Consider the following 72089-nt stretch of genomic DNA (forward strand, 5'->3'; position numbering starts at 1 on the left):
CAAAGGGCGAAGGTCAAATGTCAACAGTCTCAGACAGTTGCTTCCTGGTCCAGAGTGTGAGATCATGAACAACTGCTGTACACCTGGCCTAGTTACTGGTTGCTGCGTGTGCAATGACGTGCACATCGCTGGCTGGGTTTGAGGAAGCACTGGAGTGGATGGGAGTGCAAAGACCTGTGCTGGGGATGTAGTCAGGTGATGCTAGACAGTGGAAGTGGGCGCAAGGGTGTGAGACAGGAGGGACATCACACAGGGGGTGCGACAAGCAGATCCCTGTGGCAAGTGACCAGAGCCTATATCCTCAGGCTCTAGGGATGAGGTAGAATGTGCCGCACCTCTTGAGGATCATGCAGTGACCAACTCTTAGTCCTTCTGGGCTGAGGGCAGATGCTGAGACACTCCTCTAGCTGTTTGAGTTACCCCGTGGCTCTCAGACCCGAGCAGAGGGTTCTGTTGGCATATGCTGGATGGACAGAGCAGTTCCCGGTAGGAACCAGGCTACAGAAGGAGATGGGTCTGTATCCTTCAAGGTCTTTCCAGGATGAAGGAGAAGCAGAAGCTAGAGGCCCTGGTTGCCTCTGCTGGTTGCCAGCCACCATGCCTCAGTGCGCATCTTCTTGGACTCTGACCTCCTATTCTCACACGTAGGCATTTTAGCTGTGGTCAGTGTTGATCTAAGCTATTTCCCCCTGAACTCATTGGAGCAAAACAGAGCCTGTAAGCAAACACTGCCCAGGGCCCCTGGGGGTGGGATGGCCCTCAGAGAGGAGAAGAGAGCTCAGATTGCTGAATGCAAGCTCTCAGGCTGGTGAAGGGTTTCTTAAGCTGGGAGGGTAGTGAGCGTCAGGATGCGGAGTTTGGCCTGGAGTCCCCTGTTCCTGCCCATGTCTCCTCCCTGTTCTGTTGGCTGGGTCACTGTGGTCAGCCCTGTGCTCTCTGACCCAGATCACATGAGCCATGACACACTGCCACACAACAGCTCCAGCACAGCTCACACTGACCTTAGGACAGTGGTTCTCAACCTTCCTAATCCTGTGACCCCCTTAATCCATTTCATCATTGCTGTGGTGACCGCCCCCCCCAAACATAAAACTATGTTGTCGCTACTCCATAACCCTAATTTTGTTATTGTTACAGATCATAATGTAAATATCTGCTAGGCAGCACTTCTGATTTGCTACCCCTGTAGAAAGCTCTCTCTCAACCTCAAAGGGGATGTGGCCCACAGGTTGAGAACCCCTGCTCTAGAGGCTAGACCACTGTGTCACACTTCTCCACAGGATAGAACCAACCAAACTTTTTTGATTTCCCCTCCTTTAGTTCTAAAACAAACAAATCAAACTTAATAACAACTTCCAATTTTGAAGCTATTACTTGCGTTTGGTACAATATTTCAGACTCCGATTCAATTTTGCATTTTCCAAACCCAAATAAAACACCTCACAGTTTGCTTTCCATCTTATCATTCTGAATTTAAGACAGGAACGGAGAGCCTAAGGGGCCGTACGGAAGGATGCTCCGGACTACGGTTCGTCCCTCTACGTCCAGGAAGTGCAGGGCGACCTCTGCTTGGAATCCACTGTTAACAGTGAGTGCGGCACACAGGGGTCTGGAGGAAACTGAGGTAAGCACACAGCTTGAGAAGGCTGCTGGAGATCCGGAAGGACGTGCAAGAGCGGGTCATGTTTAAGGGGTACAAAAGTGAAGCTTTGAGTTCGGTATAATTCAGTACAGCTTTGCAAGCATTCACCATACTTGTCAGAAGATATACCCCATTTAATGTAATCTCACCAACTCCACTGCCCCCTTATCCCTGGTCCCCTTCATCTTCTTTCTTAGCCCTCCAACTGGAAGTCACTATTCTACTCTCAAATTATCTTTGGGATTTGATTGTTCACAACTATCAAGATGTGGAACTAACTTAAATGCCCATCAGCAGATGAACAGATCAGGAAAATGCATATATACAATGTCCATAGAAATGTTGAAAACTTGTCATTTGTCCGAGCCCAGAGGAAAGCGTGTTCAGTGAACTATGACAGGCATAGAAAGACAAGTTCCACCTTTTCACTCCTATGGAAAACTCTCTTTTGAAGCAGCTGAAGTCTGCATGACTCTACATGGAGAATTAGCTGACCATGTAATTGAATTATCCTCCATTAAAATGCAGTGTAAGGAAAACATAAAGGGAGTATTTATGAAATTAAAGCTTATCAGTAGTTACGGTAATTGTTTTAAGATTTTGATCAACAAAAGATTTTTTTCCCAGAGGAGCGCGCGCACACGCGTGCACACACACACACACACACACACACACACACACGTAAACAGTTTATTGTTTTGTGTGAATTTTACATTTTGCACCCCATCCCACTCATTTTCCCATCCCTCCATATCCACCGTCCGCCCTTGCAACCTCCCCCACATAAGAAAACAAAATGAAGCATAGAAACCATCTTGTTGTGGAAGCTGTAGTGTGTCCCAGTGTGCCCCACAGTACACCCTTTTGCCCAAAGAGCTTTACTTGAAAATGCTCATTGTAATGAGTCATTGGTCTGGCTAGGGGCCTCTGGTTCTGCTGTACCATCAGTACTGGATTCTCACCGAGACTCCTTTCAGATATCCAATCGTGTCATGGAGGTCCTGCAGCTTTGGATCTGCAGGACCACCCTCTTCATGCACACCAGCAGGTCACAGATGAGGAAGATGTTGGGTGGGCCCATTCAAAACCCTGGATCTGGACCTGGGTCATTTCTGAGCCGGTCAGCCTATCAGAGGGGACAGGGCCAGCTCTTCTGCCTACAGCAGCCATCAAGGGGCAAGACCGACGGGCCTGCACCCGTGCCAGCAGGGCAAGCGTTCCAGCGTTGCTCCAGCTAAGGGCAGAGCTAGCTCACAGAAATACTGCAGTCAGGGAGAGGCAGGACCATCCAAGAGGAAAATATTATGTTTTGTCCTTTCAGAGCTTCTGAGTTATAAATGATAAGACTAATAGAAATAGACACGTCACAATAGCAGACCTACAAATGCCCAAAATATGCTTAAAAATGTTTACTGTCTTTAGTCATTAGGGAAATGCAAATGTCCCAGATATAATGGCTATCAAACAAGCAAACAAAAAAAAAAAAAAAAAAAAAAGGAAAAAAGAAAAAAAAAAGAAAAGAAAAATAAAGAAAAAGAAAAAAAAGAGCCCAAAGAAACCAATGTTGGGAGAATATACAGAGGCGAAGATCCCTTACCAACTGCTGTAAATCAGTTGAAATTACCAAATGCGGAAATCAGTATGGAGAGTTCTAAAAAATAAAAATAAAAATAGGGTCTGGGAGATGGCTCAGTGGGTAAGGTGCTGGCTGTGCAGTCATGAGGATCCCAGAACCCACATAAAATCTGGGGACAGTAGGGCATGCTGTGTCCTTAGCGTGTTTAGAACAGGGTGGGATAGATTGAGATTCCCAGAGCACCCTGGACAGCCAGGCAACTACTGAATTGGTAAGTTTCCAGGTGCAGCGAGTAACCTGGTCTCAGAACCTAAGATGCAGAAGAATGGAAGAAAACACTTGACACCCCCACGTTCATGCACACATGCATGTGTGTGTGTGTGTGTGTGTGCAACCTTACATGCATACACACACCGACATGTATATATACAGCACACACACACATGCATAAAGAATAAGAACCCTAAAAATAGAAACCACTGTGTCATCCAATGATCCCACCTCTAGTTATTATCCAAAGAACATGAGATGCCCAAGAGACACCTGCATGGCCATGTTGATTGCAGCATCAGTCACGACAGTCAAGGTGCAGTGTCAGCCTAGGTGTCCATCGATGTGTGAACAGAAAGAGAAAATGTCAAACACATTGTTCAGCTCTAAAGGTGAGAGAGTCCACTGTTGGCAGGGAGATGAGCAGAACTGGAGGACACTGCCGCAGCTATAATACACCAGGCACAGACAGGTCTGCCTCAGAGGTGGAAGCTAAAGTATGATAATGAAAAATAAAAAATGGAGGGGAGTATCAGGACAGAGAAAAAGGAGGGAGGTGATTGGAAAATGGGTGGAGAGAAGAAGGTTTGTGGGACATATGGGGAGGGGGGAACTGGGAAAGGGGAAATCATTTGGAATGTAAACAAAGAATATAGAAACTAAAAATATATAATTAAAAAAATAAATAAAACCAACTACCTGTGTAAAGTAATCTGGACTGATGTCCATTAACTACTCTCAGCTATTTCTAATGAAAATCTTGAAAAATGCCCTAAAAAATAAATAAAAAACTAAAAAATGATTTGAAGCAGTTACTAGAGATTGGGAAGAATGCACCTGGGGCGAAAAAAGTGGGGCCTGGGATTCAATCAGCTCACACTGTATGCCTCTGTGGAAATGCCACATTGAACACTTCCAATACAAATGATTAATACATATTAGTAATTTTTTAAGTATCTGGGCTATGGTGGTAATAAAAAGCTGGGGGGGGCATTTCTTTTTATGACAAAGTTTCACAGCATAGGCTCGGCTGAATTCACAGTCTTCCACTTAAGGTAGAGGATTCAGGTGTGAGCCACACCTCTGGTAAGCAGAAGACGTTTAATCAGTGGCCGACGTGGTTTGAACATGTGCTACAGTGTCTCAGTGGTCCCTTTCTTGGCATATTGGTGACTCACCATTGTGAGGCTGTTGTGAGGGTTAAGTGTACAGGAGGAGCAAAGCACTAGGAAGTGAGCTAACTTTGTCACTCGTTTTTCTAGAAAGCACAGATGGAGCCTCAAGCTCAGCCAGTAAAGGTGTTACTGTGCAGGCCTGGTGACTCAGGTTCGAGTCCTGGCTCCCACATGAAGGTGGAAGGAGAGAACTAACTGTATATGTTGAGTCTTCTGACCTCAACATAAGTGCCTGCACATGCTCACTAAACAATAACAGTAATAATAATAGTAATAATAATTATGGTAGTAGTAGTAGAAGTAGTAGTAATTTAAAAAGATAAACTTAGAGAAGACATAGATCTCACTCTAAAAGAACCTCTAGGCATTTTGACAAGGACGTTTATCAGTGTAAACATCTTCAAACTGAGAAGGATGAGGTAGACAAGATGGCCCTCTAAGAACCCTCAGGAATCTGACCCACCAAACTGCACCAGTTCTCCCAAGTCTGCAATAAGATCTTAGCTCGACAATGAGACAAGAGGGAAAATGGACAAGGACAGAGTCCGAAGATTCAGAAACTTGGTGTGTGACAGGCCGCTGGCCACAGCGTGGACCCAGCAAGCTGACTGTGTGTCCAGCAGGAAAAACATGAAGTCAGACCCCCATCTCATTGAGTGTTGCTCTAGATGAATCAGATGAAAGCGAGCATGGGAAAATGTAAATATGTTTCAAAGAAATTGTGTCTCTGGCTTCAGGTGCGGAAGAGTCGTGGCTCTACGAGAAAAACTGTAAGATTCTTTCTGTAATTTTTTTTAATCAAGGAAATGCAAATTTAGATGATACCATTTATGTTCCCTTGAGTGGAAATAATGAAAGTGTTTTTTTGTTTTAGATGATTTGTTTATTTTTATTTAATGTGCATTAGTCTTTTTCCCAAATGTATGTCTGTGTGAGAGTGTCAGAACCCTGGATCTGGAGTTACAGACAGTTAATGAATTGCCATGTGTGTGCTGAAAATTGAACCGATGTCCTCTGGAAGAGCAGTCGGTACTCTTAGCCACTAAATCATCTCTAACCCCCCTTTTCCTTCATTTAATTTATCTTTTAAAAATATATTTCAGTTTAAATTTCAAATTTTATTGATGATGGTGGTGGTGATGGTGATGGTGATGGTGGTGATGATGATGATGGTGATGGTGGTGGTGGTGGTGGTGATGGTGGTAGTGGTGGTGATGGTGGTGATGGTGGTGGTGGTGATGGTATCGATGGTGGTGGTGGTGATGGTGATGGTGGTGATGGTGGTAGTGGTGGTAATGGTGGTGGTGATGGTGGTGGTGGTGGTGGTGATGGTGATGGTGGTGGTGGTGGTGGTGATGGTGGTGGTGATGGTGGTGATGGTGGTGGTGGTGGTGGTGATGGTGGTGGTGATGGTGGTGATGGTGGTGGTGATGGTGATGGTGGTGGTAGTGATGGTGATGGTGATGATGGTGGTGGTGATGGTGATGATGGTGGTGGTGATGGTGATGGTGATGGTGATGATGGTGGTGGTGATGGTGGTGGTGATGGTGATGGTGGTGGTAGTGATGGTGATGGTGATGATGGTGGTGGTGATGGTGATGATGGTGGTGGTGATGGTGGTGGTGGTGGTGGTGGTGGTGATGGTGATGGTGGTGATGATGGTGGTAGTGGTGGTGGTGGTGATGGTGGTGGTGGTGATGGTGGTGGTGGTGATGATGGTGGTGGTGGTGGTGGTGATAGTGATGGTGTGTGTAATGTATGGGAAAGCATGTGTAAAAGTGAGAGGTCAAGTTTCAGGTTCTCTTTTCCCACTGAATTCTCAGGATCAAACTTAGGTTAACAGGTTTGTAGAGAAAATGCTTTTAACCGTGGAGGTGGAGGCACCTTGTTGGCCTCATGTATTTTGAGACAGTCACTATATTGTCCCTGCTGGCCCGGACTTGGGATCCACCTGAGTCAGCCTCAAGATCGTTGGGACTGTGGATGTGTACCTGGCTTTGCCTGTCCCCTCTCTCTCTCTCTCTCTCTCTCTCTCTCTCTCTCTCTCTCTCTCTCTCTCTCTCTCTCTCTCTCTCTCCTTCCTTCTCTCTTTCCTCTCTCCCTCCTTCTCTTTCCCTCTCTCTTTATCTCCTTCCCTCTCTCTTCCCCCTCCCTCCCCCCCTCTCCCTCCCTCTCTCTCCCCCTCTCCCCCCCCCCTCACACACACACACCACACCGCACATTAGGATTTTTTGAATCTACATGCACACATACATAATATTCATTTATAATTTTCTTCCTTCTGTCTATGGATTTTGTTATCAAACCCATGACAACCTCATAAGACAAACCAAATAACACATCTTCCTCTAGTTTCTGAATGAGATCCTAGAAGATGGGCCTGATTTCTCACTTAATTATTTTGAGAAATTTGTACAAGTGCAACATTGATACATAAAAGGGCAATTGAAAAAATTTACATTCAGGCACACAGTTCCATGTAGCTTCAAGTTGCAACAGCTTAAAATTATATTTGTAATTACAAAACGCAGAACATCATATAGACTACAGTTTTACAAAAATTAGTACACTGAATTAGAAAGTTACATTACAAAACCCTCCCCTACTTTGGAAGCCAGACTCCCTCCAGTTGTAAATCATGAATCATTTAATGGGCTGTGCAGACTTTCTTGGCTTCTCTGAACTCCAGGTTTTCTTAACTGTCAGGTGAGTTTGCTTGAAGGCTCTCTGCCTCCTGGAGTTATATGCCCGGGGGTTAGCCCAAGTTGGGCATGCAGTGAGTGTTCAGTGCACGGTGATGATGTTTACCACCACATAATCAATTTTTAATTTTAATGGTCATTTTTTTTCATTCTAGTCATACTTGAGCATCCATTGGAATCCAGGGACTTTGGGGCACACCAGCAAAATCAAATGTGGCCTTCAATGTACCTGGTGCGTGGAATCAGCACTGAAGCCTGAGGATCCACAAAATGAGATGAAATAAAGGGAAACTGAGCCCTGTCTTCATGGTGCCCCATTTGTTCTGCACGGACAAGAGTAAATAAAATCAGCTACACCTGCTGGGGGGACAGCTGGAGCCCAAGTGTGGGTTCTGGGGCTGCCACGTGTCAACCACCTGAAATGAATCAAGGTGACTTGCTTCTTTGAAATTGGGTCCCAGGTCTAAGGTCTAATTCTGGCCCGCGCAGGTTATCACCAGTGTTTATCCGTCAGAGATGACAGGCATTCTGGGAAATCTTTGCATCAAGGCCTCACTTTCTACCACATATGACTATGCCAAGTTTTGATATCCATTTCTTGGATAGGTTAATGGAGCCTGAGGGATGATAACTCCTGAATTTGTTGCAGAACTGCAGTGAGACCTGTTAGGAACGTGGTGAGGTACATCAGGTGGAAGAGAAGGTGGAGTCATTTATGTATACAGTTGTTGGGCTTGTGCGCCAGACCGTCTAATCACAGAGACGCGATTATATGGATGCATAGCTGGATCTACACCTCTAGAGAGATGGGCACACACACCTGCACACATCTGTATAGTGCATTCACATTATGAATTCAACATTGCAATCATGCACCCGCAATGCGTGATTTGACATATCCACACATCTGTGTCAATAAGTTGTTAATTCTTCTCACAAAACCATTTGAAGTGTAAAACGGGGACCTCGTTGTAATGCCAGGACACTGGAGATTGCCCTCTTTGGGTATGCCTGGACAAGACCTGGCACTCTGCCCTGCTTGGCAGTCAATGCTTTCTCCTGCAGTTCTGTCATTGTAGGGGTGTCAGATGCCAAGGGGCAGAATGGATTTGGAGGAAGCTGGCGTCACTAGAGTATGAATGGCCCTTACTACTTGTGTGCCAAAGGGCTGAACCTCCCTGGGTGGGAGGACAAGGAGAGCTGGCAGGAGGGGCGGGCGGGGAGCGCCATCATCTTGTGAGGGCTTTGGCCAAATGCAGGGCTGGGGCTGTTGTTCAGAAAGAGGGAGCTGGTGTGAGAGGCCCAGGGGCTTTCTTTAGCAGTGGAGTGGAGCTTGATCAACCCGGCATGAGGCTTTCTTGTTGAAGGCTTATCTGGAGCCCAGCGTCTCTGTTGAAGAGCCTTGCAGGTTGTTGGATTTCTAAAGATGCACTTGTTTGGTAAAAGAATGGAAAGTGGGGACAGAGTTACAAATTAACTGGGAGACTTCTCTGGTTAGTTAAAAAAAAAAGACATTCTCAGAAATACAAACACTGCATGCTTTCTTCTTTTGTGGTCACTAGACTTCATAGGTACATAAATTCACATAGGTATCGATGACCAGAAACTAATAATGAAGCTGTGTGGAGAATTAGTGGGAAGGGAGGGGGAGAAGGTGGAGGATACTGGGTAGGGTATGGAGGGGAATATGCTCAAAGTTCATTACATACTTTGGTGGAGATTATGGCAGTGAGCACCAAAGGAGAAATCCAGGAGCTACAGAACAAAGAGGGAACCTGACTGGGTGGTAAACATCGTCACAGTCCATAGGAAGCTGAGGCAGGAGAATCAGGAGTCATCCAAAGCCAACCTAGATCACAGAGTGAGACTCTATCTCAAAATAATAACATGGAAGCCTTTTTCTTTTCTTCTTTTTAAAAAAAATCAGAAATAACTTTGTAGATAGTGAAGACCTTTTGCCTTTAAAGAAATCTAGAATTTTGGTTTCTGGGAAAAGTGGTGAGAAGGTTATTTCTCCTACACCCTTGCCTTCTGGATCAGTCAGTCTGCTTTAGAAACTTCTTAAAAGCATCTAAACTTAAACTTGCTTACAAGTTGTCCAGTGGGAACGGGACACAGAGACCGGGGTCTCGGAGACTCTGGTATGGTGATTTCCGATGTGAGTGGATTCTATGCTTTAGACAAAATGCCACAGAACATGGGGACTCCCCTTTACCGGTCACTAGAGAGCAGTTCTCAACTTCATCAGAACCAGCTGACCCAATTTCCTGACTATAGCCCAGACCAATTCCAGTCCAGCCCAGATGAAGACCTGCTCTAGCAGGAAATTCAATTAGGAGGAATGACATCAGACTTCCAGCAGGATTGTGGTTTGGTTTTGTTTTAGATTACAACTTGCTGTACTCTTCAGCTGGCCTTGAACTTGTGTTTAAGCCATCTCCAGCCTCAGTCTTCTGAGTATCTGGAGCACAGATGACATCACCACACGTGGTTCAGAATCACATAGGAGACAAAAAAAATTAAAAAATATTATGTAATAATTGCTATCTTATCTTGAAATGAATAACAGAGTATAAACCTATTCTCATCTTTAAAAAGTTTTCCCCTGCAATGCAAAGGAGAAAGAAAAGTAAACAGAACAGCAAGTTAGGAAAAATCTTGAGCACATGTCTACAGAGGCAGGACATACCTCAAGCCAGAGAGTTGCAGGCTAGAACCAGTGACCAGAGACAGTCTTACTAGCCTTTCAGGCTGAACTTGGGGCACTTCAGAAACCCAGTCTGTTTCTTCTAGCTGCAGAGACCAGGCCTTTTCTCTGTTGTCACTGAGGACCCACAAATGCCCACACAAATTTCTCAGGTGGTCCTCTTGAAATCAGGCTCTGTGCGGTTTACCAGCTGCCTCTGTATTCTGCATGGGAACAGCATCTGCAGTCTCACATATGAGGGATGGGGACAGAGGTCAGATTAGTGACACAGGTTCCCAATAGCCTGGAGAGGCCCCGAAGTGATGCAGGCTCCCCCACCCCCACCCCCAAAGACCCAGAGTTAGATATCTAGCCTGGAGAAGTCACTGGCCTTTTGGAGCCCCAGAGGAACATCTGCCCTCGGGAATGATTTGTCAATCTCCTGCGCCCTCTAGCGTCAGACGGCTGTCATGCTGGCGCCAAGAGAGCACTTCAGTTTTTATCTTAGTGTTGAGAGGCCTAGGGAGTCAAGCTGCTCTGCATTTTCTTCTCTCGTTCCTATCTTACTACCCAACTACACAATGTTTCCACAAGTCTTCTATGCGTTTACAAATGACTAATGTGTGCATTACGTATGTATTCATTTCTGTATGTGTAGATAGAAAAGCAGATATGTAGACACATACATGCTTCATCATCTATACACATAAAACACATCTTATATGTAACTGAAGTTTTTGTTAGATATTTTTGTATGTATGAATGTATGTATGTATGTATGTATGCGTGTGTGTATGTATCTATGTGTGTGTGTATGTATGTATGTATTTTTGTATGTATATATATTGAGACAGGGTCTCTCTATGTAGCTCTGGTTGGCCTGGAGCTTGCTATATAGGCCAGGCTGGACTTAACTCAAACATCTGCCTGTCTCTATCTCCTAAGCACTGGGATTAGGATTAAGGGTATATATAATTTACCATGTCTTATCATATTTTACATATACATTTACACATATACATACATGTACATATGGTTGCAAATGTGAAAATACTTTAAAACCTTACATAAACTACTTATGTATTTGATATGAGCAATAAGATTTGATTATATAACTATGAATGTTATAAATATAATATATCAGATTAATCAACTTTATACTATACATAGTTTCTAAAGACTATATATTTATATTTGTAACATATTTATATGTGTTATGTATAGTAACAGATGTAAGGTTTCAATATATAAAAGGAATCCAATTGTCTTAGTTGGACACAGTGGAAACGAGTTGGTATCCTGGCTTGCTTGCTCTCTGTTGTTGTGATCAAACACTGACTAAAATAACTTTTGGTGAGAAGAAAGCACTTATTTGAATTTAAAGGCTGTAATCCATCATTGAACAAGGCCAAAACAAGAACTCAAAGCAGGAACCAGGAGACAGGAAGTGAAGCAGAGGCGATGGAGGAATGTTGCTTACTGACTTGCTCTCCATGGTTTGCTTGGCTTGCTTTCTTATAGAACCCAGGACCACCTTGCCCAGGGGTGGCACTACCTCCAGGGGCTAGGACTTCCCACATTAATCATTAATTAAGAAAACACCTCACAGCCAATCTGATGGAGGCAATGCCTCAGCTGAAGCGCCCTCTTCCCAGGTGACTTGTTTGTGACATTAAGAAGAGTAAACCAACACAGCTGATTCTTTTCATTTGCCTTCCTCTGGGGGACATTTGGATTGGTTTCCTTATTTCCCTATCATGGAAACTCCTTGCATACATAATTTTGTTCACATGAGGAAGTCTTTCTCCAGATCAGTCACACAAATTTATCTTTTACCCAAGTCAGGAACTTAAGGCTGAAATGCAAAGTCTTGTGAAAATGAGAAAGGTTAGAAACAGGACGCTTTGTGAACTGAGGACCAAGTTGGCTGGGGAGGGGAGAGTGGGGATGTTGAGAAATAGAGGGGTTGTTTTTACCTGTAGTCTGGAGTTTTTGTTTTGATTTTTAATTAGGAAAAATAACACTTTCACTTGACTCAAAATCTAAAGAGAATGACTGAAAGGTTGTAAGCAAAGTCCCCACCCCCTTTTCTGCTTCCAGTTACACAGTTCTTTATGGAGACCATTAATATTCCTGGTTCTTTTGGACTCTACCCAAGGTCATTTATATGTGAGCAATCAAGACAACAAATCTCTGATACAGGAACTCCCCAGTAGTAGAGTTCTAACTCAGTTTCAGGGCCCCTCTCTACAAGCCTTAGCAGTTTCTACTGGTGAAATACGGTTCCCATTCTCTAAGACTGTGGGCACCACGTATTATGTTACTTACCAAGGATGTAAGTGAAACAAAAGTGGAATCCCGGAGGGTTATTTTCAAACATTATTGTAGTACAGTTTCAGCTAAATACCAACAAGGAGCCGCACACGCTGCACTGTCTCCCAGAGGGGCCTCTTCCACCGACGGTAGACGCAGCTCTCTCTGCAGACTTGAGCCTCCTCAGTACTATGGTGATTTGCACAAGTTCTGCTTATCTCATCCCCTACTTACCAAGCTCTCCACATTTTGGATATATGGTGTCAACCTCACGTTCTCTTCTTATCTTCCTTCTCTGCTGTGTCGTCCCTCTCCTGGATACCAGTGTACAAGAATCATTGCAGAGGGAGATTACCCAGATGCATAGACTACTGCAGGAGCCTGGGTGCTGTGTTCCTTTGGCATCTCGAATGCTCTGTCCTCCAGCCTGTTGGCCACATGATTTTCTCCCACCTCCTCCCGTGGTCCAGCCATCAAGCAGCCAACCTGAAGCCATGCTCCTAAGCGTGGCCCGCACTTATGTGATGCTAGGTTCCTGTTTGAATTGTCTCCCTCTGCTCAGAATGCCTGGCTTAGACCCGGAGATGGAAACAAAGCAACCTTCAGTGCCATGAACAACCAGAAGTGTGCCCTGTGCTTCGTGTTGTCACGTGTCTACTGGGTCTCTTCCAGGCTCTCTTCCGTCTCCCCATTCATAACCATGGAGCGGATAGCATCCTGTCTGGGCATCTTCATTGTCTCAAAGCCCTTGCAGCCCAGCCAGGTACCTGCCCAAAGAACAAGGAATGCCTGGCCTTGTAGCCAGAGGCTACACTAGCAAGCGCCTCCCTGTGTCTCTTCATTTCTCTTAAAATCTTCATCATTAAATCTCAGTATATCTTAAAGAAAATCAGCACTGAAACAGATCCCTGTTAAATATCCACATTGAAGGCTTTTTTTTTTTCTAGAATGTTCATTTTATATAGCTGGGAGCATCCATAAATTGAAAATCCAAAGTCCACAATGTTCCAAAATTCAAAACTTTTTGCCCCTGACCTGAAGCCTCGGTGGAGATTTCCACACTGATCCCACAGATGGGCCATCTCTAGAGCATGTTGGAACTCAAAGTCTTATATAAATTTACCTTCACGCTCCAGGTAGCTGTCCATAAAACAATGGTTTCATATTTATACTTGGGCCCCATCCTTAACCATATTTCATGATATCTATGGAAATACTCTAAAGCAGAGGCTCTCAACCTGTGGGTCAAGAGCCCAAGAAAGAGGGTCACAGATCAGATATTTACGTCATGATTCATAACAGTAGCAAAATTGCAGTTATGAAGTAGCAACAAAACAATTTATGGTTGGGGGTCACCACAACATGAGGGGCTGTGATAAGGGGTTGCAGCAGCACTAGGAAGGCTGATAACCACTGTTCTGAACCCTCGAATCTGATCATCTCTGGCTCCAAGCATTTGGGTAAAGGTCTTCAATATCAACGTTGTCTATCGGCTCCACTGGTGAAGTCTCACCATATTTGAAATGGAAATGAAGAAACAAAATTGAAGATCTATTTGATTTTAGTCCTTGGTCAGTGGAAAAGCAAGCAAGCAAACAAACAACAAATGAAAGAAAAACAAAACAACAGCAACTCAACAAACCCCAGGTCACTCAAGCATTTACTTCCTGGGTGCTAAGGGGAGGCAGAACAGCAGTGGCTGGAGACGGCTCATGTGTGCAGGGGTTCCTGCTCTCTGCAGAGCACATTCCACAGCTTAGTTCTGTGCTTGTGATAAGCCTTTGACTGCTTGCTAAAGCTGAGGCTACTGCGCTTTTGAAGTTATTGTAGGTACAATAATTGCAATCGAGCTTTTCCTTAGTGACACCTGAAGAAGGTTCAGAAAATGTCATCGAATTTCTGCAACTTTCCACTCATTCACCATCATAAATATTAAAAAAAAAAAAGCTGGAAGAAGTGACCCCCGGAGGGCTAGAGTTTGGCCTTGGGCCACAGCGCTCAAGGACTCCATTCTGATATGACACAGTGCCATCTGCTTTGATAGCAGGCGGGCCACCAGCTCAGCCATGTGGTACTGCTGGGGCAGTCTTACCACATGTGAATGCTGCCACCAAGAAGGGTCGATCCTACTTGCCAACAATGGCTGCCCTAGTGTCCCCCAGACTTCCTGCTATTTTTTCAATGTGAGCTGGCTACCACTCCCAATTAGGCTGTGGTATCCGCTTTCCTCCTGATTCGGTGTTACAATTGGACCTGAACTGTCACCCCACAAGCATGTGCTCTAGGCTTAGTGTCTAGCCTGTGGTGTCACTGAGAGATGGCAAAGTCTTTATGAGGAGGGGATTTCACCGGGGACGTTACATTGTTGGATCTTCCTCTAGCACACATTCCCACCCATGTGATCCTCACCACAGACACAGAAACAGTTTCAGGTTCTGTATCCTCCGAAACCCTGAGCTGGCTCAAACCTTTCCTTAGGTTGCTTTTTCTCAGGTATTTATCCTAGCAGCAGAAAGCTGGCTGACATCGGGTGGATGGTGAAAGCGATTGGTTTGTCGCCTATAGAAGGTGGAAATGTTGCCTTGGGTGACGTGGCTTCGAATGTCAAGTCAGAGGAAGGTTTATTCTATAGTGATTGGCTGATCTGAGCTGTCCACTTGACTGGGTTAATTGTATCAAAAGACAAAGTGTGAAATGGGTTGAGATGTAAATTGCTTAAGTCGAGGGGTGGACATTGCCATGCCCAGACTTAGAGGGGCTGTCCTCTGACTAAAATAGAAACACTCTTAGTTTTTTGTCATGACTCACTTCTCATTTAGGAAGATATCAAGGAGTATTTGTCTAATTTAATACTACTGTGAATTTTATTGCCTTGTCCACCTAGCATCAAGATTCCATCCCTACCCACCCACAGGCACTCAGAAACCAAGATGGAGGTGACAGGAGCGGGATTCCAAATGCCCCTGGCTTTGCAGTAGGTACCACATGGGAACCTGCTGAGGCATCAGTACCCTTGCTCCAGGACTGCTGGGATGCAGTTTGAGTCAGCTGTTGGGAGGTGTTCAGAAGCTCTGGGTTTGTGATGCACTGAAGGGATGGCTTTCAATCCTAACTGTTTCTGGAGGAAAAGGAAATGCATTCTTCTCAGCATCTGGAATCTGGCAGAGAACAACACTGTTCTCATTGTCTGGAGTGAAGAGAGAGGATGCCAGGCTCCAGGTTCCCAGAGCAGTGCACTGGAAAGTCCTGGGTCTGCAAAGTCCTGGGTCTGTGGTATGTTCTTCTCTGCTGGGCTCTGCGATGCCCACCGATTCTTAATGAGTGGCAACCTCCTCCCCAGAGTGCAGCGGGGAGCTTGGGCCACTGTATGCTCTAATTCTGGATGGGTTGATTCATTAAAGGAAGAGTGGCAAAGATCATACCCTTCATATATAGGGCCAATGTCTTCTAAAAGGAGAGAAAGTGTTGGGCTTTATGGGGAACGTTGTTTGGTACACAAGCCTGGAGTCCTGGGCGCAATCTTTGGAACTCACAGTCCCTGAAACTCATAAAGGAGGAAGGAGAGAACCCACTCCACAGAATAAATACATTATTATTTTAAAGAGAGGGAGAGAGAGAGAGAGAGAGAGAGAGAGAGAGAGAGAGAGAGAGAGAGAGAGGAAGTTTGAAGAAACCAGCCAGCCCAGTCATTTGCCCGACACTAAATCCTTCCCAGGTAGTTCTGATCTGGGATCTCCGTGGGTTCCTGCAAAGACCTGGCTCTTCAGACATGGTCTATGAAGGATGATTTGGGTGGGCTCAGGTGCAGTAGAATGGCTATCACACACAGGACAGCAGGAGGGGTCCTCACTGGAAGGTCAGAGTGGCCTCAAGGTTGACCTAAACATTGGGAAATCTCTGGGAAACCTCTTTTCATAGGCAGAGAAATAAGAGGTACACGGCTCACCCCTTTACTTTTTCCCTTGGCTCAGCCTTGCAGCCCGATACCCATAAACTCACTGTTTCCTGCTCCAAATGTAAGCCAGCAGCCTCGCCAGCAGCTCTCTCTCTCACAGTGTAGCCTTAGTCTCAGTGATGATGACAGCCATGTTCCCAAGGGAGAGGTGCCATGGCGTCATCCTGTTATGGGCATCGCACTTGAAATTACCTCAAGTGAAGCATACTGGTGACCTGTTAGCCTTGTACTCACGGCTGACAGTGCTGTAGCCTACACTAAGCAAAGTGTATCTAGCCCGTGTTTCCTGTAAGATACGGCCTTCTTGTGTTTGGGGACGCTAGGTAGCACTTGGACTCTGTGATTGGACCATTTTGGTCATCAAATACTCCACAAAAATGTAAAATCTCTGACCCATTGAATGAGACCATGAAGAGGATGCTTTGTCTGTGTATAACTAATTGCACGTGACATCTGGACCAGGGTGTCCGAACTGCCTTCTTCACCCTCAGCTGAGCTGGAGGCAATGGGTGGCACAAGATTTTTCATCTGCATACGAATGTGAGCTATTGGGGAAGTCCCGAGTGTATTGGCATGGGGGTTAGAAATGCATTTTAGGGGGCTAGAGAGATGGCTCAGTGATTAAGAGCACCGACTGCTCCTCCAAAGGTCCTGATTCCCAGCAGCCACATGGTCGCTTACAACCATCTGTAGCAAGATCTGGCATCCTCTTCTGGAGTGTCTGAAGACAGCTGCAGTGTACTTACATATAATAAATAAATAAATCTTTAAAAAAACCTAAATACATTTTAATGAATGTTCAGAATCCACAGGCAATCAAGATTGCAGTGTTTACTGGGTAACACTCTATTTTCCCAATAAACTGTTTATGGCTCCCAGCTTTCCAAAGTGATTATCCTCTAAAGGCCGGGCGGGGTGTGGGAGGTCAGGTGGCAGCTCTGACAGGACAGCAGCTCTTCCCGGAGGTGAATTCTTGCCTGGACCTGCAAGCCTGCAGGTTAGCCTCGGCATTGCTCCTACTGTGACCCACCCTTTGATAACACTCTTGGGACCCTAGATTGATTTTTAATGAGAAAGTTAGAAATGAATATTTTTCCTCTGAAATGCATGGCCTTTTAACATATAGATGGCTAATTAAAATAAAAGACCTTAAACAGTGTGTCATCCATAAAGCAGGCTTCATGTGAGCACATGCTTGTCATGCTGTTAGACATTCTTGTCAACTTGAATTTAGGCAAGAAGCTGGGCACTGGCTCAGGCAATTGACCTGTCTGTCCAGTTGCGTCTGTTTATGTCAGTTACCATATTTGACAGATAGCCTGTCTGTCCTCCCTTCCCCTCTGTTCTAGTTCCCCCTTTCCCCTCCTCTCTTCTTCCCTTCTGTCTTTACTCTTCCACTACTTTCTGAAAAAGTCTTGCTATAAAGAGTAGGCTGGCCTTGGTCTTGTCATGTTGCCAGGCTGGTTTCAAATTAGATATCCTCCTGCCTTAGCTTCCTGGATACTTGTGTTACAGACATGTGCACCCAGATCTATCTGCTAAAAATATAAAAATACAATTAAATTTCTGCCTTAGGAAAATAACTGAGGTTTTGGATGAATATGAATCTTGTGTCAGTTATATCAGGATGTTATGAGATCGGCATTCAATGAATATATGCTATTTTTTTTAAACCTGGGACTGCCTAACTCTCTCCTATAGCTAATAGACACTGCCTGGCGGCCATAACAAGGCAACTGTGACTTCACACAGACAGCAGGATGATTGCCTTCAGACTTTCAAGTATATCAACCGTCTTGCAATAAGTGTGTTTGGGTTTTGTCTTTATCTTGTGCCTCTCGGTATAAAAGCTTTCTGGGTGGTTATGTCTGTGAAACAAAGGCCTCTATTTTTCTTTCTCTAATAAAAGCTGGATAATGAAAGATAAGGATAGGTTCGCACCATGGCTACCGCGGTTGTCGACAGCCTTTTGAGGCATCGTTTTCTGTGGTAATCAGCTAATGAGTGGAGTTTTCCACGAAGCTCTGAGGTGGCTTTCTGACTAGGGAGCAGAAGTCAGTGACACTTTTTCCTGTGGCATGTTGAAGGGTTTTGTCTGGTTTTGTGCAGACACCAACACAGTCAGGTCTGGTGCCAATCTGGCTAATTATCACAGGTGGATCTTTGACCCCAGGAGGAGAGCAAGGCCTTGGGGCACTTCTCTGTGGCCTGCTCCGGACCCTTCCAAAGGAATATGCTGCCGCTCTGAAGGCTGCTTGGGTTATAATGATTCTTGAATGTGCTTTTATGTGGACAAGCAATGTGACCTGAAGCACTGGGGACACGAGAAAGGACACTTTTTATGCGGCTGGTGATGTGAGCTGAGAGCAAAAGAGATTTTAAAGATCAGCAGTGAGGCACTCTTCAGCGTTGCAGAGTGCCTTCCCAATGACGAGGGTACTCAGTGAATGGCACTTAAACCTCACAAGGTTTTTTTGGGGTGGGGGTGGGGGTGGGAGTGGGGTGATAACAATGTGTGCTTTATACTCAGCGTGGATTAGGGGTGGGTTTAGGAGCTTGCTGTGTGCAATCTCACCGTAGACTTAAACATTTTGGGGATCTGGAGGGGTTCTGGCTGTGCTGCCCAGTGTTTTAAAGGTGAGAGGACAGAGGCCATCACCTGGGGCTCACTGAGACCCACTCAGTTGACCCTAAAGCTTGTATCCCCATTGCAGCTTGGGAGTGTGGCTTAGGTGTGGCTGAGTTTATTCACCTAGTAGACTAAAGCAGGGTGAGAAATTTCTATGGCATTAGTTGGGAACAAGTTTTCTCCTCCACCTCCTCCTCGTCCTCGTCCTTATCCTCGTCCTCCCCTCTCCTCTCCTCTCCTCTCCTCTCCTCTCCTCTCCTCTCTTCTCCTCTTCTAAAGTTAATTTTGTTATAAAAAGGAACATGGAAATAAAAAAAAAAAAAACACTACTCATTAACATTAACCAGATAGCAAGCCTCCCATCTTGGTGCAGTTAGCCTAGGCATTCTGACGCCATGGTCCCACCTTGGATTTTACGCTCACACTGTAGAATATATTTTTATGCATTATTTACTACTAAACCTGAACAATCAATGGCAGAGTTAGAACTAAAAAAATACTTAGCTTTATATTCTCTTACATAACTCATGCCCGTTAACTACATTGAGTCTTTCCCCACCCACTAATATTTAGCTTCTCTTGTCTTCTAGCTTTCCTGTATGTTGTACTGTACCAAATATATATGTATATTATGGCCTAGGTTCTGAATATGAGACAGACCACGTGGGTGTTTTTCATTCTAAGACTTATGACTTTACTTATTATACATTTAAAATACATCTTCATTTTCACAAAATTCTGCGACTGTATTATTCTTTAGAGCTTAATAGCATTCCATTTTATGTCAACTTTAAGTCACGGACTGGCTGCAAGCTCATCTGAGAGAAAGGCAGGCCATGAAAGAAGCTGAGTGATGCATTATGGGTCCACTAAGTACTAACAATAGAGGCAATCCACGTGATCTCACTCTCTCTTTCAATCTGGATGCAGTGGCCATAGCCTCACTAGTTTTCAGACCACAGGCAGAAGACTGAGGCCTATGCCTTTTGAAGGGGCAGCTGGCTCCTTGTCATGTTTTCTTCACGTATGAACCAAAACTATTACAGTCAGCTGTATGTATATTCCAGAGCTTGGGAGGCTGTGATATTAACTGTACATCTCTGGAATATGCCCTGGGAAAAGGACAGGTGTGTGAGCATCCTTTCCCAGCAAGGCCTCCTGTCTTGTTTTTCTAAGTCAAGACACCCCATCTTGGACGAGGTAGGAAGGACCTGCTCTGTGGACGCTGCTAGGGGTGGAGACCTAAGCACCAGGCTGAAGCAGTGCCCTCACAGCACTGTTGGTGCTTCTGTGATTGGCATCTCATAGGTCTGGTTCTCATTTCTCAATGAGCTGCAGTCATCATGCTAGGCTTTTCATAGCCTACAAGAGTTTTGGGCATGTTGGGGTACCTGTCCTGTGTGCATGCGGTGAAGTCCCCATCCCGAAGTGACTGGCAGCTTTAGTAGAAACGCATTGGGAAACACAGGAAGCTTTTAGTCCAGAGGTAATGCTCACCAGCAGGCTGCTTACCCAGGACTTCTGGAAACCATCCTTCTCTTCTCTTTGTGGAAACCTCACCAGCTGCTTCATGCGGGAGGTTAATTAATGCAATTAACAACGGATGCCTTAATTGCAGCTGTTTAGAGAGACACTTTACTGTTATCATTGCTATTATTGTTATTATTGTTTTGTATACAAGTCTCTGCACACTTGGATATCTCTTTAGTAAAGCAAATAAAACCATAATTAGGTAGAGCCTAATTTAAACAGTAGCAGTCGCCTGGAGCCGGAAACCATAATTCAACAAGGAGCATTCTTGACAAATATTTTGTTGGTGCAGTAACCGGCTCTGCGCCAGAGAATGATGCTTGGCTCTTGGAGAGCTCTTACCTGTAGCCTGGCCAGAAGAGGAATACTGGACAGAAGCAGACAGACTGCCTGCAAACTCTTGAACAAGCCTGGAGAGGAAGATGAAGCGAACAGAAATGCACTCATGTCCATGGCTACAAAAGCAGTCAGTCAGTGTTCTTAGATGCTGGGTAGAAAGTGGGAGTTCAGAGAAAAGCCAGAAGCAGTTTGTTGTGTTCAGACTGTGTCTTGGGATGCTGAGAAGGAAAGAAACTGAGATCAATCAGATCAGCAGATGAAGCCATCAATCAAGGAAGTATGTTTCGAAGGCCTTGACCATGGAGTCTCTTCTGTTTGCCAGCAGCACAAGAGGCTCATAACGGGAAGTTGGTGCATCAATATGCTAATGACGGCCTCTTTAAGTGAAATTAATGCCCGGATTGTGTGCATTGAGCAGCCCTTCATTATTCCCTGTGATATGAAGATATGTTGGAGATTCTTCCGGGCCTCTCAGTGACACTCTTCGTACAAAATTTATCTCTTTTATGGGTTTGAAGCTCTTTCAGATACATATCAAAGACCTTTCCATGCCTCTACCATGCATAATATATTCTGCAACAGCTCATAATAAATCATCTTCTTCCCTGACTGGTTAGCAGGAGCTGACATGGTTGTTGCCAGGGCTGAAAAGATTTGGAGTCTTTATATTTAATTCTTTGCCTCTCACAGAAGCACTTTCCGTCCTTCCACTTCTCCAGAGAAGCCCCGCAGAAGAAGGAGGAGCTGGGTTCACCCCAAAGTATAGTTCTGTTTGTATCGGTAGCCATGGGTGGATGATCTATCACCTCATGTTAGCAGGATATCTCACCTTCCTCTGTCTCACTTGTTGTGTGGTAGTACAGATACTATTTTCAAACACTTATGTTAGGCAAGGTGTAACATATCACTAATTACATCTGAGTGAAGCACAGAAGGGTTTTGTTTTGTTTTGTTATTTTGTTTATTGGGTTTTTATTTTTTGCATCTCAGTGAGGAGAAAAGCAAAGTAAGACAAAGGGGAAGGATGCACAAAATGGAGGCTTCTGGGCGTGTTCCTAAGTCACTGTTGGCTGCTTAGCATAAGAGGTTCTAGTCTGTGGCTTGAAATAGTGCCAGAGCAATAGGAGTGCAAACCTGAAGACTCAGCAGAGTGGAGTAGAAGGCTAGATGTTTGTTTGTTTTTGTTTTTCAAGAAACGCAGTTTGTTTTTTTTGGGAGTTATTCCCCAAAGCCAGTGTGTATTCAAGAAAATGCACCTTGCACTTCAAATGGCTGGATAGGCTCCCTGGGCCACTCAGATATTCTTGCTTTTTTTTCTGTATAAGCAAACCCCAAATTTACACCTGAATAAATGATCAAGTGACACTTCCCAGACTCTCTTGCAGCTAGGAGTGATATGATAATTCAGATGACCAAAGCTTAAGTTTCCTAAGTCATATATACCTGGGGAAAGTAACAGAAACAATATGTGAACTCAGAACAATTCAGTTCCCCAACAAATAATCTTTATTTGCTTCTCTTTCTTATTTTCCTCAACCTAGACTTCCTGTAGGATCACTTTTAAACTTTCTAGGGAATAATGAATATGTCTAACTTAAAAATGGTTTTTACTTTATAGCAGTATTATTGTTAGAGATATTCTATTTTATATGAAAGATATAGTATAATGAATAAAATATACCATTTGAATAGTCAATGAATAGTTTATTTAAATAATGAATACATTTTAATTAATTTTATTGGATTTATTAAGTTTAAATGCAGCAAGATTTGTGGGCTTTTGATGAATAATTTGGGGAAAAGATGGGTACAGGATATTGTTGTCTAAACTACTGCTATTTCAATTATCTAAGTTGAATGAATAAGTTATCTAAGCATCATTTGCCAGTGATGCTCCGAGTGGCTCTTCATACACTCAAAGAAGATGTGTACTATATATGTGAGTGAGTTTGTGTAGAACTCAACGGAGCTGTCTGAACTATAACAGATTGGCTGGATAAGGATCCAAACCCAGAAGACTCTTCCAAAAGTCCAAGTGGCCTTTTCTAAGTCATAAACCTGGACCAGAGGAAACCAAGAACCACCTCTCTGGAGTTCCTGGAGGCCAGGGCCACAAAGGAAGGCAGCTTGCCAGTCAGCTGTTTATATCTTGTCCTGGGAGCTCTGAGGAGAGTGCCAGGCTGACCACAAAAAGTCACATGAACTTCTGACAGCTTCCTGCAAAGGTAATATGAAATGGCTTATATTTTCCTAGACTAAACCTCAGTCAGTACGTGAAACTTCACTACATGTCTACTTGGTAGTAGTCTTATATTTGTGTGGGAAGCTATAGGAACTATGCATCTTTTTTATTAATAACTTTCTTTTCTTGAGAATTTTATACACGTAAGAAATGAAATATGGTCATATAAGTGCATGATTCTCATCCTCCAACTTTTGCAACATCACCTCAAACACCGTCTTCTTCTTCCAACCTCATTTCTTTCTCCTCTTTCTCATTCCCTCTCCTGCCCTCCTCTTTCTCCTCTTCTTCCTCCTCTCTTCTCCTCCTTCTTCTAAAGGCTACTTAGTCTAATTAGTACGTATTGATAGGCATGAGTGTGGGTCATCCATTGGGACAGTGGAAGCTTCCAATCAGTATACCCTTACAAATGATTACCTCTCCCCAGCAGTTACTACCTGCCATTAACCCCTTAATGAGAGGTGAGATCTGAAGAGCACCTCTCTCACCTCTTCAGGAAGTTTTGCTATCTTTATATTTCCAGGTCTTATATAGATAACCACAGCTGCTCTGTGTGTGTGTGTGTGTGTGTGTGTGTGTGTGAGTACAATAGCCACATTGTATCCAGAAGCATTTCTCAGCTTATTTACACTTTCTTATCCTCTGGTTCTGACATTCTTTCCTTCTCTTTTGTGATAATTCCCTAGCAGTTGGTGAGGATTGAGATAGGTGTTCCATTTCAGGCTGAACACCCAGTCTCTTCTTCTCCACAATTCAACCCATTGTGTATTTCTTGATATATACTGTTGGCAACTGTCAAAAGAAACTTCCTCTCTCATCACCTTGAGAGCAGCCAGGGTCTAAAGGTATAAACACAAACATTAAGAAGGCAAGTTGAAAGCATAACACTTTAACAACATTCCAACAACAGGTTCTACCATAGAGACTCCCGAGCCTCCTGCTCTTAACCAGGATTACAGTACTAGGCATGAAAATCCCTCTTGTGAATCAGCTCAGATCCAAGCAAGGAAAAGTAAGTTACCACATAACAATTGTGCTACTATTGTACCAATGGGCAGATCTTGCCTGGCAGATCATTTTTATGACATGCAGTATCCAGTGTTTTTTTTTTAAGATTTATTTATTTATTATATGTAGGTACACTGTAGCTATTTTCAGACACAGCAGCAGAGGACATCAGATCTCATTACGGATGGCTGTGAGCCACCATGCGGTTGCTGGGATTTGAACTCAGGACCTTCAGAAGAACAATCGGTGCTCTTAACCACTGAGCCACCTCTCCAGCCCTAGTATCCAGTGTTATATAAGACCATTAATGTCTTCTCTTCCCTAGTAACTTCCATAGCACTTTCGACACCATGAAAGCTAGCCATTAGAGAGGAAGTTTTTGCCTGGTTTGAGATTTATTTTCCTTCATCCTACAGCCAAAGTGTGTGCCTTCAGCAATAATATTTTACTACGCACTTACAGTAGGTAGCTAAGGGCAATGACAACGGCCTGTATTGTTTTGGAGACCAGTGGGCCTCCCTGAGGACTTAAGTCATAGTTAAGTATTCCATGTCTTTTATCTTAGGTAGGGTTTCCATTACTTTGATAAAACACCCCGACTAAATGCAATTTGAGGAGAAAGGGTTTCTCTATCGCACACCTTTACACTCTGTTCCATCACGAAGGGAAGTCAAGGCAGGGACTCAAGGCAGCAATCTAGAGTCAGGGCCCAACACAGAGGTTGTGGAGGAATGCTGCTTACCGGCTTGCTCCTCATGGCTTGTTCAGTTTGCTGTCTTATATAACTCAAGACCTCCAGCCCAGGGTTGACTCCACTCACAGTGACCTGGGTCCTCCCACATCAATATCAATCAGGATATTGCAAGTCTTACAAGACTTGCATATAGGATAATGTTTTGGAGTCATTGTCCCAACTGAGAGTCCCTTTTCCCAAAGGACTCTAGCTTGTGACAAGTTGGTATAAAACTAGCCAACGTATTTTGTATTGTGATTTTCATTTAACAACTCATGTCTTCTCAAAGGGACATTGTCTAACAATGCAGGATAATTCTGTTCTGTTCAAACTATTTTTAACAGTTACATTTTGAAACATTTACGAACTAGTAAATTTCCATAAAGATCTCTCTCTCTCTCTCTCTCTCTCTCTCTCTCTCTCTCTCTCTCTCTCTCTCTCTCTCTGGATTTGGTTAACCCAGCCTCTCTCTTCTTCTCTTTCCCCTCCCCGATTAATCGGCCAACTCCCGGTATTCTCCTTTCTCCTTTCATATCTCATGAATTTTACTATACTGACAATTATATTTTTGTGTGTTTTGAGATAGTAGGATTTCACATGGCTTTTTTCAGACCCCCCTTCATTTGGATTAGACCTCTTTCTACATCACAATTACTTCCTGCCCCTCTTTGCTTAAGACTTTCTACTCCCAGTTACAATAGGTATCTTCTCAGAAGGTGCTGTGAAGATGTCCAGTGTCAGCTCTTCCTGATGTCATAACATAGGAAAGGGCTTTCCAACCAAGGGTGACTTTGTCCTCAGGAGACATTTGAAAATGTCTGGAGACATTTCATATCTATATCCATGTCATACCTGGAAAAGGTGAGATTTTGATATCTAGTGGGCAGAGGCCACAGATGCTGTTAGACACCCTCCAATCTAGTACAGGCTTTGCCAGCTCAAAATGTCAATAGTTTTGAGGTTCTCATTTCTGTGACAAAAGCAGGTTATAGAAGGGAGGGCTTTTTTTCAGCTCACTGTTTATGTCAGCATGCTGCACCACGGTGGGAAAGCGTAATGGTGGGAGCATGAAACTAAATAAAGTATTTAAGAAGCAGAGACCACTGTCTACCAGTGTTCTGTTAACTCTCCTTTTTATTCAGCATGGGACACCAGCCCATAGAATAGTCTTGTCCAAAATCAGGCTGGGTCTTCTCAAATCATTAATCTCTCTGAAAACCCCCTCACAGATATGCCAAGAAGCATGTCTCCAAAGTGATGCTAAGTTGCATGATGTTTACAATCAAGATTGACTATTCCATGGGGCTGGAGAGATGGCTCAGTGGTAAAGAACACTGACTGATCTTCCAGGGGTCATGAGTTCAATTCCCAGCAACTACATGGTGGCTCACAACCATCTGTAATGGGATCTGATGTTGTCTTATTATGTGCAGATGTACATACAGACAGCACTTATAAACTTATAAATCAATCAATCAATCAATCAATCAATCCATCAATCTTAAAGAAACCCATTATGTCCTGGTTTATAGATTTCTTACAGTATCTTAGTTGGTGTACAAACTCTTTTGGACAGCAAAGTCTCACTGACATTTGGGGTGAAATGCCCCAGCTATGCAAGCTTTTACAGTGTTGCAGCTACCTTCTCTCTTGCTGTGATAAAACACTGACCAAAAGCAACTTTTTAAAGAAAGGGCATATTTCATCTTACACTTTCAAGGGACAGTAGTACATCATCAAGGGAAGTCAACGCAGGAACCTGTTGAGAGTTGGAAACTGAATCAGAGACTGTGGAGGAACAGTGTTTACTGGCTCATTCTCCATAGCTTGCTCAGTTTGCTTTCTTATATAACCCAGAACCACCTGTCCAGGGTTGGTACCTCCAGTGAGCAGGACCCTCCTACATCAATCACTAACCAATAAGATCTTCTTTGAATATGCCTGTACTGGTTGGTTTTGTGTGTCAACTTGACACAGGCTGGGGTTATCACAGAGAAAGGAGTTTCAGTTGGGGAAGTGCCTCCATGAGATCCAACTGTGAGCCATTTTCTCAATTAGTGATCAAGGGGAAAGGCCCCTTATGGGTGGTACCATCCCTGGGCTGGTATTCTTGGGTTCTATAAAAGAGCAGGCTGAGCAAGCCAGGGGAAGCAAGCCAGTAAGTAACATCTCTCCATGGCCTCTGCATCAGCTCCTGCTTCCAACCCTGCTTGAGTTCCAGTCTTGACTTCCTTTTGTGGTGAACAGCAATGCTGAATAAACCCTTTCCTCCCCAACTTGCTTCTTGGTCATGATGTTTGTGCAGGAATAGAAACCCTGACTAAGACAATGCCCAAAGGCCAACCTGACGGAGGTAATTTCTTCACTGAAGTTTCCTCCTCCCAGGTGACTGGTTTGTGTCAAGTGACAAGAACATAGCCAGGACATCCAGGAAGCATCACTGCTGCCTCTATTCTCCTCTCTGGACTGCACACCACAGTCTCCTGTACACTGATCTGACCACCACTTCCTACTGCATTCAGAAGGCTGGCATTTATATCTTTTATCCAAATTAATTTGCACTTAAGATGTTGTGACTTTAAAGGAGTCACATTGTTTAGAAATATAAACAACTATTTTGTGTGTATTTTGTAGACTCTCTTACGATCTTTAACTGATCTACAGATAATTCAATAACATATCACCCGAGAACAAATAAGACAATGAAGATGTATGCAGAAAAAAAAAAGCAGAGCTCCCACCTGACACCCCTCCATCCCACTTGAATCTTGCTTCCCTTCTCTGGGGTCCCTGCTGTGACACTTCAGTGTCCAATTTGGTATCTGTATATTTCCTTCACATTTACATTCACAAATATGCACATATAGATTACATTGTTTACCTTCCTCATAGCTGCCACCAAACACTGAATAAAAGCAACCTAAAGAAGGAAAGGTTTATTCTAGCTCATGGTTTGAGAAATGCAGTTCCTTACGGTGAGGAAAGCATTGGTGGTGGGCAGCTAGCATGACAGGTCACATCTAGAGAGGTGGACAGGAACAGGACGGATGAACAGAGATGTTCTGCCGGAAGTTTGTTTAGGTTCTAACCCCTAAGGCCCACCTCCAAGGGGCCCACTTCCTCCAGCCCAGCTTTACCTGTTAAAGGTTCTACAACCTCCCCACACATCACCACTACCAGAGGAAAAACAGTTCAATCACGTGACTGGAATGCAGGGAAACATTTCATATTCAACCATAATAGAGACACATAGCCTATTAGTATTGGATTCTTGTGTTCGGGTTCATGTATTATTGTATTACTTCCGTTCCCTGCCCCCTTTCCCCTCTTTAATGTAAATGGGTCCCTGTAAGAAACAGGGAATATATTTTTCTTCCATTTCCCATTTCTACATGAGAACTGTTGAGTTCACTTTATCCTATTGGCTGCCATGCAGTGTAATGTCATTCCAGTATGTTTATAGTGTGGCAACTCCTCTATGGTTATATTTAGACTTTCTGGCTCTTAAGTGTAGACCCAGAACTTGATAAACACTTGAACCAAGGTACTGAGCATCTCCCAGGCCCGGATGCTTTTCATTTGTGCCCTGGTTTTATGGGCTGTTAAAAAGGGGTAAGGGCAATTATTGAAGTCACTCTGTTCCAGGAAGCAAAAACCCATACAATTACATAAACACCATCTTCCATGTTTCCAGAACTCAACATGGGAAGGGAACAATTAGAATCACACTGAATTCTCTTCACTGGCCACAGGCTTCTAAACAATGAAGCCGTGTCTTAAAAAACACCAAGCTTAAGAAGTACTTTTATTTACATTCCTAGAATGTCCATTTCTCAGCCGACCAGGATTTAGGCTGGATATCAGTTGATTCCAATGATTCTTTATTTCACCTTGGCATGTCTTTTATCAGAAATCATATGAGAACTTTTTAATTTATGAGCTTTTATTGCAATCCTCAATTCACCCTGAGTAGTGTATTATTAAGAGTTCTAGAGGTTCTTATTGTCCCTTATCAAAGAATTGTATCTTAGCGCAATTCATCTGTAGTCATTCTTCACAGAGAGAATCTTTCATATTCTCTTTCTTTCATCATACGACAACTCTTGAATACATCATTATTCCCCAATGAGCTTATAAATTATTATCATTAGGCAATTTTTCATATAATCTGATTTTATAAACTGTTTCTTTTTATTATCGTTAGCGGGGAAACCAGTAAATGCATCTGTCTGTTTTGATCACCATTGATAACAGTAATAGAAAAACTAAGTACGGACATCTTACTGAGCTAAGAGCACACTGGCTATGTAATGACTTCAGACTAGGATTTGAACGTGACACAGTCAAGCGCCACAGCTCTCTCTAAAGGGCACAGATGCCACCGGTGATACCATCCCAGCCGGTAATGATGAGGGATAGAAAGGTCATTTGGTTTTGGGGAGCACAACAGGTACCCTATTGCCCTTTCACTGAATCACACCCTTAACCTCCCAAATGTCTGTAAGTGTATTATTTTCTCCTAGGGAGAACAATTAGAGTTCTTCAATTGTTAATACACAATTTATCTCTATTTTACTTTATGTGTGTGCCTATTTTATCTGCACTCACATCTGTGTACCACATGTGTGTGCTTGGTGCCCATGGAAGCTAGAAGAGGGTGATCAGATTCTCTGGAACTGAAGTTACAGGCATGTGTGAACTGTCCTGTGGGTGCTGGGAACTGAACCCCAGTCTTCCGGTAGAACAGCCAGTGTTCTTAACCACTGAGCCATTTCCCCAATCCCATTATACATTTCGTAAAATGAAAAGGCAGAAGCATGAGCCGCAGAGGAGTATGCGATTTACTGTGTGAAATGGTAACCTCAGAAAGAACTTCCAGGACCCACTCCTGCATTCTCCTGATTACCCATTGCTAAAGAACACAGGCGTTTGTTTCACATAAAGATGCAGACTTTTTCCCAAGTCAAAGCTAGAAGGTGCATTTCCCACATGGTTTCTATTTTCTTTATTGCTGAAGATGGCAGCTAACCATGTGCCCTATCACTGAGTCACATCCCAGTCCATTCCCAACATGGCTTTGGATCAGTGTTATTCTATAGCACATGGCTGTGGGTGAAATAGTCATCATCTTCTCTGTCTACCATGCTCACCAACCTCCAACCCTTATGACATTGTTTAGTGGAATGTGCCTTGTGAAACTGTGGGACTGAATTTAAGTTGTGGTTGACTTTAGTTATTTAAACTTAAAATAATTTCTCATGGCTAGTGGTCTCTATGCTAGCTAGTATAGTTGACGGGCCAGAGTTGGGGGTGGGGGTTGGGCACTCAGCATTACTGCTTGATTCCATGAGTCTGGAATTTTTTCTCCCGTTCCAGGAAATATGTCAGGGGAACTGAGAACATAGGAATGCTTCCTATGAACAGTGTGCTGTCCACCAGAGATGCACAATTCATCAACATGCAGAGACTAAGAATTGGAGAATGCTCAGCCCTCAGAGACATCTATGTCACAGCTCCACCATCCAATGTTCAGTTATCACTGTATAAAAGCGAACAGAAAGATTGTAAGAGGGAGAGGTGATGGTGGCTACAAGGAAACTATTTTCTAGACACACCAGGGAAGTTTTACATGTGAACTCACTGTGGTTGTGATAATGTGCATGAGACCAAATCCTTGCGTTGAGAGGGAAGCCAGGTACAAAGTCCTACACCTAACTGAGAAACTGTTAGCAGCTGCTAGGAGAGGAAGACTCAGTTTTCCTTAAGCATGTGGCTGGTGGTAAGTCAACCATGGTCTAGCAGAAGGCCACATATCCAAGTGTATTTGAGCAGCACAAATTGAAACTCAAAGGTTTAGGAGAAAAAAGGAGGGTACCCAAAGTTGGGTCGGTTAGGAAAGGAGTGGGTTTAGGAGGAGTTGGGGGTGAATATGATTAAAATTGCATCACATGAGATTCTCAAAGAGCTATTACAACTTGTAAAAGATTTCAGATAAATAAGACTAATAAATTGCCAAAAATAAAAAGCAAGAGTATAGTTAATATTCACAATTGCCACTTTCCTAGCTGTGACTTAGGCTCTCTCTTCACAACTATTGCCTGGATTAGTCTGGGTGGTCCTTACACCAGTGGTGAAGGATCTATATTTCTTACCTGTGTCCATATATCAGCTTTGTGTCTTTTCTAAACATATTTATTTAATTGCATTGGCATATCTTATGGAATTGTGAGATCTACCATGACATTTGCACACATGTGCACATGTACTTTGATCATGTTTTCCCCTTTCTTTGCTCTAAGATAATGCTTATTTAGGTTTTAAAAACCTATGTGTGTATATGAATGCATGTTGCCCTTGGAGGTTGGAGGGCATTGGATCTCCTGAAACTGGAGTTATAGACAGTTATGAGCCACCGGGTTTGAGTCCACTGCAAGAGCAGTAAGCACTCTCTAGCTGGTCCTTTCTTCTCCCACAATTATAGAGGCCACTTTACTTGGTTTTAACTACTAACACTTTATATAACCTTCTGTCTGGCAGCACAAATATTCCACTGTCTCCTCTCTGTGTCTGTTTCTGTCTCCACCACGAAACTTTTCTCTTTCACAGGAAGGCCTATCAACTCTGGTCTTCTGACACAAGCTTGCTCTTTGTAGTAGGGTGTCCTGTGCATCCAGCAGACTGATGACCAGTATGGCTGGTCACCGCCCTCTGGATCTTTAGATGTTGTAAAGTGAATGTCATAGATGAAGTGTAACAAATTCCAGTATCATGTAGTTTGATATTGACTAATTTTCATTAGAGTATGGAGGTTTTGCAAATATAGCCTGCATTCATTTTATCAATTTCATGTCTTTTAAGAACATTTTTTTCCAGGAAGACCTTATATATTGTTTGTTAAGATTCCTCCCACCCCCAGAATATCTTGCAGTGCTTTTGTTATGATTAAAAAATATTTTCTAGTTCCAAGATAATTGGTTGTTGTTGTTAGAGAGAACACTACTAATTTCTTGTGTGTTTATCTTGCACAGAGAAATCTCATTGCATTCTTTGGTTAAATATAATTGTCTGCAAATCTTCTAGACTTCTCTGTGCAGATAATCACATTGTCTGCAAATTGACACCAGGTTAGTCCTTCACTTTGTATTCCTTTACACTTTGACTTATTTATTTTTATTAAAACCTTGCTTTTCATACAACATATTTTGATCATGGTTCTTTCCTTTCCTTACCTCATTTCATTGTCTAAGACCTCCAGGAAAGAGTTGAATGGGGGCTTGGAGAGAGAGAGACACTATCATGTTGCAAGTAAGAGACAAAGACCTGATTTGCCCAAGGCCACCTGATAAATCAGAGGCAAAAGAATGCTCCATTCTCAGGTTGGCAAACCCTTTATTTGTTTCTGCTTCTTTCATTATGGTTAATTTGGTTAACATAAAATATAAAAACAATATGCTATCTGAACTCTTTTGATTTAAACCTCATGACAGTCTGCAGAGAAGGTTTAAATATAGTGTATCAGGACATTGACTCCATCGTGGGGCCTCTTTTACTCTCTTCTGTTACAAATGCTTGTCTGTCATTATTGTTAGTGAGCGTAGGAAGGTGTGGAAGAGTCCTGTAGTGAAACTAAATACGTTTAATTCATTTATTTATAATTAGACAGACTATTGTGCTAGGAACATCACAATATTGCCCTGGGGCATATTTATAGCAAAGCTCTAATTTGTATATTATTGCCCTAATTTTGCAGGTGATGAGACAATGTCAGGATATCAAGCAATATGATCAAGGCCTCTTGTGTCAAAGCTTGCAGAAATGTGATTCAGTTCTAGGCTGGACACAGAACTACCTGTCCTGGATGCCACTGGGCAGAGAGACATGCCTAAGTAGCATAGGACATTCAGCTTCAGATGAAGTGTCAGGACTGAATGCTTGTCATTACTTTAGCTGAAAGAGAATGCAATAACATGAGAATAAAGCATCTCTCTCACATAAATATATTGAAATTATCAACATTTGATTTAAAAAATGCTCCAATAGTCTAGGTACATATCCTATTATGTCTTCTCTATAAAACAAATGTGGACAGGATGTTCTGTCTATACTGTTTTAGGGGTTGGGAAACTGGGGTTCTTGGAGATCTGGGCCAGGTCACACCCTGCTCTTGGCACCCATTCCCCATGAGAGGGCAAGTCGGCCTAAAGATTTGGTTCCGTTGGCTTTATAGTTGGTACAATATATTTCAGCAGCTGAACTTTAAAGAGTCATTTCCATCATTGTGCAGTTCATGGAAGTGGAGAGGGGCTTCTATAAACAAGAGTACATGTGTCCAGACAGAGGAGATAATATCCATGACAAACAGCCCTCATCTGGAACATCTGCTGAGAGGCTTCTCCTGGCTTTACATAATGCATGGCGGGCTGTGCTTCAGGCATACGGAAAGCCCTCCAGCTCTGACCATGGATTTTACCATCCCTGGGTGTGAGGAATGACATATCTGTTGATCGTGGAGTATGATGCTTAATCAAGCACTTTGGCTTCTGATCAAATTTTCTATATTTTTAAACCATAATTATAGCTATAACCAACACTACTTATCTTGCTTTATAATTTGCATAGTGATTCCACGGTCAGCGTCTCTAAGCATTTAATGCTCTCAATAGCTCTGCTCAGCCATTGTTAATATAGTCCTCATGACAAGGTTTCTGAGCCTGCTCACATGTATTGACAAGGATATTGTCCTTTGAGGGGAGGAGATTTTTAAAGTATGATTTAATGAGCTCCTGTTTTCGGCTTAACGGTGTCTAGAAAAGAGGACAAATGAATAGAAAACAGTTGGCTGGATCTCTCTGGGAAAGAGTTTAAAAAAATTGTCCTTTATTTTTTTGCATACTTAAATTCTCTTCTCTTTAAAACAATTTAATTTATTTATGCATGCACTCATGCGTGTGTGCGTGTGTGTGTGTGTGTGTGTGTGTGTGTGTGTGTGTGTGTGTGTGTGTACCGGAAGTTAACATCAGATGTCTTCCTTTATGGTAATCCCCATTATTTATTTATGTTTACCTATTTATTTGTATTAAGGGGACATTCACATACCATAGTGCACAGATGGCGATCAGGGGCCAGTCTCTGGGAGCCCAGTCTATCCTCCCATCATGTGGGCTCAGGCTTGGTGGCAACTGCCTTAATCCTACAAGACATCGTGCCAACTTCTTTCTTTTATTTGTTGAGACAGGGTATCTCATTAAACTTAGCTGCCTGGCCAATTAATTCCAGGAGTTTGGAGGTGCACCTCTCTTTACATCTAACCCACACCTTACCCCTAGTGCAGCTGTTATAGAGGGAACCACCAGACCCAACATTTTTGTGGGTGCTGGAAATCCAAATTCAGCTCATCATGCTTATACAGTAGGCACACTAGAGTCATGATCCCAGATCCCCCAAAATTAATTTTAGTAAATGCATTTGAGTAGTCTTTTAAAATATAGCTATACTGTGTTTTAAAATAAAATCATGCATCTCACAAAGCTGGGTGCAAATCAGTCTTATGGGCTGTCACTGCCCTTATCTCCTCAGACCCACTGTATATTTGACACAGACTTCCTGCTGTGGAGGAAGAAGCTTGAGGACACGTCTATGTGTCTACCTATCTTTGTGTTCTTGAACTCTCATGGAAGGCTAAAGAACCTTCTGAGCTTACTTTAAAGGTATTTTTTTCATTTAATTCTCCCTTAATTATTTTAAAAAGATGTTGCCAACCTTTTTCTTGTTCTATGATCATATCCTAATTCTTCCTTTCTAGTCTCTGATTGTTCTCTTGACATATGATATTTATTTTGACCATTGATATACCAGCTTCTCTTGATTTCTCTAAAAAAATATTTATGATAATTTCATTTTGAAGGCTCTCTTTAGAAACCAACGAGTCTGCTGTAGCTTGAGGGCTCCTGTGTACAGTGTGGAATTTTTGCTTGTCCGTTAGATGAACCTCAGCCTCCCTCAGGCCTGCTGCTCCTCAGGTCCAACACCATTCGTTTTAGCCTTCCTGAGGGTGAATCTCAGCCTTCTGCAAGGAGTGGGAAGAGGCAGCCTGTGTGAGGATGCACGTCTGCTCTGCTGTTGTCTGGTCTGTTTGTGGTCCCATCTCTGAAGCTCCAGACCTCATGGGTCCTGTGGTTCTGTTGCTGGGCAGAACACCAGGTATTCGGCGGGGGGGGGGGGGGGCGGACAACGGACAATGGATATGCAGTTCTCTGCTATCCCTTCATCTCCCATCCCACCCTGCTGAGCTGGGTTGTACTGTTGACATCCATTCTCCTAGTCTTACACCTTTTAACTCCCTCCCTCCATGTAAAAATGATTTTCAAGGATTTGAGGAGGACACAGTGACAGCTACTTAAGTTCCATCTTTCAGATTTAGCTGAAGGCTCTTGCGTCTTATGCTCAGGAAGCAATCCATTTGCCCACTTAGCTGGAGAGAGCTGGAGAGTTTTAGGTCTCATCGCTTCGTTCGCTCTGTTGTCTTCAGTGATGGGGGTGCACCTTTCCCTAGCAACTGCAAGGGGGCGGATAGAAGTGGTTTCAGTGTGATGTAACAAGAAACAGAATAGGTGGAGAAAGATCCCTAGCTTGGCAGTTTTCTGGTGAGACTTCTTGTCATTAGTAGAATGTGAAGTTTGTGGATTATGGTCAGTTTTGACCTACTTGTAAACCGATTAAATAGACTAGAACAAAGAAGAAGAAAATAGAAGACATCAGACTGTATTAAGTAAGTAAGTGTGTTTTAAAGTTATTAGATAGGGTCCTATGTAGCTCAGGCTATCCTCGAACATACTCGATAGCCAAGGATGACAATGAACCTCTGAATTCTCTTGTCTCCCCCTCCTGAGTGTGTGCCACCATGTCTGCTTTATTCAATACCGGGTATCAAACTTAGGGCTTTGTGCTTAGCAAATACTCTATTAACTGAGATATATCCCCAGTGATAATTGTTTTTGTGTGTATACTAAAAGAATATGTACAAATGGTATTTACCACAGTAAAAGACATTTTTTAAAAGTGGGTGAACAATGATTTTGTGAAAATATAATGAATTTAAAGATCTTCAGTATTCATCTTTCCAACCAGTTGACAGAATACTGACCGTGGTTACAGACCCTGGCTTAATTCAGGGAACCCCTGGGAATCCCTTTGAGTTAGCAGAGTAAGGGAGTGAACATTGGACAGCCTCCTGTTTACCTGATCCATTCACCTTCCTGTCTTGGACTTTCTCTTGTGGCTTTTCCTTAGGACACACAACACAACACACACACACACACACACACACACACTCATACATACTCTTATTTATCCCAGAAAGGGAATCACAACAGACCAAGTATTGATTGTACCAAAATTCATCTTGGTAAGCCAATGAGATTTTGGGGAGACTGTGAACAGGATCAGGGCTGACTTAAATGCAGCCACATCACGGAAAAGTCCGTCCCAACATGGGTGAAGACATAGGAGACACAGCCCTGGGAGTCTCTGGACAAGTTGCAGGCAGACCTACATGTCCATGCCATCTCCCCTCATCTCCTCACCTTCCTCTGCTTTGGAAGTCAGTCTTCTCCCTTAGCAGTCATTTTTGCTTTTATAACCCGTGTGAGGAAATCTGGTGAATCTGGTACATTTTGGATTTCCCAAGCAGATGAAGTTTGTTGACTTCTGAATCTCAGGAACTTCATTACTTCCTCGCGGAGGCAATGTTTCAGTCAGGAGGAAAGTGCTCTATAATACAGTCCTATGTCACACCTTCCTGGGGAGACCTCCACTTCCTACATCTGCTGCAGTTTCAGTTCATGCCACTTGCCCCATGAGTATTGTAAACTAAGCCAAAGCACAGCCAGTTCCCATCTGGAGTTCACCTGAGGTATAAACATGACTGAGGTAGAGTTATAGCATTACAATTTAAGTGAATCTTGAGCTGGGAGAAGGCTCAATCAGTACAATGTTTGCCTTGTGAGCATGAGGACCTGAGTTCCACTCCCCAAACCCATATGAAAACCCATGTGGTCCTTGAGAGGCAGAGACAGGTGGGTTCTTTGGGGTTTCTGGCTTACCAACTTAACCTAATTGGTGGGTTCCAGGCCAGAGAAAAACCCTGTCTCAAAGAAAAAGGTGGCTAATGCCTGAGGAACAGCATCTGCTGTTCTCTGGCCTCCACATGTATGCCCACATGCACACCTACATACACGATTGTGCGCATGCATACACTGAGATAAAATTGAAAATAATCTTAAGATGTTCTTACAGTGTACATTAAGTGTGGAGGTGAGGGTTCATTTACCAAGCCACTCCATTGAGATCTTGAGATGGCCTACAGAAGGTGAAAATTGTCTCTGTAATTTACTATGTTTCTTTGGAACACAGAAAAATTAGATATATTAAGAATGGCTGTAGTAATAATTTACATGTCACATTTCCTTCCAGAATTTCTTCTGGTCTACCAAGAGGTAGCCACTTAATCTATGCACCTGGAGGTGGTGATTTCAAGGAACTAAATATCGTGACATGATTTTATATGATTTCCAAGTACAGGTCATAAAAAAGCATGCAATTGATGTCTGTGTGTCTGCCTGTTTTTCTGTGTGCCTTTGCATCTGCCTGTCAAAATCTTTGCCCAGGGAACGAGGCTGTCACCTTTGCCCAGGTTCTATGGTGACGAGACAAGGCACTTCGCTGTTAACCCTGCTGAGCTTTCAGCCACGTTAGTGAGCCAACACCCACTCTCTACTGAGCCACTCCAGTGGCTGCTGCACTAAACTAAGATGAGTCACTCCTCCCAAGCCTCGCTCCAAATGGAGGTTTGTGAAAATAGAAATAACAGGGGTTTTAAGTCTCTCCGTTTTGGAGTGGTTTTTAATGCAAGAACAGCGGGCAGATAAGAGACAAGACAAGGCATCTCCCTCAGGTGTGGTGTTGCAGTGATAGAGGGTAGAAGTCTGCCTCAGAAGCCACTCTGACACTGTCAGTATCATCAACAGAGAGACTAACAATGCCCACCCAGAAAACCCTCTTCCAGTCGCCCTTGTGAAGAAAACTGGCCAGTGAAGCAAGAGCAATTTGTTGGGTGGAACATTTGGGGAATGATCTTTAGAAATTCTAAACCTTTCTTTGTTCCTCTACCTCCTTCTTTGTGAGTAACATGGCCTGGTGCATGAGTAGAGGTCAGAAGACAACTTTTGGGAGCCAGTTTTTTCCTTTTATCATTGAAGTGTCTGGTATCTAACCCCATCAGGATTGGTGGTGGCACCTTTACCCACTGAGCCATCTTGCCAGCCCTGGGGAAGATCTTTAAAAAGGTTTTTCAGCGAGAGTTGTCTTTTTGTGCCCTTCCTCCACTCATCTTTGGCATTGGACTTAGATATGATGAATGGGTTTCAGCAGCCATTTGTGACTAGGTTAAAGATAGAAACTGTGAGCTATGGAGAAAAGAACAAAAGACGCCAGAGGCAGATGACATGCTAAGGCACCAGGCTAACCTTGGAATATCTGCTAGTGTTAATGGAAGAGGAAATAGACTGTTAGTCTCTTTGAAGGACTATGATTTTAGGCCTCTGGTCAGGGATGGAAACCTAATTGATGTAGGGGAGTTCTTGTGAAAATCAGAAAAACAGAGAACACTGCAAGTGCCCAACAAAGTTAAATAAGTGCAAAGAATGTGAGATCCAGTGTCCTCAAATATTTATGATTATCCATCTGCCTGAGTACCAGACATTGCTATACAGCCCTGTTCTCATTTAACAATGGAAAGGCCTGAGAGCCACTTATGAGCTTGTCTGTTTGTGAGCCTGGTGTTGATATAAAGTTCAGACTGCCCATGGACTCATGGTCTTCCTGCCTCAGCCTTCCAAATACTGGGACCATAGTAATCTTTACAAGGGTTTTCCTAGCTCCCCTTTTACACCAGAGGCAAGTACAGCTGGGTTTCTTTGTGCACACTAGAAATTCCAGCACTGAAGTAGCTGAGGCAGGAGGATTATAAATTTGAGTAGTGAGACCTTGTCCCCAGCAAACAAATAAGTGACTCAAACAAACAAAAATGGAAAAATAACTGCGAGCCAATGAGATGCAGAGGGCCTATTCGGGCTCCTAGGGCTAAATGATGCTGTTGTTCCAATTCCAGTACTTTGAGAGCTTTGTGGGAGGTGGGACAGTAGAGCCTGAAAGACGTTGAGGGCACCAGAGACTTGAGTTGAAGTTGGTCATGCAGTTGTTGCTTGAGTGTGGGTAAGAGGCAGAGGGTCTGGCCTTCTTGCTAGTAAAATTGGGGGTAGATGATTGTGAGATTTTGAAGTCTGTAGTCGCCACAGCAAGAATGACAGTAACAGTACTTCTCTTTAGCGTTAGGTTTTCTGAAGGTGGCTGAGACTGTTCTTCAAGCCCTGCTGTGCCCTATGGTGTGATTTCCATGCGATTCCCACAATAGAGGAATTTTGTTCTTCTGTTTCAATCTTGGCTCAAGAGCATGATGGAACTGTGCTGCTACTTTGTTTCCAACCCATTTCCCAGTAACAAAACAAGCTATAAGCCTAGATTGGGCAGATCTCCCACTACACTATTCTATTTCCATCTATATTATCCCATATAACTTGCCGTTTCTCCAGGCCAAGAACTTCTCTCTCTACAGCCTCTGTTGATTCCTCATAGCTCCCCACCCCCCATTTTTTCTCTCCCCCAAACTCTCACAGCTCCTCCCCCTTCCTCCTGCCCAATCATTGGCTCAAGCCTTTATTTGAAAAGTTAAGGTGGGGAGAAGGTTCACAAGGCAAGTCCTCATCTCTGCTGCCCCTCCCGAGGAATGGAATTAGCATCAAAATACAAGCTCAAGGCTATCCACAACAGAACAGATGTCTGAGACCAAACTACCAAAGATAAGGTAGTTCCTAGCTAGTCCCCTTGTTGCCTTTGGAAGCCAACCCTGGTTATCTGGCAGCACCAGATCACCAGCTACATCCTAAAAATTAGCCCCTGGTTTCCACTGTGACTGCCTCTGCTGATACCAATGATGGTGTCTCCATTGGCCAGGAAGCACTTTCAGATTCATGGGCTAAAGAGATGATATGCTTTAAAAGGCACTAAATTTCAGAGTGGCGTATTTATGCAAGTAGATAAGTGGAGCAGATGTACAGAATTGTAGTTGGTACTTCATAGTAGTTGATGCAAGTTAGTAGTGATTAATTTTGTGAATATGTTTTATGGATTTGTCTGTAGTTTTTTCTACTGTCCATAATTAAAGATATTTGTGAAGATGCATGAAGGGATCAGATGATAGAAATGTGGAGATTTTTCTGAGTGGTTCAGTTCCCATGGGTTTGTAACCATAAGGACTTGGTGTCCTCATCCTAACCACTCCACGTCTTTGGATACACCCACACATGGTGTCACTTCCATGATTTGACAGATGAGGCTTCAGCTTATTGACCCAGGGACAGAAAAGGCCAGGCAGAGCCCTCACTCTTTTGGAGGCTTGGGTCAATTGTGGGTCTGGTTATATCCCTAGATTATCAAAGGGGACCTACCCACATCTAAAATGAAAATGATGGTCAGGATGGCAAGACAACACCAAGGGGATGCTGAGGTCAGAGACGAGGTCAGACTCTGTTCACCTTCCCTTCCTTTGAACAACTCAACATCTGGTCACTGACAACACAACACAACACATCACAATCTCTTTCTCTGTGCATGCATGTGTGTGTGAGTGTGTGTGTATGTATGTATGTATGTATGTATGTATGTATATTCTTGCCTGTACACAAATATGTGTGGAGGCAAGGAGGGTTGATGTTGACTATCTTCCTCAATAACTCTCATATTCCTTCCTTCCCTCCCTCCCTCCTACCTTCCCTCCTTCCTTGCTTTCTTTCTTTCCTCATCCCTCCTTCCCTCTATCCTTCCCCCTCCCTCCTCCCTTCTCTCTCTCTCCCTTTCTCTCTCTTTCTTCCTTCCTTCCTTCCTTCCTTCCTTCCTTCCTTTCTTTCTTTCTTTCTTTCTTTCTTTCTTTTTTTCTTTCTTTCTTTCTTTCTGGGAAAGGGTGAGCAGGAATCAAACTCTGGTCCTTTGGAACTGTACTAGGTGATCTTAACCACTGAGCCATCGCCCCAGGACTCTCTCTCTCTCTCTCTCTCTCTCTCTCTCTCTCTCTCTCTCTCTCTCTCTCTCTCTCTCTCTTTCTGGATCCAAGTCTCATTATATAACTCTGGCTGGGCTAGAACTCACATGGAGCTCTCTATGTAGACCAGGCTGGCCTCAAACATATGGAGATTCATCTGCCTCCTCAGTGCTAAGATTAAATATTTGTGGGTGGTCTTACTTCCCCTTACCTTGTTTTTTGAGACAGTGTCTCTTCTTGAACACAGAACTAGTTGTTTTGGCTTGACTGCCTGACCAGAGTGCCTTGGATACGCCTGTCGCCACTCACCAGGGTTGCACACACGGCTGCATGGGTTGCAGGCACTGCTGCATGGGTTGCTGAGGTCCCTCACACTTGTGCAGCAGGCACTTTACCCACTCAGCCCCTTCCCTGGTTGCTAGAATTTCTTTTGCAAGCACCTCTGATAAGTGTGCCAACCTCTGATAAGTGTGCCAACCTCTGATAAGTGTGCCAACCTCTGTGGCGACAGCTATTTTGTTTCTTCCCTTGGCTAGCTTTGCAGACTCAACTTTCTTGTGTCCCTTTGCCAGATTTCCCCTGCCTGGAGAAAGAAGACTAAATCTAAGGTTCAGTTAGAGCTCAGCCAAGTCCGTATGAAACAAACGAATGAACTTTGGTCTACACATCCTCTGCTTACTGGAGAGCTCCTAAAAGCCTCCCTCTCACAGACTACATTTCTGACTTCTGTTGAGCTTGGGTTTATTCTGAGTCGCTCTTCCTACTCCCTTGTATCTGAATTCTTTGTAAGTTTTAATTTTTCCCATTGCTGCAGATCGTTTGCTTACAAATGTATCCTTCCTGCGTATCTCTCAGGGGCCCCTTTTGTCCTTTCCCTCTGTCCAGGAATGCTTGCACACACTAGGAATGCTGACACCCCAGGAATGCTTATACCCCAGGAATGCTGCCCTTCATTCATGTTTTAGTCCAGTTAGCTCATTTCTTGATTTTTGGGGATCTGTGGGCCTAGCAAGTGGTATCTGTACCAATCGCCCCACCCCCACCCCACTCATACCCTCTCTGTTTATTAGCTGGAGTTTCTTCTCTAGGAGCATGTGCTCAGGCATCCTTGGCTATAGAAGCCCGCTCTACTGGAGGCGGGAGGGCTGGAGGTGGGAATGGGTGGAGCAGAGGTGGGGCGGGGAGAAGATCAGTTACTGGAATCAGCTGTCAGCCAGTGATGCTGGGGACTCATGGATCAGCATTGTCGTCCCTTCCTCTCCCTCCAGGTGGAGATAAACTCTCACGGATACTCTACATCATGTCTGTGAGTACCCTAGCAGGATTGAGTCCCGTGATTCAGAACACACACCTGCATTGCTTCCCTGCCCTTTCCCACATGCCAATATCTCCAATAACCCTTTACCCTCAAATCCTTGCTTGAGATCTCAGCTGAAGGCGTCTATTATGAGTCTGTGGCTGGAATTAGCAGGAAAATGGTGCTGAGAAGCAAGTTGTCTTTGTAAGACACCTGTGTGAAGTGGCTGGTTCGGTCACTGGCATGCCTTTGTGCTGGAAACACCTGTTTGCATCCACCCCCTTGGCTAATATTGAATGCATACTCTGAACCCTAGGTAGGAATTACAACACCACCACTTTTCACATCACTATGACAAAATGCCAGATTGGGGAGAAAAGTTAAGGTAGAAAGGGTTTCTTCTGTCCACCATTTCAGAGAGTTCAGTCCACTGCGGCAGAGAGGCACTGAATGGCAGCTCACGCTGTGACAGACAGGAAGGAGAGGGAAAGGGGATGCTTAAGCCCAGCTGGGAAATGGCACCACCCCAATTCAGGGCTGTCTTCCCCCTCAGTTCATCCTCTCTGGAAATGCTCCTTCAGTTCCAGTCACCGGTACCGCACAGGCTCCCAGGTGATTGCAAATCCAGTCAAGTTGGCAATATAGATGAACCTTCAAAGATTGTAGAAACAGCTACAGAAATAAACTAGGGTCACCATGAGCAGTCAGAAAGGATGCCCAGAATGCCCCCCACTGCGTCCTCGGACTCCATCCTCTGCCAACGTCTTCAGTAGAAGGTAGCAATCCATTTATTTTCTTTATTCAGCCTCCACATCGTGTTCCCCCCCCCCTTAGATTTATTTACTGTTTTTAATGTGTACAGATTGCGTGTCCACAGAGGTCAGAAGAGGGCATCAGATCCCTCAGGGTAGGAGTAAGAGATATTGTAAGCTACCATGTGGATGCTGAGTACTGACGCTGGGTCCTCTGTGAAAGAAGCTTGTGTCCTAACCACTGAGCCATCTCTCCGGCCCTTCATCCCCTTTCTTTAACATCGGATTGCTCTCCTTCCTTAGTCTTCACTGGGCCCCTCAGGGAGAAACGCCGTGTCTTCTCAGCCCTCCTGCCTTCTTTTGGTTCCTCCTTCCTCTGCCCAGACATGGATCTTGTTCCAACTGTGTGGTCAGCTGGTTGAGTGCTCCTTTAGTCTGTCTGCGTGGAAATCATGGAAAGAAAGACTCTTCACTTTCAGTCTCTGTCAGCTTCCAGTCTGAGTTTGGGAGCAGTAAGTGATGGTAAGTACGTAGGAAGAATTGGGCGTGAGCGTGCTGCCGACGGCCAGGCAGGTCCGAGGCCTGTTTGGTGCCTGCTGTTTGAGTAGCTAAACAGTGGTGATAGAGCAAAGTGGCAGCCCTAGCCTGGGACTTGGGACGATATGCTGGACTATTTGGAAGCCCAGTGCTGGGCATCAAAAGCTAGGCAGCATGGTCCCGTGAGTGGCATTGTGTGATAGACGCTCCCGGTTGTAGGCAGCGCCAGTGGGGCGCATAGGTGGCAAGCCATACTACGTGAAGGTAGCTTTTCTAGCCATCATACAGCCTTGCTACAAAATGTTGCCCACACGACTACAGCTGCCTTCTGCTGTCTCTCTCTCTTCTGCCTCCTGCTCAGCCTGCAAGACTGAAAAAAGGAATTTCTACTATTTCAGAGAAGTCTTTGTTGGATATGGTGCTGCAACAGTAGTGGAGGCTACATAAGAGAAAGTCTCCCTGTGACTCACTCAGTGAGCCCTGCTTAGGTAGTTTGGGAAGAGGGTTTAGACCAATGGCAGCCTCTTGTTTGACCAGTCGCTGTCTTGTTTCTTAGCACACATCCCACCGCCCTTCTTTGACCAGTGGTGTCATTGGCTCAGCAAGGCTTGGGATTGCAAAAGCCTGGGACAAACTGCTTCAAACAACTCTGGCTGGGGCTGTGCCTTCAGGAACCAGGATTATCTACTACAGTCTTACCACAGCTGTCTCGGGGCATCGACTGAATGCTCAAGATAGCTGGTGCTGGCATGAGGGTATCTCACTGTTAGATGGTTGGTGCTTCTACTTATAGCCAGCCAGAGCAGCAAGAGAGAACGCAATAGACGCTAAGTAGGACATCACAATGCCACAGCCCCAGCACCCTTGCTATCTGCAGTAAGATGAACACTTGCAAATATAAACCTTTGCTTTTTATTGCAGTGGGCAGTAGTTAATGCAGAGGCTCATAATTTTAAAGTGCTAAAAAATAAGTGACACAGAACTCTCTACTCTCAGGGCACATTCTGGAAGAGAGGGCAGAAAGGATGAAAGAGAAGGGGGAGGAAGGCTGGGAAGTGTTATCCTTTGGACATGATGTGCCTAGTACATTCACGAACCCACAGCAGCTGTGGGTACCTGTATAAGACCCGGATAACATAAGGCCAGCCAGACTTCTGGGGTAAATGGGAGAAGTGTTCTTTAGGCTTCCCTAGCTGAGGACCTATTGGCAGCTGATGACTGTGGAGGAGAAAGAGTCCCTTTGGTTGAGAGGTGGCTACTGGTAGGTTGTCCAGGGCCCATTGGATGACCCTACATTCATGTGCATATGGGTAGTACTAATGAGACCCAAATGGGCTAGTGATGGTGACGGTGATGGTGACGATAATAAATTTAAACAGAATATGAAGTTGGGAGGCAGATGCATTTGAGGGATTCTAGGCAGAATTGGAGGGGTAGTAGGGACTGATACAAAGAAGATATCAGGTGTGTGTGTGTCAAAATTTTATAATGCTCACCAGCCTCCTGGTACCGAGGCGAGGTGGGTTCCTCCAGTCTGTCTCAGTAGCCTGCTAATTTTAGTATGTAAGTATAAAGATGCTCTCTCCAGACCCATGATTCAGTAACCATCACCACTGGTTGTACACTGCCAGATTTCCAATGGTCAGTGTCAGCATGGACCTATCCAAGCCAGAAGGCCCACCTGTGTCCTGCCACCTATAGGCAGGCAGCAGTCTGAACCAGGCACCTTCCCGTCCTTGTTATTTAAGGTGGTATATACCTCTCAAGCCAACTACCTGGGGAGGAATCACTATCTTAGGATCTGCTTCTCGGTAAACACAAACTAAGACTTGGTTTTAAGCCAGGCACGGTGGCCCATGAGCATTTCAGGGGCTGAGCATCAGGAGTTTGAAGCAAGCCCGGGCTACACAGTGTGACTCAGTCTTAAATAAACACCCAACAACAACCAAGATTTATTTTTAAGCTGGCAGTTAACCTTCAGCAAAACATATGACTTTCTCCTTCTTGTCCCCTCACTGGTGGCTGCTGTGTCCCAGCTCTCAACACTGTGAGATGGTTTCTTCTTCTTCTTCTTCTTCTTCTTCTTCTTCTTCTTCTTCTTCTTCTTCTTCTTCTTCTTCTTCTTCTTCTTCTTCTTCTTCTTCTTATATTTTCTGTTACATTTGCAGTGTTCAGCTCACATCTTACAAACATATTTTAATCCTTTGGCTTTTGTCCTATCAGCTAATTTTAAAAGTTGAAAGCAAGTGATTAAACACAGATATTGTACCTTAAAAAAAATTCTGTCTTTAATTGCAGAACCAAACTGGCTTGCATTTCATTCTTCAGGAGTTCAATGCCAAGACACTCAAATCAATCAAAGGAGACCGTTTCCAGTGTTCGGGGGTGCCGTCTCCTGGCTAACCCCATCCTTTGCTGGGAGGCACACCCCATCCCCGCTGGCTTCATAGCTGAAGGTATTTCTTGTCTTCTGCAGAGGGATCCATGCCACAAGCACTGATGTCTCTCAACCCATGCCCTCTTTCCTCAGTTCTTTCTTCTTGGAGCCAGTTTGGACTTCTAATTTTCCTCATTGGGTTTTCTCAACCTGTTCTATATCGCTGAGGCTTACACTTCCGTTTATTTGCAACTCAGGATTGATTTTACTTTTATACTTTCTTTACACCCAATTCTCTTCTATTAGGTTTTATTCTTTTACTGCGGAGCAGCCTTGAATGATTTCTATAGGAATAATGCTGAGAGGTTCACGCTCCAAGCCTTTGTACGATTAAAACAGGTTTAATTTCTCTGTGACTCATTATTAGTTTTGTGTCGTATAAAATTCTTACATAGAGTAATGTTAGTGCAGAAGAATTGAATGAATTAATTTTCCCACAGGAGATTGAATGCTACTAGCGCCATCTAATAGTTTGTTGATGGTAGCTGGGTTTTAATCTTTTGTATATGACCTATATTTTAATCTGTAAGCATTTTATATTGCCTTTATATCCTTGATAATGTACCATTTAAAAAGTGTCTATACAGTTTGGAATCACTTTCCATTCTTGCTGGTACTCAGTGGAGTATGAAGCATGAAGACTTGGATTAAATTCTTTGGTAACCTTTTCTTTCTTTATGTTTGCTTTTTTTTTATTGAAAATAGATTTTTTCATATCCTATTTTCCTCTCCTCTGATTCTGTCCAGATCCTTACCACCCCCTCACCTAAACCCCTTCCTCACATTAGAAAACAAACAGGCAACTAAAACAAATAAGCAAACCAACCAAAACAAAATAGGACAAAACAAATAGAGAACAACAAAGAAAAAGCATAAGAAACACATACAGACACAGACAGACAGACAGACACAGACACAGACACAGACACACACACACACAAAGATCCCATAAGAACACAAGACTGAAAACCATATTATAAAAACAAAAATCTCCTGTAAGCTTAAAAAAACAAAACAAAACAAAGAAAGAAACAGCAAATGTCCAGACAAAGCAGTTTGTGACTAAAATCCTCCTGAAATACTATTAAGTTAGTTTTGGGTTAGGCTATCTACTGCTGAACATGGGACCTGCACTTAAATGTGTTGTGTATACCCATTGAGACTGTTGAAACAAAACAAACAACCTAATTTTTGTCACATGAGAAGTTGTCACCTGGAGACAGCTTCTGGGCTAGGGATGGAGGCTTTTGTGTCTTCCCTTCTCAGTGCTGGTTCCCCACCTGACTTAGATCTGTGCAGGCCCTGAGAATGTGCATCTGTGTGAGTCTGTGTGACCCTGTTGTATCTCAGGTAGCCAAGAACATGACATTAGATAGGCCATGGACATAGTCAAAAACAAAACACTACTGGTCTACTAAAGGAACGAAGCAATAAAATGACTCCTAAAGGTCATTCTGCCATACTCAGCCATTACCACATGCTTAGCGATTACCAGAGGGGCTTCCTGCTGCAATAGATGGGAGCAAATACAGAGATTCACAACTGGACAGCACAGCGAATGAGAGATCTTGGACTGCCCAGTCCTAAGTGGGATGTCTCCACCAAATCCCTCCCCTCAGAACTCAAGAGAGTTTGGTGGAAGATGAGGCAGAAAGATTGTAAGAGCTAGTGAGAATGGAAGACACTCAGGAAACAAGGCCTTCTCCTTCCTCCATGTAGGATCTGGGGATGGAACTCACAGCGTCAGGTTTAGCAGCAGTATTTTTATCTGGTGGCTCCTCTTACCTTCCCCTGCCTATTTAATTTTTAAATTCCAAAAGTATGGTTTTTAGTTAAAGAAGTTTTTCCTTCCATTTTAAAAGCATTTTATTCCTGCTTAGTAGGTGTGATACTCGCTTTGTTTACCCTAAAGATACTATGAGGTTTTCTCCCAAAGTCTTAGTGATACTCTGTGTCCATTTTCTCTGGGGTCTCCTGTTTCTTTTTGCTTTGGCTCTTGTATTTCAGGTAGTTAGTATCCTCACTGCACCTGTTAAGTTTTAAAAAGAAAGCAATGGGCCTGATGTGGTGTCTCTTGTCGGGAGAGTGACTGCTTTGGAAGCAAGAGGACCTGAGTTTGATTCTCAGAAACCACAGAAAATGCTTGGAGTGTCAGTGAGTGCTTGTGAAAAAGAAAAAGAAAAAGAAAAAGAAAAAGAAAAAGAAAAAGAAAAAGAAAGAAAAAAGGGTGAACAGTGCCTGAGGAAGAGCATCTAAGGTTGGACTTTGATATACATGTGTATATGCACATATATTCAATGCTCACAAACAGACACACACACATACACACACACACACACATGCACACAGGCTCAGAGGCACCATGGGTTGAAGTAGTCCAACTTTAGCGATATATGGTGTGCATACTATCTGCACTGGTTGGATAAGAGGCCCAGGAGGGGACAGAACTGGCCAGTAGAATTTGCTTTAGAGTAAAGAGGCAAAGACGGAGAGGTTAGGCCAGGAGGGAGGGTTTGGCTCCGGACAACTCTAAATTTTAGAAAGGTTTGCTTAATTTGGGGGTGTGTGGCTCTTTTGCTGTCATCTCTTCCACTTGTGTGAAAGGCAGAAGACATGTCATATGGTTTTCTCTGGGCTGAGAGTCAGGAGAAGATAGCACAGGACAGGAAGAGAGATCAACGTCTGGCACTTGGGGGAGAGATCTTTAAACTCACCCTTAGGCACCGGAGCCTCTTGGCGTTGGAATGCAAACACCTGTTCTGTGTGCTCCTCTCCTGGAACTCTGAACTCCATTTTCTCAATAGGCTTGTGTATTCACTCTATCCCACTGCCTTGGGCCTCTGCAGACTCTCGAAACTTCTTGACGGTTTCTTACCACCATATTTTGCTCTTTGCCTCTTTATCACTTAAAAGATGTTGTGAGAGAGTAAGAAGATGAATGCTTGGTTACGCCCCAGCCCATCCTCCATATTTCTAGTTTGGGCAGCTCTTTCTGGTTTTACAGCAGGACCTTGCTTCAGCTGGTACCAGACATGGACACATTCTGTGTTCTAGTCAACTGATGTCCTTCATGTGTTTGTCAGAGAAGAGGTGTGGGAGAAGGTGATAGGAAGAAATTGAAGTGTGGCCATCCACCATTGCCACATGTGACTGTGCTCTTGTCCCCGAGTCACAGGTCTCAATCTGTAAAAACCAAGACCAGTTTCCACTAGCGATGTGGCTGTTGGTGAGAATCTAAGGATGCCTGCTGTCCCTTGAGCCTGTCCTTTGAGAGGCCTGGCTCCTTCTCCTCAGGAAGCCAGCCTCTTAAAGAACATTCCCCTTGGACACACTTGGTGAGGCCAGCTTGGGTGAATGCAGTTCCCTTCTGACTCCATTTCCAGGGCCACCTGGGTTCTCTCATCCACAGGCTGGCGGTCCCTGCATCTCAGTGCTCCTGGCTGTGGCCACCTCTGCCCAGGTGTCTTTCTCCATAGTGCCCAGCTAGGATCCCGTTTGCAGGGTTCTGAGCTCTCCTCCTCTGCCCGGCAGTTCCTTGCGGCTCTGAGACAGGACTGAAAACCATTCTTGGCTCCTCTCCTGTGCCATTCAGCTGCCTATTGTCCTACACCAACACTCAAGTCTCTTGAGCTGTGCCCACGTCCAGCAACTGTGAGCAAGGTCACCAATTAAAGTAGGAAACAAAACGTTTCCTGAGCTCCTGTTGCCTCCAGCACTCTGCTTCCTGTTGTGGTGTGTGTGTGTGTGTGTGTGTGTGTGCTTGCGGTCATTTGCCCCTGTTCTGTATGTGTGTTCCTAACATCTTTATAATTCCTCTTCAGCTTTGGTTTCCTTTCTCCTCATTTTGCCTTTACACGCCTCTGATTTTCAGCCCCTTCCCCACACAGAACCAGGGTGTCGACACCCCCTTTTCCTGTCTCCTCGGGAGTCACTCCTCCCTCTGCCTCTCAAAACAGAGCTGTCACCTGCAGGCCCTGGCGATGGCTTTCTGCCGAGTCTCGCCCACAATGGGAGCTCTCAGAACCCGGCAGCCAGGCCTGGGCCAGGTGCCAACACGCCACAGAGAGGCAGCTCGGTCCTGCCTGCAGAGGGAGAGCGAGCTGGCAATCAGACCCTCTCGGAGCTGCCACCACTTGCTGTGGGGTCTGGAGCAAGTCACTTGACCTCTGCTTAGCTCCTTGTCCAGAGAGGAAGTCAGAATGGCCTCCCTGAGGATGCTAAAAGAATCAGCAATGAGGGTGGGGTACCTCTGGCTTAGGCCTGCAGACCCATGGCTGGCTTTCTGGATTTGCAGTTTTGTGTGCACTCTCTCTCATACACAAATCAATGTGCATAGACCCAGACAAGCTTACACATGTGCACTACAAACACACACACACACACACACACACACACACACACATACACATCTTTCTATACAAAGACTTACAAATGCATGAACAGGCTTATTCTCACACAAAATGTACACAGAACATACACTCATACGTGCACAAAGACGCACACTCAGACATGTTCACCATTCAGGATACACACGCATGTCCACATGACTGAGATTCCCCAGGTGATCAATAAGGACCAAATAAAATTCTACTTTCTTACCATAAAAACAGCAAATGGTATTAGGGCGCAACCCTGCAATTTTACCATTCTTTTTCCTCATTCAGTGATCAAGGGTCAGTGGCTCCCTTGTGCCAGTCACAGGGCAGGCACAGTGAGGGAAGCAACAGAAAATGTAGCCCTGGGCCTTGGAGGAACTTATTCAGGCAGTATAGGCAAGCCAGTGACTCATCACTAATGTGTTCACAAGCTGTGATAGTTCATTGGTGGAGGTGAGGCCCCACCAGGGTGGGATGGTAGCACTTACTAGCAGGGAAAGTCACGCTGATTGATCTCCTGGGCAGGGTGCTAAGTCGGTACTGTAGAGTCATTTAACTAGGGTTGGCCCCAGAATGACAAGGGACAACTCTGACTAGACGACTGTGGAGCACGCATCAAGAGAAGTCCCGCTGACTCTTCTCAGCGTTCGTGGCTCCAGTTGTCCGCCATGGCCACCCCAGTCCAGTGGCTTTCCAGCTCTGCCCGGGCTATTCGCAGGATCCAAACATCTTATACTCAGGCTCATTTGATGCGTGAGGCTAACATCTTGCACACTTTTCTCTTGCTCCTGTGTATCTGTGGTAATAAAACTGTGCTATGCCTTAGAGATGGTCTAAGTCCGTTTTCTCAAAGCCTGATGTGCTAGAGGCTCTGTCCTTAGCAATCTGTGTAAGAGCTCGTGGAACTTTAAGAGGTGGGGTCTACCCAAAGTGTTTGCATCATTGATGCATCTCTCAGAAGGGAGTGGTGGTCTCCTAGACTGAGTTCCCATAAGGCAGCCAGGTGCTATAAAACTGGCCCAGCCTACCCAGTCTCCCGTCGGCTTACTGCTTGAGATGGGATGATATCCCTACATGCCCTTGCCATCTGCCCATAATCCTGTGCAGCATCCTGCACCATGTTGTTTGGACTTTACTCTCCAAAACTGGGTGTCAGCATAGCAATTTTGATTAAAGAGTAGCCTGCCTTGACTATTTCATTATAGCAATGGGAACCAGACCAATATAGTCTGTATTGTGCAAAAAAGGGCTATGACAATATTCCACTCTGTCTTAGTCAGTGTTTTACTGCTATGAGCAGACACCATGGCCAAGGCAACTCGTATAAGGACAACATTTAATTGGGGCTGGCTTACAGGCTCAGAGGTTCAGTCTATTGTCATCAAGGCAGGGACATAGCAGTGTCCAGGAAGGCATGGCACAGGAGGAGCCGAGAGTTCTACATCATCATCAAAAGGCCACTTGGAGAAGTTTGGCTCCCACGTGGTTAGCAGGTGGGTCTCAAAGCCCAACCCCACAGTGACACACTTCCTCCAACAAGGCCACGCCTCCCAATGGGTTAAGCGTATTCAAACCACCACATCCTCCCACATGGCCTTGCTCAGCTTTCTAAAGAAGCAGAGCCTCCTCTTCCTTTGGCCTGAGGTTGGCAGCAATGTGCAGAGGGCATGACCTGGAAGGAGTCATAAGAGGTAGTTCCGTTTTGTCACAGTCTCTCTCTAGGACACATCCTTGGGATCCTGGCGCTCATGTGGTTTCACCTGAAGCCGATGTGTTGGTGAGACCACATGGACAGATTCCAGAGGGACAGAGAGGAGTGCAAAGGGGACGCCATGGTCCTACTCTTAGCTGCTTGTCTCTCCTCAGCCCAGGTGTTAGCTGCAGCAAGGAGCCTGGGGGTGACTCCTGCTCAGCCTTAGGGCATCCTAGCTGATGTCAGGAGGAGCTGCTAAGATGGAGAAACACCCTCTTCCTGCTGTTTACTCTCCACCCAAACAGCATATTCAGGAGCCAAACACATATTGCTGTTGGCCTAAGTCACGGATGTTGCAGAGGCTTGCTAGCCAGTGATAGATAATTACAGCACTGAGCAAAGGTTCAGTCACATTTCCTTTAGAGACGACATCTGGCTATGTAGCTCAAGCGGACCTTCAGTTATTTTTGATCCTTTTGCCTCTATCTTCTGAGTGTTAGGGTTATAGGTGTGAACTACCACAGTCTGAGTGTTAGGATTACAGGTGTGAACTACCATAGTAGGCTATATTTTTGTTCTGTTTTGAAGCAGAGTATTAATAATATAGCCCTGGCTATCCTGAAATACACTCTGTAGACCAGGCTGGCATTGAACTCTCAGAGATCCACTTGTCTTTGCCTCCCAAGTGCTGGCATTAAAAGTTTGTATCATCATGCCCTGGGTTATAATTGTTCTTAAGGACTGAGATAAATCCTGAAAAGAAATTGGTTAAGCTGGGTTGTAGCTCAGTATAGTATAGGTGAGTCCTATTATACAGGAGTGTTTAATACCTAAGGCTATTAAAAATAATAAATAAATAAATAAATAAATAAAAGATAAATTGAAATCTTAGCTACTTTTGTAGATGTTATCCAGAGAGCCACCGCCTTTCTTGTGAGCCTCTGAAAAACTTCACTCTTACTGAACTGGAGAAGATAAGCTTGAAGCACCTCACGTTCCTCTTCATGACCAGGTGGCTGTCTCTAGACGCAGCCATACAAGCCACTTGCTGTCTGCTTTCTTCCAGGTGCATGGATACAGCCATTAGACACAAAAGAACACATTTCCTGGACCTGGAAGGTTTGCCAAAATTTCCAAACAATCCTGGACATGCTTGGAATTAATCATTGAGTCTTTATGGTTATTTTGCTAGGTATGTTGAGCTTGATCTCACAAAGGGAGCAGTCCCTTCTAGCGAGGACCGGTACTTCCCAATCTATTGGCTCCAGGGATCATGAAATGACTGTACAGAGAGCTGCTGCCTGGTCCTGGTCCGCAGTAAAAGTGGAGTCAGAGAGAAGACATGTCGAGTAGAAAACACATTTAGAAACATCTTCTGTCCACATGGGTGTGTGTTTTCACAAAATACAATAGCAACGCATTACTAGGAAAGCTTAAGATGGACTTTGAAAGCCAAGCTGAAATTTACTGTTAGTTTTTAAAAGATCTGAAGTCCCCGGCCAACTGCTATGACCCAGTGTAAGTGCCAAGGCCATTCTAGAAACCACACAAGTTTAGAAAACTATCAAAAGCTGTTTTGTGAATTTAAGTATGGAAAGGAGAAGGTCTAGATGTTTTAAAGGGATATACAAAAGTGGGACCTGGACTCAGAAAGGAGAAGCACTTGGCTGTCTTCACAGGAGACGCTTCCAGACAGGGGAAGTCAAGGGTCTGTGCAGAATTCACTCTTCCTTTTGTATCTCAAGGTTGGTCTGAAGATTAGAGAGACTTTCCTTTAGGGAAAGGGTGGATAGGGCACGATAGATAGCACTGGCATCCAGGCAGAGACTGGCCTTGGGGTTCCCAGGCTAGAAGCATCCAATTTTCAGTCCTCCACAGATGCAAAGTAGTTTCAAAAGTGTCTGGGGCATACCCTCACGTGGCTAAGTCTAATCGCATGGTAGGAATGCTGAAGCCTTCACCAAGTAGAAATTCTGAGGATGACTCTGGACATCTCTCTCTCTCTCTCTCTCTCTCTCTCTCTCTCTCTCTCTCTCTCTCTCTCTCTCTCTCTCTCTCTCTGTGTGTGTGTGTGTGTGTGTGTGTATACAAGTAAGTCTGCACTAAGGGCAGAGCCAGGCATGCACTAGCCCAGCATATACCAACAGCTTGTATCATGGAGGGCAGGTAATTTTCCTTCATAGTGCATGCCTAGGCTAACACATACCATCCAGCAGCCCCAGGAATCTCCACGGGAAGAGGTAGGCTTCTGCATTTGGTTGCTGAGGGTCAGCCCAGACACCAGGAAATGGTGTGCGCACTGAGGGGAAATGAATCTGCCCAAGAACCAGAGCATCCTCTAACATGTTTGAGTGCAATTCTTTTATTTTTCTTCAATTGTAATGCATTTCAGGATTTTTTTTGTTGATGTCATTGTCCCCCTGCTTGTATTCTGACAGACCTCCTTGTTGAGCAATCCTGTAATCCAGCCTGTCACCCTGCACCTACTTATCACTGTTGCCGCTCATTGCCTGCCTCTGACCGACACTTCCTTACGACTCAGTCTTAGAGTCTTGCACATTTTGTGCCACCATTTGTAAAAATCTTAGATGGTATTATTTGGGGTCGCATGTATATATACATACATATATATATATATACACACACACACATATATATACATATATATGTATATATGCATGTGAATAATACATATGAATATAATATATATTTTCAGCAATTTGTCTTATTATTTGCACCAACAAAATATTGGCTCACATGCATAAGCAGTCATCTTTACATTTTTGACAAAACATCTGAAATAATCTACATAGAAAGAAGAAAAAAGAAATTTCCGTTTTGCATGTTTTGGGCCTGTAGTGGTGTGGGTACCATGATATGAGTGCAAGCTGAAGAACGCTTGGCATCTCATAGCAGCCAGGAAAGGATAAAGATGGGAGGGGCCAGAGCTCCAGAACTTCCTTCAAGGACATTTCTTCTAATGGCCTCCCCACCTCCTGTGGGTTTCACATCCACACAGGACAGCAGGCTGGAGACTTCACTATGTAAGTCTTCACTAAAACAGCCTTCAGGGATATTCAAGATACAAACTATAGTAATTCACAAGAAGAGTGTGAAGAGAAGTCCATTATGACAATATCTAGAATAACACAAAATAGACACACCAAAATACCTGTAACAAGGTAATCAAAATAAACCAATACAGAGTAGAACACTCAAGTATTTAAAATGAATGAGACAGGTTGTGAGTAGGAACAGGGAAATATTCTCAGTACATTATTGAATGAAGAAAGAAAATTTGAGACAGTAAATCTAGGATGGAAACACCCTCAAAAGACACACCCCCTTCACTGAAGTACAAATCACCTTTTTTACGTGTGTGTATGTGTGTATGTGTGTGTGTGTTTGTGTGCTAGGTTTGTTTCTCAATCACTCTTCACTTTGGCTTTCTGAGATAATGGTCTTTCACTAAATCTAGAAAGAAATTTCTTTCTTTCTTTCTTTCTTTCTTTCTCCTTTCTCCCTTTCTCCTTCCTTCCCTAAGATAATTTTATTTCATGCATAAGAGCATTTTGCTTACATATATGTAAGTTTATGTATGTACATATGTATATGTGTATATATGTATGTATGTATGTGTGTGTGTGTGTATATATGTATGTGTACTGTGCACATGCAGTTCCTGAAGAGGCCAGAAGAGGGCACAGGATTCCCTAACACTGGAGTCAAAGGTGGTTTTGGCAGCCATGTGCACAAAAGTGCTGAGACTTTAAGAGCGGGCAGTTTTTTTAACCATCGAGATTTCTCTCTGGTCTGTTGTTTCCCAAGGGTGTTGGGGACTGAACTCAGATCTGCATGCTTTGGCAGCAAATGCTCTACCAACTGAGTCTTCTGTCTGACCCTTGATTTATGTAATTTATAAGGGTGTATAGTTCAAAGAAAGCATTCTTACAGATAAGCCCCAAATGACAGCAGCTCCACGAGGCAAGGGGAGAACAAACAAAATGTTTTATTCAAAGAGGTCTTCAACTCTTTCCTGCAGTGCTTACAGTTTTGACTTTGTTTTTTACATCCAGTAAGGAAACATTCATTATATATGTCTTACTTGTACAGAAATGGAAACTTCTCTGCAGTGCCTGGAAGCAGGGCTCTAGACTCCTTTCCCAGTCTTGGAATTTGGTTATAGATAATGAGAAATTCTGGGGATAGGACCTAAGTCTAAACATGAACTCCACTTACCTTTCCTTTATACTCACACAGGATAGAGGCTATTGGTGCAATATACATCTCATTGTCATGGTGACTTGTTACGTGAGGCCAGAGGGGGAGGCTTTCCACTCATGGTGACAAGCGGGTGCTCAAAAGCTGCCAGATGTGGGGCCATTTCACACCGTGGATTTTCAGACTACAGCTGTGCCTGTGAGAACAAAGTCACAGGAAGCTAGGGAACAGAGGAGACGGGACCTGTTACAGGTCAAGGCTCTCTAGCAGCCAGTGTGTGGAAAGGTTGCTCTACTTAACCATTGCTCTAGGCTGTGCCAGGCCTTGTGGTACTTGCCCCCACTCCCTGTTAGTAGCTGAGAGGAGATCACGCTTCAGAACCAAGCTGCTTGGCTTCAGATATTCAGTTCCATCTATGCCGGGAATAGTCATTATTTAACGTCAGTGCTTTAGCGCCCTCTAGTGGAATATGGGTGTCATCACATGGAATGTTAAGAGGATGAAATGATGTCTTGAACCATCTCCTGGCACAGAAAGATCCCCATGGGAATGTTATCCACTGACAGCAACATCCAAAAGTCTCTGGTCCTCTCCCTTCTAGACGATTCCCCAGTCTCCAAGGTAGCAACCTCCATCAAGATGCAGATAGTGCTTGCAGTTTCCGGCAGCAGTTTGCTATTCCCAGTGCTCTAGATCTTCCTTCCTTAGTAAGTGAGGCTAAGAGTAGGGAGAGGAACATTTCCTTGTATAAACAGAGAAATGGGGGACCAGAAAGGAGAGTCATGTGACTTACCACGCCATGAAGTTGGCAGCAGAGCCAGCTCCAGTTCTCCTGTCTTCTCTAATGTCTCTTCTCAGAGACACGCATTCCGACAGAAGATGGAAGGCGGAAGCTGCTTGTGGAGCAGCGGAATTGGAAATGTTGTCAGAAGACTAACTTGCTCCAGTTAGAGAATGGGCAGAGTCCAGTTATGTGCTCGCTAGGACATTTTAGCCAGTGGCCGACTGTGTGTGGATGACAGCATCGCCATGGAGACCAAGGGAGGAGGAGCCGCACCATTTAGATCTATTTAAATGTACTGTAGTGGTTATAGCCACTTTTAAGCGTGTGTGCATGTGCATGTGTGTGAGAGAGAGGGGTGGGGTGGGGGAGGCACAGTACGCCTGTGGAGGTCAGTCTCGGGTGTGAGTCTCAGGAGTGCTGTCTATCTCCCCTGCAAAATGATTTCTCATTATCTGACAGGGAACCAGTTACGTTAAACAGCTGAACAGCAACTGTAGGAACTCTCCCTCGTTCTAGCCTCCTCAGGGATGGGATCGCTGACATACGCCACAGTACACAGCTCTTTTTATTTGGGGTCTGGGAGATTGAACTCCGGTCCTCAGACTTGTGCGGTGAACACTTTACCAACGAAACCCATTTCTCTAACTCCACGGCCCATCTTGATTGTCAACCTGAGGGCACGGAGAGCTACTCAGGAGATACACCTTTGGGTCTTACTGTTACAGTGTTACAGTGTTTCTAGAACTGTTACAGTGTTTCTAGAAAGGTTGTTCTGAGGCGGGAGGGCCTGCCCCCGGATGTGGGTGGCCCTGTTTCGCCGCTGGGGTCCAAGACTGAATATGGAGCAAGTGAGCGAGGCACCAGCCTTCACTTCTCTCCGCTGCCTGACTGAAACCCCAGCCTGGCCTGGCTTTTGTTGCTGTGCCTTCCTGGCCATGATAGATTGTCCCCTCAGACTGTAAGTCAAAATAAACCCTTTTTTTTTCCTTTATGTTGCTTTTGCCGAGCATTTTATCCGCACAGTGAGAAAAACCAATGAATACCTAAAACAGCCTCTGATGTTTGCACGGTGACACAAGGCCTACCAACCAATTTCTCAGGACTGATCTTCTAGTGACACACGTCTCTGGAAACACTGTACTATGGAAGCCACAGTAGTGACACAGATAAGCTTGGCTTTGTTGCCTTTGCCTTAGAGTGGGGGCTACAGGACAGAGACTGTTGAAACCCAAAGAATGACAGAAAGGAGGCACCTCTGCAGGAGGCTGGAGATGGAGACACGCTTTCGAGGCAGGCAGCTGCCCTCCCTCACATAGAAACAGCCCTCTCTCTTCTTCAACATTGACCTGCAGAGAAAGAAAAAAAAACCATCTTAATACTTTTTCAGTAGATCATGAAGCAGTTTATTTAATATTATTTGGATAACAAGCCTCCACATGAATGGGATTCGAATGTCAATTGTCTTAGGGGGAAAAAGATTTATTGGTTGGTAAATATTGAGAAAGGAAAGCTGATAAAGACCAGCTTCAGCTGCGGCCTCTGCTGGGGACGGGAGAACAGGCCTGTGTTGTATTTTGGGGCCCTGGGAAGGCAAAAACTGGTGAATGTCTGCCTTTGTTGGTGGGTGTAAAAGTGGAGCCCACCACAAATAATTTCTTATTTCTGTTCACATAGATTTTAAATTATGTAGCTCCCCTACCTTGTTAAGTATTAAAGCGGTCTTGTCTAAGGAAAAGACACTTAAATAATGAAGCTTATGTAAGCTCGTTTTCAGACATCAATATCTGGCTTTGAGTGGCACAAAGAGATAAAGGAATGTGGATTCATAGCTCACTGAGATGCTTGGCAATTCTAATTCAACCCGACTGCAAATGGACACAAGACTGTTGTGACTTCTCCTGAGGAGAGAGAAGGCTGGGTGAGCACGTGGTTTGGGGAAATTGTATTCTCTCCTTCAAGTTCGTCTGTTTCCGAACATTTAATCCCACTGTTCTCATCTTTAATGAAGGTCTCTTTGGTAAAGAATCTTTTTCCTGGAATGGCGGATGGCAACAGAAGCTGGATTCAGAAGCACCCAGAGCTGGGAGTCATACACTGCAGCAGGACTCATATGGGGAAAGGCTGCCATCTTGTGGTCATCTTGATGCTCTGCACATCTGTGAACTGTCCCTCTGCAGAAGCCGGCACCCTGGAAGAAAGGAGTTTGCAAGCTGGATTTCTGCAGGATGATGTGGATGCCTTTAGAAATCACCTAGACAGTGTCCAGGTGCCCTCCGAGGTAGGCTTCAGTGGGTATTCTGCATGTATTTTGTCATTCTCAAGGCAAGGCCAGGCCTCACAGACACTTTGCAGACCGAGCAGAACAGCCAGCAAAGAGCTCCACAGTGAGAACACACAGCCAGACACATATGTACAATGTACTCACTGTGTTCCTGGAAGACAGCCAACTGAAAAACACTCAGGACAAGGTAAGGGGATAATGTCAATTTATATAGGAAAAGATATACAGAAATGGTCTGTGGTGCTTCATCCAGCAAGACATCTGGTCAACCCTTCAGACAAAGCCAAACCAGAACAAGCAAGATCTCTGGCCTGGGGATTTATTCTTTTATAAAATTGTACAAACATACTTGTAGAAATGTTGCACATGTTATGAAAAAGAAAAACAAACAACATAGAGAGGCTCAGAGAGCAAAGCAAGATGGGAGTCCAGGTCACCCTAGTCACTAATCGATTAGCTAACACTTAATCGATTAGTTTCCAGACATCTTTCCATAAATGTATTTAGCGGAAATTCAAAACACATCTTTTTTAAAATGCAGTCAGACCTTCCATCTCATTGGGTAGGGTGCTTTGTCACTTAGCACAGAGTCAAATATAACATTCCAGGTCAATAATAATTAAACCAGAGGTGGCACACACCTTTAATCCCAGTACTCAGGAGCTTGGGAGGCAGAGGCAGGTGGATCTCTGTGAGTTCAGGGCCAGCCTGGTCTATGGAGCTAGTTCTAAGACATCCAAGGCTACCCAAAGAAACCCTGCCTTGAAAAACAAACAAAACTTTGGTTTTAAAAATTAGTTGTGTAATTTATAGCTAATAATATTTACTAGCCACCACTTGGCTTCTGCTATATGCTGGACACTGTATTGAATGCTTGGCATAAGGAATCTTCTGTAGTCTAAGAACAGTGATCTGAAGCATAGATTTTTATTATCCCCTTCATACCGACAGTGACAGTGAGACTGGAGCACAAGGTATTAGATAGCACTCTCCTTAGAGCCTGTTATCTATCTTTCTATACTTTTCTTTTAGAATGTCACACACGAGTACTACAGTTACATCATTGCTGTTCCCCCCTCTCCACACTTCAGCTCTTTCACTGTTACTCTAACCCCTCTCAGATTCATGAGTCCTTTTTTTATTATCTAACACACACACATTCATGCACACATATTTATGCAGGTACACACACACACACACACACACACACACACACACACTGCCTGCTTAGCCCATTGGCATTACTCATATATGTATTCATTTGGTACTTGATAACCATCACGATGATTGTCCTTAGATCAGACAAATTCACTCTCCCTCAGTAGCCATTAACACCTGTAGATCTTAATCTAGGGTTAGGGGCTTGTGAGGTTTCCACTAGCCATGTTGGCATGATAACTGGTGTTGTGGAAGTCATGATTAGGTGAGCATAGCTTTAATATTGTATAGGTGTAGCTTCACTGTTATAAATAGAAGACAGTACCTAACAGTAGACTTTCTTGTCTTCTGGCTATAAAAATGATTTATCCCCTCTTCCATGATGTTCCCTGAGTTATAGGTATAATAGTTGTATTGTAGATGTATTAACTGGGGTTGGACACCCCACAGTCTACATTTTTACCAGTTGTGGGTTTCTGTTGTAATCTCTTCCTGCTTTAAAAAAATAAAGTTTCCTTGATTAGGTGTAAAAGCTATACTTATCTGTGGTTATAAGGATAAGTAATTATAATGCAGATAGGAGTTACACTATTATACATAATATAATTTAGTATAAATTGAGTTTAAATTATATTACGGTTTGGAAAAGTGGCAGTAGCAGATTCTTCTCTGGAGTTCATGACCTTATAAGCCATGGATAGTTGGCCAAGCTTACAGAATCAGGCATGGTTTCTCTTTTACTGGGGGGGGGGGGGGGCTAAAGTCCAATTACAGAGCTATTGGTTGTCTCCAGGATATAAGTGCCACTATTGTGCCACTGTGGATAAATTTCCACGCCGGTCATACAAAGTTTTGGTTTATAGACTTCAGCCTATAGGTTGGAAACAACTACTGATTGCCTTTCTCCCTTAGGATCTGGCATAAGAGCCTGTGCTGTTGATCAGTAAGCCAGGAATGTAACCTCGTTCACTTAGCATGTCTCAATGATAGACATTAAATTGTTTCCACATTTTCTGGTATTAAAGATAAGGATGTAGTGAAGCTGTAAGGCACACACTTCTTTGCACGTTAGTACTCACTGGAGAGGTAATATGAAAGTAAGGAGTTTGGGTAACGCACATTTGAATCAGTGCAATCCACCTTCAGAGAAGACATGTCGACTCCCACTAGCTCTGCCTGAGGAGCCTTGGTGCCTGTGTCATAAGAGGGTGGCCTGTTCCTTCTCTTCTAATTAAAGAAGTGAGGAACAGAAATTAATGAAGGCACAGGGATCCTAAGTTGTAGGTGGCTAGAATTTTGCTCCTGCCTAAAGCTTTTACTAGCAATCACTGCTTTCAATTGAATTTGTTGTAGCTCAATTAAAAACTGATATAGGAGCACGGCTTCAGCCTCCCTTATCATGTATTCCTGCTAACATTTTTTCCTGCTTTTGGAAATGGCCTTTGAAAACAGTCCGGGAACACTGAAATCTGCCCTTGTAAAAGGCTCAGCTGTTGCAGGGGACAGCCGCTTTGTTCTGCAGTCACTGCTCTCTCTGTGCACTCATTTCCTACCAAGTTTTAATGTTTTCCTATTCTAGCATATCTCTTAAGAGCACAGATCTGCTCCTGTATTGGCAGGGATAACCTCTGTACTTGGGGTGGGGGCGCCGATTTTATGTTGATAAACGTAACTAGGACAGTTTCCTCTCTCCTCTGGTCAGGCACACAGCAAACCCCTGTGTCTTTGCCTCACCCTGACTCCTCTGAACTCAAGTCTCCTTAGGAACAAGGGTTGTGTCTTATTTACATTAAGATCTTCAGTGTAGGGGATGGTCCTGGGCCCCAGATGATGCTTATATTGTTTTTAATTGTGTGAGAACAAACTGAATTGAATATGGTGATTCCTTACTAAAAGCTTTAGCAGGGACCAAATGCCAGGCACCTACAGCCTGTGATCAGTGTTGTGTTTTCACGAATTGCCTCCTCCCATCCCCAAATTAGAAGGGTATAGAATACTTATTCTTTCTCAGTAATGGCCTTATGAAATGAAGATGCTTCAATAAAGAACTAAGAGAGGACCCACAAGTGGTCCCAAGCTACCCAGTAAGGCAGCCACATGAGACAGTCCTAGCAAAAGCACATTTCTCAGTCCTCTTCGGTTTACAATGGAGTTCCTTTTTAACTCTTTGGATCATAAAAATGTAAAACTTTAGATATTTTAAGTATTATATCCACCTATGAGATTGGTAGTAACTGTTAAAGAAGTAACTGGTAAATTTACCCACCAACGGATACTGAGGTTGGGTTAAAATCATCTACAATGTTCACAAAGATAAAAAAAAAAAATGGGAGCCGTGCTAAACATTTTACAATAACTAAATGCAAAGCAAAGAACTAGTCGAGCATTGTTCATGACAAGAAGAGCATTTGTGCCTGACAAGGATGCAAAGTGGCACCACTCCGGGTTTGTTGAGTTTTGTTTCTGAGACAGGGTCTTGACACAAACAGGTGTAGAACTCATGGACTGCAGCCTGCCAGTTAGCACAGTCGCAATGGGTGCACCTTGGAGAGGCAGAGCTCCCAGGACCTCATGCTGTTGTGGAGCACTGAGCTGCTTGTCATCCTCTCTGTCATCACATCCCTCCCAACCTATGAGCTGTGTAAAAACTCTAAGGGACTCTCCAGCCCCTCACTCGGCAGTGTCATTGGCACTTACGACAATAGCAATTGATGTTTTTCGAGCATTGCTGCTGGAGCAGAAAAATGATTTAAATATCACCCTTAGAAAGAATCTGGAGGTGTAGATTGTTAGTCAAGTTAGATTAAGATGGTTTCGCTCGGCTGGAGAGATGGCTTAGTGGTTAAGAGCACTGACTGTTCTTCCGAAGGTCCTGAGTTCAAATCCCAGCAAACACATGGCAGCTAACAGCCATCTGTAATGAGATTTAATGTCCTCCTCTGGGGTGTTTGAAGACAGCTACAGTGTACTTACATCTAATAAATAAATAAATAAATAAATAAATAAATCTTGGCTGTGTTTAAAAAACAGATGCTTTTGCTCATGACTTTGTTGTAGCAATTCTTAGGGAGGTTCAGAGAGGTGTAGCCTTAATAACTGAGCAAAGGACTTGGAGGGCGGGGCAGAGGGGCAAAGGCAGCCCGACTGGTCCTCGGTGACACGCCTCTCTGGCTAAGGCTGGGCTGGTAACCAAGGTAATGATGACTTTCTTGTACCCATTTTTGTTCTCAGCTTTCTGATATGACTCAATACAAATTGTAGATTTGTGATTCTTTTAATATAAATAATAAAACAATTGGTTCTTTCTTTGTAACTGCAAATTGCAGCCTGCCAGTAAGAGAAAAGTGTCTTCCTCGCTTTGTTAATCTATAGTGAACTGCTGAGTTACAAATGTATGTGGATTCTTGGGAATAACTTATTTGTCACATCTGTTTTTCACCTGTAATACATAAAACCTTTGATCAAATGAGGGTAAGGGAGGAACATGGTTTTTCTTAATATACTCATTGTAATCATTCACTTTAAGAAAATCAGAATGGAACCTCATTGTGATTTTTATACTGCTTGAAAGATTTTTCTGGGGATATATAAGCTGTAGGAGGAAAAATAAAGTTGTTGGAGCTTCTTAAGGCTTGCTTTCTCCACAGTGTGTGTATGTGTGTGTGTATGTGTGTGTGTGTGTGTGTGTGTGTGATTCCTCCTCCCTTTTCTCGCTGGCCTTCAAGTTCCTTGCTAGCCTCAGCCTCAGGGAGTTTCTCACCAGCCCTGGAGAATCAAGGTTTGCTCCCTTGGAAAAAGTCTGAGTAATCAATCACCAACGCCACAACTGCCTCAGTTTACCTGTCATGTCAGAGTTGGCTTCCAATGTCTCTTCGTGTGCGTGTGCCTGTGTGTGTGTGTGTTTGCATGTGCTCTGTGCTCATGCACCCCCACAGTGTGTCTGTGTGCATTCATGGGTGTGAATGTGGGTGGGCACGGTCCACAGTGCACTTGAGGATGGAGAGGCCAGTATTGGGTGTGGCCCTCATCTTCCATCTTGTTTGAGACAGGTCTTTTTGTCGTTGTTCCACTGTGTGTACTAAGCCAGCTGGCCTGTAGCGTCAAGTCATGCTCCACCTCTGCCCATGGTCTCTGTGAGAGTGCTGTGGTTACAGAGGCTTACGTTGCATGTCTGACCTTCACGTGGGCTCTAAGGATTTGAACTTGGTCCTCACACTGGCCCAACCCTTGAGCTTTTATGTTTTTAACTTCTCAAACTCATTTCTGGGCATAACCTGCCCGAGAGAATTGAAAAGTTTACATTTGCACCAAAAGACCTGAAAATGAATTCTCTATTTACATTACTCCAAACTGGACAAGCCCCATGTGCCTTTCAGAGAGTGACTAGATAACGGTACACAGGACATCCACACAGTGAAACTCTTACTATTTGGAGACAAGTGACAGCCAAGTATGGAAGCTTTATGGAGCTGCTCTTTGAATGCTTACAGAGGAAGCATAGGAAACGGTTTCCTCAGGTACTGGAAAAGCTGCCACCCTGCCACAGCTGCTGCTGCAGACAGACGTTGCTGCTGCCTGACTGAGGAATCATTGCACAAGCGACGCCATCAGGAACGGGAGGCATTAGGAACAATGGGTTAGAAGTTCCTGGGTTAGGAAGGGAGGGCCTCTTTCCCTGGCAGTAACCTCAGTGTCTCTTTACTGAGTCCCACTGGCAGGTTCCAGTGCGAGGCTGCTGCATGCAGAGTGAAAATGGGCAGGTGGGGTCCCAGCTCTAGCATCATAAAGGGGAGCAGAGAGCAGCGGATTCAGAGCTTAGGAAGTTAAAGCCAACATGGGTGTGCTCCTCTGTGGATGATCTGAGTAGCTGGATAATTCTGCCTGCAAGGGAAGCCCAGAGTGTTACTTCCATTCAGTAATTTTTATGGTGGACCTTCCATTAGGGAACTATCATTAACTCCACCTTCAGCCTCGCCTCCCCTTTTCTTCTCCTCTGTTTTCATATCTTCCTCCTCCCCTTTCATTTGTGGCTCATCTAGAACCACAAAAATCTTCTGGGCAGCTCAGGGTCCTTCCCTGCTTCCATTGCATCGGACTTGTCCTTTCTGGGATGTTTCAGGTTTGAGGGACATTGACAGAACTTATCTAAGCATCTCAGGCCAAGATTCAAAACACCAGACTCTATGTTTGGGTAAAAAACATATAACTTCTTTCGGCTTCAATTTTCATAAAATGGGAATGAGTATATGGCCACCTGCACTATACATTCCACAAGCCATAGGAAAGACACTGGCTGAAAAATCTGACCACAGTTAATGCTGGAACTAGGGGTGAGAAGTGAGTCTCGGAGAAGAAAGGCCGGTCTTTGGTGAACTCAAAAGGGCCCCACATCTGTGGGTAGTCCGATCATGGTTTACCTTACCCAACAAAGACTGGTAGGAGAGGGTAAGTGGGAAGGACTCCACCTAGAGAACATCTGTGTCATTAATGATGTAGGGCGGGGAACGATACTCTGCAAGGTGGCATGCCTCGGTCTGTGTCCCTGCTTGACCACCAAGGATGCCACAGCCAGGTCTCACCTTCTGGTTAGGTGATGTGGAGAGTATTCTTTGGGCAATCTGAGTAACGTTAACAGAAAGATCCCCGGATGATGATCTCAGTGGCTCTCCAGCAAAGTGGCCTATCCAGATGCTTCTACATCAGGGTGTGTAGATACCTAACATCCTGGCACACAGACCTTCCCATGAGCATTGAGTTCCTTGCACTGGAACACAACAGACAACTAAGAATCACTGATGGTATTAGTTCCCCCATGGCCTTTATGGCAAATGATCAGAAACTTGATGGCTTGAATCAATGCATAATTTATTCCTCCGCACTCCTGGGGGTGAAAGCAGGAAATCAATATCATGGGCCAAATTCAGAGTTCTGGCTAAGCTTGTTTCTTTTGAAAACTCTAATGAGTAAGTTTCCTTATTTCCACCTTCTAGAGGTGAAAATATTCCAGATCCCCTGCTATACCTCTCCTGGGCATATACCCAAAGGATTCCCGGGCATGCAATAAAGACACATGCTCCATTATGTTCATAGCAGCCTTATTTATAATAGCCAGAAGCTGGAAAGAACCCAGATGCCCCTCAAAGGAGGAATGGATACAGAAAATGTGGTATATTTACACAATGGAATACTACTTAGCAATTAGAAACAATGAATTCACAAAATTTTTAGGCAAATGGTTTGATCTGGAAAATATCATCCTAAGTGAGGTAACCCAGTCACAAAAGAATACACATGGAATGCAATCTCTGATGAGTGGATATTAATTAGCCCAGAAGTCCTAAATACCCAAGGCATAAATCGCATAACAAATGACTCCCATGAAGAAGTATGGAGAAGGTCCTGATCCTGGAAAGGATTGATCTAGCATTGTAGGGGAATATAAGGACAGAGAAAAAAAAGAGGGAGGTGATTGGAGAATGAATGGAGAGAAGAAGGTTTATGGGACATATGGGGAGGGGGGATCTGGGAAAGGGGAAATCATTTGGAATGTGAACAAAGAATATAGAAAATAAAAATATTAAAAAAGAAAGAAAGAAAAAGAAAATATTCCAGATCTTGCAACCCTGTTTTCCTTTTTTCAAAAGCCATCATAGCAGTCTCTGCTTCTGTTGTCATGGGAAACAGTGCCCTGCCTGTCTTTCTTTTGACCTTGTCTTCTTATAGGAGGAGCCTTTATGGTTAAAATTGACCCAGATAACCCAGGATAATTTCATCTCAAGACCCTGAAAGGTCAAGGTCTGAAAAGTTCCTTATGTCATCTATAGTTGTAGGAATTGAGGAGCTCATTAGTTAACCAGCAACAGTGATCTCAGGAGTAATTAAAATGTCTGTCCAAGAAGCCAGCCTAAGACATCCATCCAGAGACTCTTGAGATCATGGGGAGCTGGGAAATGCAATATCTAAATTATTTTCTATGATCTGTGGTTCAAATCTCATTCTCCAATGAGATTGAAACCGGTTGACTTTGAATAAAACACAGAGGTTAACCAAATAGAGGAAGAATGGACTAGTCATGAAGAAGAAAACTTCTACAAAAGATCTGCTAGTGCTTTGGGAATTTAAAAAAAATGTACTGAAATAATTTAAAAAAAAAACAACAAAATGTTATTTAGAAAAGAACATTCAGAGCATAAACATGAGCTCAGAAATTGAAACAGTATGGTAGCAAAGGAACTTGCAACTTGAAATAAAGGTGCAAGAAAATGTGGAGCAGGAAAAAAGGGAGAGATTGAAATCAGGAGAAAAAGAGATAGAAAAAGACAGGGGAGTGGCCAGGAAATGCACGAAGTAATAAGTTCCAGGAGTAGGGAGCACAAAAGAGGAGAAATACTGGACTGCAAAAATTCAAAAGCTTTCCAAGATTTATGGGACCTTGTTTCAAAAACATATAACTTCCAGCGGAATGGGTGAAAATGAACCCAGGCCATTGCACAAATCACAGACAAAAGGAAGAGCCGGAGGATGAACAAGAACCAGAAGACATGAGTTCAGAAGCAGGAAGCCTTGGGTTCTCATTGTCAAGATGGCAGCAATGGTCCCTGTGTACAATCCTGAGCCAGGCAGTGACTCCCAGATGGAACTCAACTGCAGGCTGGAGCACTGCCAACCCAGTGTGACTGAAGGTGAAAGACATTTTCATGGGGATTCAGTTTCTAAAACTGTTTTGGTTTCCCCCCAATTAGAGTCAAGAGTAAACTCCCACTAACCCACAAAAGGGGAAGACAGAAAGTATAGGAATGAGAGAACCAGACCCAGGAGTGATGAGTGACACCGAAAGGAAGGTTGTGGCCTTCAAAGGACCGTTAGCTGCTCAGGATCATACCACACCCTTCCAAATCCTCATCACAGTCTGTTAGTGGCATTAGCCTAGACAGAAATAGGACTTATTTGGAGCCCTATGGATGCTGTCTAAAGAGATCATTAGGAAATTGGATTGACTTGGAAAGAGAACCTTATGTACTGAGATTTATTCAACTGATGAGATTTGGTAGTGAATTCATGATCAGTTGTTTCTACAAGATCTCGGTCGTTTGATTTTACCAGTGAAGACTCAGGAGTGGGATGCTGGGCTTAAAGCCTGCTTGCTCAGAGAGGAAGATAAAGAACTCAGCAGACATCCAAGAAGGACGTCTTCTCTCACACCATCTCAAAAAATCCTCCTTCAAACCAAATGTCCCTCCCTTCTACTTCCTTAAATTTCTTTATCCATCCTCCTGACTCTCTTGCTCATTATGGTTTTTTCTTAATAATCCTATGTTTATTTCATGTCAACTGGTTGCTTGCTCGGCCTCTGGATCTATAGTTGACTTTATTTAATCCTGTTTACAGAATTTAAACAGAAAGCTCTTAGATTAAAGGTGTGTGCTAGCGGTGAGCCACAGCACAACTAAAAATAGTTTTCCAGTTAATAATACAATCTTGGGGTTGTCAGTGTGATCAAATGTTCTGCAATAATCAGTACATAAAAATCTAAAACCATGATCAACTTTGAGGTATTGATAACTACAAAAATCATAATTGTTAAGCTAAAAATATATTTACATGTTTGCAATCATTTTAGCAATAACTGCTGGTCTGTTTCAAATCTTCAAATGCTCATCTGGAGAGGAATGGTCAGCTAAGCTTTATGGCAAGACAAACAAAACAAGAACCCTACAAAGACAGGCACAGTGAAAAAAAATCCCAAGTGTCCTTTATCTAAAAGGATTAGGAACCAAAGGACGGGATGGATGTTCTTTCCTGTACAGTGCTGTCTTAGTTAGGGTTTCTATTGCTGTGATGAAAGACCATGATCAAAAGTTACTGGAGGAGGAAAGGGTTCATTTCACTTTCATTTCCACTTTCACATCTGAGTCTATCATTGAAGGAAGTCCGGGCAGGAACTGATGCTTTCTTATAGGATCCAGGACCACCAGGCCAGGGGTGGCACCACCCACAGTGACCTGGGCACTCCCACATCAATCATCAACTAAGAAAACACCACAGGCAGGCCTACAGGCTATTAGTATCTCATTTCTCAGTTGAGACGACCGTTTCTAGTTTGTGTTAAGCTGACATGAAACTAGGCAGTGCAAATGCCGTGGGGCTTCTGGACAGAGCTCATCTATGTTCTGCAGATTTCTTGGGACAGGAATCAGTCTAATGCTCACAACCAGCTCTGTGGTGTGAACTTGGCATTTTTCAGGCTTTACCAGACCTTGGATTTATTGTGTAAATTATGAAATTTATGTCATGTAGTGGGATATAAATTTCATAATATAATTATGAAGGTATGACATGTACTGGGATGAATAGCGTTCCCCCAAATTTTTGTCCACTGGGAGTCTCAGAACATAATCTTCTTTGGAAAGATGGTTGCAGATGTCACAAGACAGGATGACTGGTTCTACTGGGTGGACCCTAAATTTCCTAACTAGTATCTCATAGGAGAGGAAGCTACAGACACAAAATCACAGGCGAGAGAGCCTCTCTGGAGAGACTCAGAGCTCAGTAGCTGCAGTCCATGGTGTGGAGGACTAGATGATTCCTGGAGGGCCTATGGTGTTTTATCTGTGTTGGAACCTAAAGAAGCCAGTGTGTGGTGTCAACAAGGGTGACAGCACCAGTGGCAGTGGCAGGGACAGACACACTCAGCAGCAAGAGCAAAAGCTGGCAGTGTTGGGTTTTCCTGGGATTTTTTTTTTTTTAAATCTGGTCCAACCACCAGAATCTAGCCCACTCTGGGGAGAGTTTTTCTTCTTCAGTACTGCTTCCTGGAAATGCCTTCACAGGCCCACCCAGAGGCCTGTCTCTTGGTTGATTGTAGGTCTTGCCAAGTTTACATTGAAGAGGAACAATCACTGTATCTTCTGTCTGTCTGTCTGTCTGTCTGCCTATCACCTATCTTTTTGAATATATATATCGCATCTCCATTCGTCATCCACAGTTGTCCTTAGATGTTTAATCCCACACATTTATGTAGCACGCCTTCCTGGGCTAGGGCTTTGCACTGTCCACACAGACTGAAGGCCTCACCATGAGGAACCACTGAGGTGAGGTGCAAGGAGTCAATCAGTGAGGTGAGGTCAGAGTTTGACAGGTGGTCCCCGGGCGAGCAGATGCTCACCTCCTCAGCACTGGGACAAAGGCCAACCTACTAGGGAAGCACATGGAATGGGCAGAAAGCAATGTCCTGTATGAGGTTTGGTCTGGAGCAGAGTGTAGTGTGTGGTACCTGCAGTCTCAGCATTGGGGAGGTGACAGCAGGAAGACGATCCTTTCCTGAGGCTCACTGGCCTGTCTGTTTCTGAGGTCTCATCTCAGAAACAAGGTAGAGACAGAGGAAGATGCCTAACCTTGACCTCTGGGGTTCATACATGCACACAAACATTTGCATGCACATGTGTGCTTGCATATACACAAGTGTGCAATACGCCCACACATACACGCACAAGAAGGAAAGGCAGAGAGGGGGAAAGGAGGGAAGGAAGGAGAAAAAGGAGAAAGAATCAGATATCCAGCCACTCACTGCCAGGAATACACCATGAATCTTGGACCGTGTGCTTGGACCCACAGGGCTATGTCCCACAGGTCTAGCTAGTCCTTACACGTTTCTATGACCCCTGCACCTCATTTAGTGATCTGTGGTTACATTCTCTGTACCTAACACTAGGGGGTTCACTCACATTTGAATGGTTTAACACGTTGAATGAAATTTCTAGGAATAAACAATTCAAAACTTTAAAATTATATTCTGAGGAATGTGACAAAGCCATGGGCTGTCCTGTTCTATCCTCCATAGACAGATGGAGTACCCCATTTCCCAGGGTGTCCACCCAAGCCCAGTTATCAGTCACTGAGCAGCCTCCTCATTTACCAGATTGATTGTGGTCATGTGACAGGGCATGTGTTCGATTTACCCTTGCTTTTTCTTAATGATGTAGGAAGACATGTGAAGTAGCCTTGGTGGAACAGCTCATGGAGTGTAAGCATGGCGGAAGCAGGGGACAGTCTTGCTAAGCACCTGGGTGAGCACAGCAGGTATGGCACTGAGTCAATCCCCAGAATGCCGGGAAGTAATAATTTTAATAACTAGGTTAATTATTAAAATACAAATTAAGTATTTTAATTTAATAATAAGTTGTTTTATGTTGTTATAGTTTGGGGGTTGTCTGTTACATAGATAACTAAAAAGGTTAATTGCTCATTTTTCATTGAAAATTAACTATTTGAGACAAATAATCAGCTCTGAATTTTGGGAACACGGCTGGTTCACCTCTATATAGCCCTTTTAAGGGGTGTGTGTGTGTGTGTGTGTGTGTGTGTGTTGGGTGTTTGGTTACTCCTCTGTCTGTTTTTAGCACCAACACTTCTGAGATACTCGAGTCCCACAGTCGACATTGAGGAAAGGTAAGAAGAATGGTCTAGGACATGTTTTACAGAAGCATTTGCCAGGCCCCAGACTCTCCACAGGTAGGATTCCTTTGTTTTTCAGCGGCTGTAGGTTTGTTGGAAATGCGACGACTTACCTGTGACTCTCTGCTCCTTCAGTTCCCTCCCTC

This window comes from Apodemus sylvaticus, chromosome 5 (assembly GCF_947179515.1).
Source record: "Apodemus sylvaticus chromosome 5, mApoSyl1.1, whole genome shotgun sequence".
Taxonomy (NCBI): domain Eukaryota; kingdom Metazoa; phylum Chordata; class Mammalia; order Rodentia; family Muridae; genus Apodemus; species Apodemus sylvaticus.